This window comes from Rhipicephalus sanguineus, chromosome 7 (genome assembly GCF_013339695.2).
Source record: "Rhipicephalus sanguineus isolate Rsan-2018 chromosome 7, BIME_Rsan_1.4, whole genome shotgun sequence".
Classification (NCBI taxonomy): Eukaryota; Metazoa; Arthropoda; class Arachnida; order Ixodida; family Ixodidae; genus Rhipicephalus; species Rhipicephalus sanguineus.
In genome coordinates this window covers 108,474,733-108,546,821 of record NC_051182.1, presented here as the reverse complement: position 1 = coordinate 108,546,821, position 72,089 = coordinate 108,474,733, and the positions used below count along the sequence as shown (strand labels likewise).

At 46.8% G+C, this 72,089-nt stretch overlaps 1 long non-coding RNA gene across 3 annotated transcripts; it reads left to right on the top strand.

Annotated features, from left to right (window-relative positions):
* The first annotated feature begins 28,236 nt into the window (after positions 1-28,236).
* LOC125759343 (uncharacterized) lies at positions 28,237-63,310 on the top strand. Of its 3 annotated transcripts, XR_007416915.1 has the most exons (6): positions 28,237-28,636; positions 60,108-60,700; positions 61,196-61,445; positions 61,696-62,195; positions 62,696-62,945; positions 63,195-63,310. It is a non-coding gene; the product is annotated as an uncharacterized LOC125759343 (long non-coding RNA). The 3 variants fall into 3 exon arrangements; XR_007416916.1 differs by lacking the exon at positions 63,195-63,310 and having other exon boundaries at positions 61,696-62,070; positions 62,696-62,987; XR_007416914.1 differs by lacking the exon at positions 63,195-63,310 and having other exon boundaries at positions 62,696-62,987.
* Positions 63,311-72,089: the final 8,779 nt, after the last annotated feature.

Genomic DNA, 72,089 nt, shown 5'->3' with positions numbered 1-72,089 from the left:
ATAGCTCGAGATAAGAAAAAAAACGAAATTTCCACGATGGAACGGGGTTCGAACCTGGGCCCTCTGCATGGGAGCCCAGTGTTGTACCTCAGAGCCATGCCGGTGCTTGGAACTGCATTGAAAGAAGACGCTATACAGGCTTCATGTCAAGAAGGAACCACATTAACATATGCAATGTAGCGTGGTAGAAGAGTACAATCAGCACGAAGCGTCGCACAACTCGAATTCTGTAACCAGGCGTCACACAATGCGAATAGCGCGACGGGTGGGCTGTTGGATGCTTCCAACCCATTACAAGGGGCTCTGCAATATTTCTTCATTGTCATCAGGTACAACACCAACAAAGTGCGCATAATGCCTTACATGTTTTTAGCGGGTACCACGGCTCGCCGTTGAATGAAGAAAAATGGCATAGTGGCTGTTTCCCTACTTCACAGAAATTATGATGAGTTATAGCGTAGTGGGTTTCTCGCAAGTGCACTTGCATTGGTTGCCTAGGAAGCCCATAAGCCCATCATCCATTTCCTCAGGGTCTCAATAAAGTTCTTCCCTCCTCTCTCTGTCTCTTTTTTTCACGTCAACGTATGTTATACAACATGACGGGAGAGGGAGATAGCGACCGGGCGTCACCTAATGCGAATTACGTAACTGGTGAGCCGTTTAAAGCTTCCAACCGATTACAAAGGGTTGAGCCACAATTCTTCATCGTCATCAGTCGTCACGTAAACAAAGTGCACATAATGCCCACATATGTGTAGCTGGAACCTCGCTTCTGCGCACAATGATGAATAATGGCGTTGTAGGTGGTTCCCAACTTCACAAATATTGTGATTTATAGCGTAGGTACCTTGCTAGTGTACTTGTATTAGTAGCCTCAGGAGACTTTACAACGGGCTCTAGAAATGCCGCTCTTCCAGCTTTCGCTGTGACTCTGCTGCGCTTTCCGCGCAGGCCTGGCGTTTTTTTCATGCAGTCATGCCACGTCATCCAAAAATTCGTATATACCAAGTGAACGGCAGGACCATGAGGGCACAAGGACGCATATAGATAGATAGATAGATAGATAGATAGATAGATAGATAGATAGATAGATAGATAGATAGATAGATAGATAGATAGATAGATAGATAGATAGATAGATAGATAGATAGATAGATAGATAGATAGATAGATAGATAGATAGATAGATAGATAGATAGATAGATAGATAGGACCTGAGGTCATGAAGATCTAATAAACAATAACTAGGCTTCGCAATTTCCCGACATGCGATCACGTAGACGTTTCTCATTCTCATTAAAATAAGTGGTTCATGTATTCATTTATAGGTAGTTATTTCATAGAACCAATATACATAGTTGCCTTGGGGATGGGCGTTAAGACACACAAAGTTTGACAAAGCTCCGATCATCCGCGTATATGCATAAAAAAAATTGAGGCAGCTTTGCACTAGGAGTGTAACGCCTGAAGGAAGTGCGGAGCTGGGCAGCCTTCTTTGTTTGTGTTTATTTTTCTCTTACTTCCTCTGCTCCTTTCTCCTCTGACCTCTCTGCTCTTTTTCTTTTTTGTGCCTGTTTATTTCTATTTCTTCCTTCCTCTCTGTGTATTTCTTTGTCTTTCTTGCTCTTTTTATCTTTCTTTTTCTTGCACTTCCTTCTCTACCTCATTCTCTATTTCTTGCTTCCTCTTTCGTGCTGTCTGTCCTTATCTGCCTTTATTTCTTTCTATCGCTTACTTTCTCTTTCTGCCTTTCCTTTTTTTCTCTTTATTTCGTTCTTTCTTCCTATGCTATGTTTCGTTCTTCGATTATCTCTCTCACTGTCGTTCTCTCTCTTTCAGTCTTTCTTCCCTTTCTTCCTCTCTATTTTCTCTTTCTCTTCCTTTCTATACTATGATTTACTCTCTCTTCCTCCTTTCCTTAATTCTCACCTTCACTTCCATTCCCGGCACATTGCTAAACTATACTATGCAAAGCTATATGATCTGCTAGCGTGCCTGGATAGCCGAGTGGTTAGGACACTCGCTTTCGGATCGTAGGTACGCGGCTTCGAGTCCCGCTTCACCAAGAAATTTTCTTCGCCAAGAATGTTTCTCTTTCCCTATCTTTATCTCTCTCTCTGTACTCGTTCTCTCACCCATCAGAGTTAATTCATGCCGCGCCGGTGAAATCGGCAGACGTGTCTTGGGAGCGAAGCAGAAGATGAAGAAGAGGACTGAGAGGAGGAATAGGACAAAGACAGCGCGTGCCAATTCATGATGATGATAATGTCTATGCGCACTACCTGGCGCAACGAAAAGATTAAATACTTCGCTCTTAAAAGCCTCCTATAGATGACCAGAGGAATATAAACATTGGTCGGAAAAGCAAGCATGTCACGATTTTTGCAGAAATTGAGCACTAGACGTCAAAATGAGTGCGTGCTTACGTCTTACGTGCGAACAAATTTAAAAAATAAGGAGAACACCTTATACACGGCTATAGCGATGAAAAAAAAACAGCAAGACAGGCACGTGTAGCATATGCGCGTTATATATGATAAGAGGAGGAATCGAAAGCGGTGTGATGTTCGGTTTGAACTTTTAGAAGGAAGGCGTGTATCTCGTTTTTAAAGACATGAACGAAGGCGCTTTCTTCAAATAATGTCGCCTCGGTGGAGCAATCGTTAATGAAGTGTGGAATTTGGCAGGTTAATTATAGCGTACCATATTTGGTACAAAGCGTATCTTTCTTGCACATGATGTGTCGTAAATTACGGCTGTGGTCCTTCTCCAGAAATGTCTTTAAAAATTCAGTTCGGTTAGATTTTACTTGTTGGTATACGACCATCGCTAATTTTTTATACCGGATATTATTGGTGACGTTGCTACCGCGGACTGCGCCATGCGTCTTAGAGTGCGTGTTTGCCCTGGAGAATCGAGACTTCGTTAATACTGAGAAAGCTTTGTTGAGCCACGTTGCTACTGCAATTCCGACCGACTGCGAAAGAAAGATAAGGCGAACAGATTGCAGATAGTCGAGAGTAAAGGCACTTTTGAATATGACAGTTCGTTGTGCACTAAGGAGGCTTTAACGCCACTGGTATACATACACAGCAAGTATGCAGTACGTTTTAGCATTTCAATCAAAGGACCACAGAGAAGGGTCTGAATTGGCACAAATATAAGGGTGGTTAGAAGGCGCGCTGGTTTCTTTACGAAACATTGAGACTTGTGCGCTTTCAGAGAGCAGAAACATGTAGCGACAACTCAGAATAACTTTAGCGCAGCTGCCATAAGCGTTGTCTCTGCAATTATAAGACCGCTTATTTAAGTGTACAAATACGTAGTTGCATAGCGGAATGCTCAAGGCACGGAAAGTTGAAGAGGAGCGAGTGAAAGGCTGAGGAGTGCAATCAAGAAGCACCTCTAAAACACATCAGAAAGCTCCTTAAATGAAAGTTTAAGAGCAATATTCACGCGCTAAAATGCCGAGAAAACGAGATCATCTCCATATCTTCATGAAAGATGAGAATACTGTCACTTTTCTCTTTACATCGGCAAAAGTCGAAGAGGTTTTAGTCGAGGCATCTCCTTTGAGAGGCTTGTAAAGTTCCTACCGTGCCATATCGTTTTCGTTAGCACTTAACCTGTTACGAAAGCGCGACTATTGCATAAGGTTGGAGTGATTTTATTGGGACAATTTGCTGCTTTCAGTTCAGGCAACTGCAAAAGTCGAGACGAGGGCGACGAAACCGTTCGAGCGGCTGTTCCAGAGAGCGATGAGGGAGCTCTTGCTCGGAAGTGCGCACACGTGATTACCAGTGCAAAGACAATGTTATTTTTATTGCAAAACCCACTATATAGACACTCGAGGCGCATTTTGTATGTGGCCGTCGCCATCAAGTTCCCTATAAAGTCTAAATAATCGTCCGTATAAAGACTACATTGGTCGTGGGGTGAGTATAACATCTCCCGGCGATCAGGATGTTCTACGTGCGAGTGAAAGCGTGCGAGGGCTGCCGATGGTCGCGGATCAAGCAGAGATGAAACGCCCCTGCCGTCTCCGTCGTGCGTAGCACTTGGAGGGATGTCGGAGGGTGGACTGTTGGGCTACCGCAGGAAATGCGCACTTGGAGCAGCCGGACGAGGTCCCACGCGTTCAGGCGTGCCGTATCTTTAGGAGGAATCAGCAGACGTCTGATATATTTGTACATGTTGTGCTCCCATCACATTGTCTCCGTTGAAGCCCTAGATAGCATGAAAGTCGCTTCGCTGGCTGCAGCAGCCGTTTGCTTAGGCACCCTTTTGTTGAGTTACATGAACATGTGTTACGTCGCATGCTAAAGGCGTAAGCTGCTATTCTTAATTCGTACACAATTCTCATTTTTTCCTCTCGCATTCATTGCTTCACCTTTGCGGTGAAGCTGTCACGTTTTGTGTCGATGGACGATGTTGGGAGCAGACGTTCCCGGCGAATGCAAGTCACAAGTTTGGCACGCTGTTTGTGGCAGCTATGCAGAAGCGCTTGTGGAGATACGTATGTACGAAACGGCTAAGACAAATGGCGTAAGATGCAGGCATCTTCTGTAAGCGGTAAGATCACTCAGCAACGACGTTTTTTCAGCCGGCCGGTGCTTTCTAAAACCTGCAGGTAGAAAACAGCATACTCGTGCGAACAAGTGACGAGTCTGGGCGCATTTTACGCCATGTAGAGTGAAACAAAAACGAAAGGTAAAACTAACGCGGGCGATCGTAAGAGACGAGCACTGTGAAGCACGCTAACGTTGCTTGCTACAACGTTGTTCAGGCGGTTGTTGAGCTCAGGTGCAACGCATGTCCACGTCGCGAAAGAAAACATTTCGTGTAAATTCAGATGCAGAGGCCCTTACCCGGTATAATCTACGTCTTCTCTCAGTAGGTGCAGAAGCGCATCTTAATGCCACGTAGAACTGAGTGGTACCACAGACCTTACCTCTCTGTGGGTAAATGGTGACATTTGTCTGGAAAATTGACAATTGGCACATGATACAGTGTATCTGCTGTTTCCTCAGAATTTGGAAGCCGCGGGTAAACGTCGCAGCAACTTGATGTTTCGGGCTAGTTGCCTGTTGCTTGTTTCGGACTTTTGCTTAGGAGATGCAGTTAACGAAGGTACAGACGCGGAAAGATATCAGTTTGAAATGTGAAGCGAGTCCTGGCGAATCACCTTGTTGACATTATATATAAATAAATACTCCTTGACGACATTATATTTAAATAAGTAAATAAACAGTGATCAAAATACTCCTACAACACCATTTGAACACGGGACCTTGTCAAGTAAACAAGATGAATTACTGTACGGCATAGAAGCACGCTTCGGCCTGTGGAAAAGAACACCAATATTGTCCCGGGTACTAGCCCATGTCTATTCACTATCTTCAAATTTCGCCATCGGTGTCATCTTGTACATAGTCCATCGAGGCTAGAGGCCTGAACCTGTAGCACTGGGAGCCATGAGAATTTTTCTCGTACCAGAATGGCTCAAACCGTCAAGCATGCGCCCACAAACGCAGCTTACGATGGACACCCTACGCGCACCGGGGTATCCATTTCCCGCCTCCTCTCGCATGCCATTGCCAACGATACTTGGGAGTATAACTAGTCTCCATGCATCACCGCACAGTTGGCGCTACGGTGCGCTCGATACAGTTATAGAACAACTTAAGCTACAAAACAGGCTGATAGGCAGCGCAAGACCTGAATGAAAGTACAAGAAATGTGGCATATGAGCCAGTTATTCCAGATATCTTCTCGTAACACCGATTTTCATTGTTCGAGTGATCAGACGAAATTTTGATGTTAGTGAAGACAAAGTCGCATTTATTTCGAAAACACAATAAGACATGACGACTTCGATTTAAATGATACGACTGTGTGACAATTCATTTTAACATTTATGAGCCTGAAACACGGTTTTCAAAAATCAGCAACTATGAGTTACCGCGTATTCTACTAAAACAGTCGTATTGAATTAAGTTAAGATGGATCTAACATATAGGTTACCAAGTGATAGAGAATATACGTCGATAGAGTTGTGCGTTATGCACTGGAAGAATCTGCAGTTAGCATCTGCAGCTTCAACAGCATCACCTCATTTCATGCCCTATGCTGGACGATGGACTCTACCGATGATTTGCTCCTAGCCAAGGTCTGCGCAGGCCATTTCCAACTGCGGTCCGGTAATTTCTTAATTTCATCAACACACTCATTTCTCTGCCGAATTCGTTTGCATTTCCCGTTTATTCGTATTCATTATGTCATTCTACCGGACCATTGTTTCATTATCCATCATATTATGTGAGGTCTACTTTTTCAATTATTATGAGGTAGAATTTTAGATACCATTTTGTCATCCGCGGTGCTCTTTTTTTCCTCTCTAAGTGCTACATCTGATTTTCTGTTCCATCGCTTGTCGCGTGTTCTTAATTTTTCTAATTCCTTTATCCACGAAGTTACGTCGCTGTATGCTACTTGTTATAACAATTAGACTTATAGGGACCTCAAGTCCCAAAACCACCGTATGAATATGAGAGACGCCGTTGTGGAGGCTTATGAAAGTTTCATCACCTCGTGTTCTAACCTGCACTTAAATCTAAGCACACGGACCTCTGGCATTTCGCCCCATCGAAATGCGGCCACCGTGGCCGTGATTTGAACCCTCGACCTATGTGTGATACTTCTGACGGAACGGAATGATATTATACTTTTCGCTGCACGGACAGCGGTAACTTGTGGGTCATGACTTTGTAGTTTCTGTGGCACACGCTCAAGCCCATCGTTATTTTTAGAGAATTTCTTTATCAATAGAAGGCTCTCCTCTTATTTTTTTACCTAGATATAGACATATTGTGCTGCGTCAATCTAGAATCAGTTTTTCCGTCGGGAAGTTTCTCTCTTTCGCTAGGCTTCTGACGTCATCTTTGTCTGCTGCATTTCTGCATTACACACTACTTAAACAATTTGGATTTTTATGGCCTTAATATTTGTTTTGCAGTTCGTCACCGGGCTTGCTGAGGAACACCGTATAATCTGCACACAGGAAGTTACTGAAACATTCACGCTTAGGTCTAAACCTACTTCTTCTCGTCTAGTCGTTTAACTACTATTATTTATGTTCTGAGCAAAAACTGAGATTTTATCTATTTAGCTAACCTATCGCTAGGTCGGAACTTTCCCGCTTTATATGGTGATGGGTGCGGTAGCTGAGTAATAAATATTTTGGAAATGTTGGCTAAAGCAATCACGTATGTTTGAAGCCCTCCTTGACGACGCAGTGCCGCCAGACCTGCTGATTTCTCTACAACAGCGTATGCCTTTTCTGAGACTATGAAATCCAATGTGGACAACGGACAATGGAAAATGGGGACACGATACCGCGTGTAAAATGTCGCAGGTTAAATGTCTCAGCGACTTGGTGTTTAGGGCTAGAATGTTCTTTGTACTTTTCTTGCTATCGCACCTCGCGAGAACTCTGGCATACGAAAGAACCTCGAACTTGTTTTAATGGATCTTTTAAGAAGTGCCTTTCCAAAAACGTCGTAGAGATTCATTGTCATAAATTTCTCCAGTTCGTATCGTGAGAGGTCATTGCACCTGAAGAGACGCTTTGCCGATTTTTATAAGGACATTTCTTGGAATGACAATATATTTAGATAGAGTTGTGAGGTCTAGGTATTGTCTTTTTGGCTGGCGATAGCATGATATTTATGGTGTCCTTATGTTCTTTTTTCTACATTTCGCAGCATGACTGCTAACTCGCAAGTAGAGAAATATCGAAACCTGTAATGTATTTTCATTTGTTAGTTTGCAGAACGGTTTTATACCTTCATCGCTGCTGCTAACCCTTATGAAAATGTGAGACGAGTTCAAAAAGAAAGTCTAATGACTTCTGACATTTCAGTCATTTGACGCTCTAATGTGTCCCTTTAGAATTTTGTAATGTATTTGAAATGCCATTCAAAAACATATTGGCCGATCATTCTGATGCGTATTAACATGTGATAGTCTGATGCGGATTAACATGTGATAGTCCGATGCGTATTAACATGTGATAGTCTAATGAGCATGAAACGACCTTTGACATCAACACTCATTTGATTCTCTAATGTATTTCTTCAGAATTGTTTTAATGTACTCATAATGTCATTCAAAAACATATTGGCCACCGTCATTCTAATGTGTCCTTATGAGTGACTTTCTTGTGAGTATGAAACATCCTGTTTGCAATGACCCTCGGCCAAGCTTGTGCTTCGTGGCCAATGACATTCATAACATTCCTGAAACAGAACTATTACAGTGCATGATAAGATTTATGATATGTCCGGATGATAGTACGGAATCACATATTAGTTGTGCCTGACAATGTGTTTGCTGGTTGATACACATGCAGCCAAGCATCATACAAAAGTGCATGTATGCACCTTCTACGACACTTGTGCTGTACAAAGACATTTCTCAACAAAAGAAAATGGATAAAAACATTTATTGACTGGGAAACATGCAGAGGTTAAATGAAAGAAAAATATGGTGTACACCTGTCATATCTTCGCTTCGTTTAATCTGTCTACTTAACATTGATGACAGATTGCTTTTGATGCGCAGGGTCCTTGTAGGAATTCCATGTATGTGTATCCATGCATGTGTATCCTGCACGAAAGATCGCAGTAAATATATAAGAGTTGCAAAGAAAACTTTATCCAACACGTCGTGCACCTTAGAGCACTTAGATGTACTGCCAAGGCCCCGTGCAGGTAGTTGACAAAAAGCACTTTTGTGAAGTTAGAGTTCGTCAAAATTGCATCTTATATCGCATTTCCAATAGAAACTTTCAGCAAATCCTGTAAGAAAACTGGAAAACAACACAGAAGGTCAAGTCCAGCATCAAGTATACATTAATGGAGTTACGTCTAGGGTCTTGTTTCTTTGATCTTAGAATTCCCTCAAAAAAGTTGCAATAGGTTCATGAGCAGGCGCAACATGTCGAAGCTTTTTGTAAAGATTGAAACAAATGCCTACCATAAAATATAAGCTCGACCAGGCTCACAGGTAGAAACGATACCATCTTCGTCTGCAAGCTGTCGTCTGCTTCAGTTCCACGAACAGGTGAGATCACCGGGTACATATGTTAAGGATACCAGAAAACATTCATGAGTTGGCGCACCACACAGACCTTACAGCTCACACACAATACATACAATGTATTCAGGCAAGTCTATGTTTATATACCAGCAAGGGCCTTGAATGATGGACTCAGATTGCGCTATAAGAACAAGTATAACCTGAGCAACGGCTCATGGCAGACAACTGTAATGGTGCCATTGCAAGCCGAACTTTCAGAAACTTATGTACTTAGTAAACACTACGTGGTTGGAGAACGCAGATTACGATATAGGTCATTTAAATGACGAAAATTACATCAGCTCTGCTACACAATATAAAATGCATAAATTGATAAAGTAAGAGTATGTGTGGCCCATGTGCACACTCCATAATGCCGAGCTTTACATATTGTATTATATGATGAATTTGAGCCGTTTAGGAAAGTAATTCTAGTCGTGTTAAAGCCAATCAATGCCTGGAATATCGGTTTGAATCTGTAGTGCTGCAAGCCATAAAAAAAAAACCGTTAACCACTATTGTCAGCCTTCTCTAAACTTCTGCACACATAGTTACATATGAGAATTTAGATTTGTTTCCCATAATAATTACTTCATAAAATTAAAGTAGCACTCTCACAATGAATGCTACGTCTTAGTCACACAACCTGCAAATAAGAGCGCTTTTTCAGTTTGATGCTGCCTTAAGAAAAGCTCACAAAAGAACATGAACTTTAGATAAGCACATAATTGAGGTGTGCTTTTGCCACCCCAGCACAGTGGATAAAAGCTCTTGGAACAGTGCTGCTTAACCATTACAACAACTTCTGTTAATATAAACCAGTATGCTTCAGGAAACAATATAACAACGGGAAAAATATTTCACATCATTTTTCTCAACACAAATATTGCAACAAAGGGCACCTTGCCAAACGCAACTGGCATATTTGTCTAGAATTGATAATTATATACATCTTGTGCTCTTTCAAATTACTGTACACATGGTGTGTACCAGAATATAACGTAATTCACTGACTTGTATTATCTTCAAGTGGGTTCACCCAACGCAAGTTCGTTTCTCGTAGCAACGACCTTGCACAGTCAGATTAAAATCCTACCATAGTGCAACTAACTTCTAACAAAAACAAGCGCGGTGCAGTAGTCGCGGAGAAAGCCACAAACACACGCCACTGAAGAGCACCGCGCGCGCATGTGCAGCCGCAGCGTGTTTTTTATATCTTCCTCCCCGCGTACTACATGCCAATTATTACTGAGTTTCCTGAAAAGTTACTTCATTTGTACCTGCATCATGAGAAGGCTAGGCGATGAACGTTATGTTTAAAGCAGTTCTATTTTCGAAGTGATAAGCCATCGTACAAGTAGCTTCAGGCGATGATCTCGTGCAGTATACAGCTGTAGTCGATTTCAAAAACTTTCGACGACGCTAAGAAGTTTATTACAGAATCACAACTCAGATACAAAAAATCTTGCAAATTATTCTTCCTTCGGTTTACGATCGCTTCTGAGCGGCGGAATGCCAAGAGCGGGCCACTTTCTCTCTCTCCTCGGTCGCGACCCGTCCCCTCTCCGGGAAAGAGCCATGCTCTCAGTCCTTCCCTCCTACCTCACCTCCCCCCTCCGGTCCCCTACGCCCAAAAGGGCGAGTGTTGCCCTCCCTGCGACACATAGATCGCGCAGGCGTCCCCAAGGTCAACCAGTTCCCGAGTAGAGAAGCAGCAGCGGGAAGCGGGCGGGCCGAGCGACAGGCATTCTTGGAATCGAAAAACAGCCAAGGAAGAAGAGCGCCATGACAAGAAACGCTTGCGTTACAGAAGCGAGCGGAGTATCGCGCAAAGCAACGCGCCTTCATCCACCCGTTGCAGTTGTAGGTAGTGAACGCACATGGTGAGTGCTTCATACAACCGTATAAAGTGCACAGAAAGCAATGAGCATAGCGTAAAACATACCTGTCTATCATCCTTCCTCTGGCCATCATCCCCGCAGAGTGAACACACCGCCCAGACGATCACACTCGGTTTCCTGCGTAAAAGACGTCATGTAATGAAGTAACCTAGCTGTGTAATTCAGAAATATTCTAGAACTTACCAAATCAGGCATCCACTGTGCACTCTTCAGCTTTACAGTCCACAATGTACCGTACACTCGGCGACAGTCTTGTCAAAAAGGCTGCTGTAAGTCCGCACTCGCCTTCAGTCACGAGACTAGGACCTAGATCGTCTTGGAAGGTACACTTGACATTGAATCAAGTAACCAACGTGCATAATCGATAAACGTGGTAACGAAGCATTGCAGAACACAGCATGGCACACACACACACACAAACCGCGCGCACCGGGCACCCGTCAAACAACTAAAGCGCCCCAAGGACAACTTTTCTTGGCAATGAAGGAAGGCTACGGGGGCGGAGCTACTGCACATGTACTGCTCCGCGAAATAGTCCGGTTCGGCGCGCGTTTCGAATTTAGTTTTGGTTTGTGAACCTTCCGTACCTCATGTCACGGCATTTCATTGTTTCGAGCGGCCGTCTCAGGCTTATACAGCCATTTGCTAGTGAAATTCGTCAGAAGCTCCCTAGGCGATGTCGTCGGGAAAGGTGGAGGGTGACGAGCGCTCACTTGAAGACGAAGGCGCTATTGTGACTGTGAGGTGCACGTAAAAGGTGCGACGTTTTCACAAGTGCAAAAACGCGAAATGACGCTGCATAAATCAAAACAAATATAAATATCTCCTTGGTGCGCGCTGACCCTCTCTTCAAACAGCGCTCCGTAGAAATAAAGCAATGTTGTTTGTTTTTATTTGTCACTGTACATAAAAAAAAAGTGTATTTATGGCTTTTTTAACCCGTGTGTGCATGTTGGGAATGTGTTATGGCTGTTCGATTTTGTTATACAACTATACATTTTGTCAAAAGAAACGCTTTTTTGTTTCAAGTTACTGCCCTCTCCCGTGGATAGAAAGAGGTAGGGATTATGATAGGAGGAGGGAATGGGTAGGGCGTGATAGGCGACACCCAACGTTGCACACAGAGGAGGTGAATGGGACAAGGAAGGAGTGAAGGGAGAGAGGAGTTGACGCCGTGGAGAACGGAAGAGAGTCGCGTGGAGACGACATTACGAGGAGGCGGGGCGGGAGAAGGATGTACGCGACGTTGGGCCAAATCGAACTTTGGTTGTCGGCTGCTTCTGACCAGCGTTGCAACAGCGAGGAGAGATAGAGACAGTAGTTTGAGGTTGGGAAAAACGCTTGTCCGCGTATCTTTGCAACCAACAACATTCTGTTTTGGACATATATGTAAGTGCACATGCATAAGAACAGTCCCTAATTTTATCACAACAATAACGAACTTTTTTTCTGTACGTCACCCATTGTCCACGTTCCAGGTCTTCTCCGCCCCCCAAAATCCTTCGCGACGCCGTGCGGGTAATCCCCACTCTCCTCCGTTAATTTCTACTGGACAAATGGGCAACACGGGCCCCTGAGCGAGTGTTCGCAGTGTCACTTGATCATATCTGTTCATATTTGCATATGTGATCGGCTCATGCCTTTTAAAAATAAGGAAATGCTTGCTTCTATATATGCGGCAGGTAATATAATGAACCCTTGCTGGGGTCGTCAGCAATTCTTCGATCGCCGGTGCATGGGCGATATATGTAAAATATTTACGCATTCTACTGAAACACGATATTTGTGTACATTGCAACACAAATTGTTTATTGCTTGTAGTCTCTGAAAGACGAAACTTGTCTATTGTGATAAACTGATTTACGGTGGCGATTAAGGCTATTTAACTTCTTTGTTGTGATGCGCGTTTTGACATTAGGAACGGCAACTGAAAGTCTGACACTTCAGTCACCAGAAATTAAAGTGCACATGGTCATTTGACTCTCCGATGTACCTTAATGTTAAACGACATTAGGCTTTGCATGTCTAATGTCTGTCTAGTGACTCATTAGGAGCGCACTTAGTCGACACTAGACACTCAAGACTCATTTTCATAAGGGAACAGAGGGCTTTCAAAGCAACATATTCTGGACTGTCGTACTTGCGACGAGGATGCGTGGATAAAAAAAATCATTCTATCCTACTTAAAATGTGCTTGACGTTGCCACAATATGAATTGGGGCCAGTCTTTCGGTTATCACTGGGCGTAAGGCGTGCTTCTTGTGTGGGCACATCAGCTACGTTGGAGCTTCACGGGGCATGACCACACAATTCCGCATTCTCAGTACTTCTCGTTATAACCATACGTAGTGTTGTCCGTGGCTTTCTTCAGCGAGTACCGCCCGTGTCACGTATCTACTAGTAGCGCTGCGGCCGGTTCAATGTTATTTATGCAGTCACGAAGTATGTATTCAGGATAATCGATAACCTGAAACTAGCATCTGCTAGATATATGGCTGGTATAGTAGGAACTTTACAAAGAATATCATTGCGTATAGTTTTACCATACTAAAATGCGCGTTCCCGCAATCGCGTCATGACGACGTGCAACCTGAAAACTAGAGCACTGCTGTGATCATTCCACTACATAAACTGGGCGGATAAACAGCGTTCATCTAGCTATCGACCCATACCTCTCGCATCAATACCAGGCAAGATAATCTAACGTACTGTACGTATTCACCTTGTCAATTTTCTTGAGGATGATACTGCCGTCTCTTCAGATCAACATGGCTTTCGAAACTTTTTCCTTGATATACTGGACTGATTCTTTGACTAACGATTTACAGTTTCCTTTGCACTCTGCTTTTAACACTGACTGAATATTTTTTTTGAATTTGCGAAAGCGGGTTATAAAGTTAATCATTCACTTCTTTTATATAAACTAGGCATTGTAGAAATTGACCCTGCAGTTTTTAAGTGAATTTCTACATTTCTTTGTGTTATGCTCGTCACACACCTAGTGTAAATTCTTCCACTCCAGCAGTTGTTTCCTGTGTTTCTCAAGTAGCAGCATTTGAATCAGTGGTATTCCTACTATATGTAAAAAACTTACCTACTGCTGTTACCTACCGAATTCATTTATTCGCTGATGACTGTGATTTTCCGCAAAGTTTACTAGCGATCTGATATTCACTCTCTCTAGGCTGATCTAAATAACGCACTTCAATGGTGTAATAACTTGAAAATGGAACGTAACATTAAAAAATGTAAGTTTATTGATCATTCGAATAAAACTTGTCCAGCTTACATTGCTCATAATCATCCCATTTAAAGCGTAGTACCTCACTTATACAGGCGTCTATAAGCCTAGCACTCTATCCTGGAATTTACACAGAGAACACATAGCATCCAAAGCAAATAAAACACTGGTTTACCAACAAAGCAAGTTCTTTCTCGCTCCCTCGTCACTAAAATTATTATATACCGCATGCCTTTGGCCCCTAATAAAATATGCTTAATCATTACTGAACTCTGTGTAGGCCACATTATCACATATTTTCGAATCTATGCAGAATCGTGCAGATCGTTTCATATTGGCTAAGCACCACTCACTACTATCGTTCAGCCAGCTTCACCGAAGTGAACGCATCTTTAAAACACATCAGACTAGCTACCAACCAAAAACACAGGCTGATTTCTTTATTTCTTAACAATTTTTTAAATTTTAATCTGAAACTTCGTTCCTGGTTAGTTCAACCAGCACCCTTCATTTCGCTTTCTCGTAATCATCAGCGGAAAGTGTCAATCTCTCACCGCAACATAGCAACTTGCGCCGGCTCTTATTTCTCAAAAACTTGTAAATAATAGAAGTCGCTGCCTGCATCGTTGACAAGCACCACTGACTCCATTCAGTTTAAAAAGAGTCCTTAAAGCGCTGCCTACCTAATTGCCCCCTTGTGTTTTCTTCAAACAAGTTTACTTTGGTCGTTGCCTTCACCGCCTAATTTCATAATCATTCCCTGTTTGGTTTATTTATCTGTTTTTTGGGAAGTTTTAAGACTATTAATTTTTCTCTCTTAATAATTTTGTCCTATGTATTTCTACAGAAAGCACTTTTTCTTCTTTGTTATTGTTGTGAATTGTAACTGGCGTCTGAGATGGGCTCTGAAGCCTGCCTGGGTCTATAATAGATAAATAAGTAAAAAATCAATAATACACATATCTTAAATAGTAATACAGGCTTTCACTTTGCTTACGGTGTGAGAATGTCCCGAGCAGTGGTATTGTTGCAAATAAAAATATAGGGTGGCATAAGCTGTAAAATTTTCAAGAAAATTGATCATTGGTAAAGCTGCGGTCGGAACATTAGGATATATGGATTTTGGCTATGAGGATGCGATGTGTCTATAAATGGTGTATGTGAGGAAGAAGATCGGCAAGCATGAAGGCCCATCGCCATCGGCTGGCACAGACCGACAATTCGCTCTCTGGCTACGCCCTGCGCGCTGCTGCTACGATCGTCGCTCTCGTAGAATCCTCAATAAACTCCCCGTAACAAGTGGTGGAGGCGCGGGGCAAGCAAATCTGGAACTACGCAACGGGAAACTCAAGCCCGCCCCTACAATGACGGAACGGGGACCAATGCAGCAACAACAACCCGGTGCCACGGTGACTACCGTGCTCTGCCCTGGCCCGTTCCCTCAACGCGACCCACCAATCTTCAGCGGTGCAGAAGAGCAAGATGTGGAAGACTGGCTCGCTGAATACGAACGAGTGAGCGTGATAAACCGCTGGGACGACGCAGGAAAGCTCAACTACCTGTCATTTTACTTGAGCGGTGTCGCCAGCGTGTGGCATCGAAACCACCAACGTTACCTCCCGACATGGGCTGCCTTCAAAACTCACGTGACGGAGGTATTCGGGCGCCCCGCCGTTCGCAAGCTTCGAGCTGAGCAACGTTTGCGTGCTCGTGCGCAGCAGAGCGGTGAGAATTTCACAAGCTACATAGAAGACGTTCTCGACCTCTGTAACCGCGTTGATGTAGCAATGACGGATGCCGAGAAGATTAGGCATATCTTGAAAGGAATCGAAGACGATGCCTTTCAGATGCTGCTGGCGAGGAACCCATCAACAGTCTCTGACCTAGTCAGCCTTTGCCAAAGCTTCGATGAACTGCGCAAACAACGTGCAGCCACCCGCCAATCTCTACTACCCGCGACTTCAATGTCCGGCTTGGCTGTTGCTCCCGATCACACGTCCCTGCTGCAAGAGATTAAGGATTTCGTTCGAGAAGAAGTCGCTCGTCGGCTTTCGCTGATGCCGCTTATTCACGGCCAGTCGAAGCTCCATTGGCGCCCGCTCTCCAGAACATCATCAGGGATCAGGTAGCCGATCAAGTTCCGCCTTCTCTCCTTCAGGCTCCAACTGCTGCTCTTCTGACGTACGCTGAAGTCGCTTCGAGGCCTGTGCTACAAAGTTACGGCCCACGTCGCCCACATATGCGCCCGCCAGTGCCTCCACCCGCCCGACTAGCAGTACAGTACGCACGAGCTGAAGATCCTTGGCGCACAGAAGACAACCGTCCTATCTGTTTTCATTGTGGTCTTCCTGGGCATGTGGCACGTTATTGTCACTTTCGTGTACAGAACGTCTCCAACAATATGCGTCCACCATGGGTCACATATGCGCCACGTCAGCCCCGCCGTAGTTATTCGGACGACCACGAATCTGCTCCTGTCTCTGAGGCACCATTCTCCTCCCGCCGTTCGCCTTCTCCTCACCGCCGTTCCCTTTCACCCATGCAACGACGGCGTAGCACTCTGCGCCAGGAAAACTAACTAGCGCAGTTCAGGAGGCAAGAACTGCGGTGCCAGCGAAATGTCTAAGGCCTCAAATTTCCCCGAAGAACGTTGTTGATATCGCCATAGAAGGAATACGGACGCTAGCCCTCGTCGACACTGGCGCTGCTCTTTCAGCAGTTGATGCCCGCATTTGCCGCCGAATCGGAAAGTGACGACACCACTTTCTGGACTATCTCTTCGTACCGCCAACGCACAGCACGTCGAGCCGTCCGGCGCCTGCACAGCCCGTGTCGTCATTCAGAATGTCGTCTAGGTCATCGAATTCATCGTGTTGCCATCATGTTCTCACGACGTGATATTAGGCTGGGATTTTCTCTCTACGCATCATGCGATCATCAATTGAGCCCGCGCCGAAATCGAGTTGTTTCCGTTTTCACCAGATATTATCAATGCCCACACAGACTCTTGTTGTAAAATCGCAGTTTCCGAAGACACCGTTGTACCGGCCTGGTCTACTGCTCTTGTCAGCATCTCTTGTACTTCTATCAACGACGGCACCTTGCTTTTCGCACCCTCTGACCTTCTACTTCGCCGCCGATCACTACCACTGCCGTTTGCCGTCCTTCAGTTCAATTCTGGCACCTCTGTGATGTACGTGTCAAACCCAACGGCCGCACCAGTCACCCTGCGCCGCCGTGAAAGCCTAGGGAGAGCCGAGCCACTGCCATCTTCTTCAATTTTCGACATCATGGAAGACTCCGCTGACCTAGCCGCCCTTGAGACCTCGCCTCCTCAGTCACTGCCGCGGTCTTTCACACCAACTATTGCAAGCGACCTTACGACGACGCAGCGCGACCAGCTTCTTCGCTTGCTCGAAGGCTTCTCATCCTCGTTTGACTCCCACGCAACGTCGCTTGGCCGCACGACGGCTGTGTCGCACACCATCGATACTGGAAGCCATGCGCCCATTTGCCAGCGCCCTTACCGAGTATCGGTGAGCGAAAGGCACGTTATCGATGAGCAGGTGAAAGACATGCTCCAACGTGGTGTCATTCAACCTTCCAACAGTCCTTGGGCCTCGCCAGTCGTCCTGGTTCGGAAAAAAGACGGTACCATACGATTTTGCGTCGATTATCGACGGCTTAACAAGATTACCCGAAAGGATGTGTATCCGTTACCCCGTATTGATGACGCCCTGGACTGTTTGCAGGGTGCGGAGTTCTTTTCTTCCTTGGATCTCCGCTCTGGCTACTGGCAAGTGCCAATGGCTGACGCTGACTGTTCGAAAACGGCGTTCGTAACACCAGACCGATTGTACGAATTCACTGTAATGCCGTTCGGTCTCTGCAACGCACCCACGACCTTTGAACGCATGATGGACGGCACCCTGCGCGGACTGAAGTGGCGCACTTGTCTCTGCTATCTTGATGACATTGTCGTCTTTTCCTCAGATTTTTCGACTCATCTGCACCGTTTACATCAAGTTTCGACCTGTCTCCAGAATGCTGGCCTCCAGCTTAACTTGAAAAAGTGCCAGTTTGCGGCTCGAAAACTGACTATATTAGGCCACGTTGTCTCCAAAGAAGGCATTCTCCCCGACCCTGCTAAACTCCGGGCCGTATCCGATTTCCCAAAGCCCACTACTCTGAAAGCACTACGCAGCTTTATTGGCCAATGATCGTATTTTCGACGCTTCGTTCGCAACTTCGCTAATGTCATCGCACCCCTGAATGCACTTCTCCACGGCGACAATGAACTGTCTACCTGGTCGGAAGCCTGTGATCACGCGTTTACGACTCTTCGCCGCCTGCTTACATCTCCGCCAATCTTGCGCCACTTTGATCCCAGCGCTCGGACAGAAATTCACACTGATGCCAGTGGTGCTGGCCTTGGTGCTGTGCTCGCACAACGTAAGGACGCCAACACCGAATACGTGGTCGCCTATGCCAGTCGTGCGCTCACGAAACCTGAGACCAATTACTCCGTCACAGAAAAAGAGTGCTTGGCTATCATATGGGCTCTTCAGATATTTCACCCCTATCTTTACGGTCGTCCTTTTGATGCCGTAACGGACCACCACGCTCTTTGCTGGTTGTCGAACCTGAAGGACCCGTCAGGCCACCTAGCTCGTTGGGCTCTCCGAATCCAGGACTACGACATCCGCGTCGTCTATCGCTCTGGCCGCCGACACTCTGACGCTGACGCCCTTTCTCGTTTTCCCCTCATCTCAGACGACAGCTCTTCTACTCGCGATCAAGATATGTCGCCGCTTGACATCCTGGACATGGCCTCAGAACAACGAAACGACCCATGGATCGCCACCATTTTGAACTTTTTGTCAAGCCCTCCGACAGCGTCGGCACCTCGCGCACTGCGACGCCAGGCACAGCATTTCGCTATCCGCGATAGACTTTTATACCGCCGCAACTACCACAACGACGGCCGCACATGGTTACTAGTCGTACCCCGTAATCTTCGTCAAGAATTGTACTCCGCTTTCCACAACGACCCACAGGGTGGTCACGGTGGAGTGTCTAAGACGTACATGCGGCTCAGTCAACGATATTATTGGCGGGGCATGTACAACTTCGTCTGCAAGTACGTCCGCTCTTGCATCCCCTGCCAACGACGCAAACCAGTCTCGCACCTCTCCAGCCACTCCCATGCCCACCCCTCCCGTTTGACCGCGTCGGCATCGATTTATACGGCCCCCTTCCATGCACTAGTGCTGGAAACCGATGGATTGTCGTTGCCGTAGATCATTTGACAAGGTATGCTGAAACCGCCGCCTTGCCTGCTTCAACAGCAAAAGACGTTGCATCGTTTATTCTACACAACTTCATTCTTCGCCATGGCGCACCTCGTGAACTCCTGAGTGATCGGGGACGTGTATTCCTCTCGGACGTGCTGCAATCCCTCCTATCTGAATGCCAAATTATTCACCGCACTACTAGGGTTTATCACCCACAGACCAATGGCTTAACTGAACGATTTAACCGGACCCTTGGTGACATGTTGTCTATGTACGTTGCCTCAGACCACTGCAATTGGGATGTTGTACTTCCGTTTGTCACATACGCGTACAACACCGCCTGCCAAGCCACTACCGGATTCTCACCATTCTTTTTGCTTTATGGCCGTGAGCCCTCCAGCACGATTGATACAACTCTCCCGTATCACCCAGACCCTGCCGACTGCCAACCTGTGTCTGAGCTCGCCCAGCACGCTGAGAGATGCCGACAACTTGCCCGATCTTTCACCTATTATGAACAGTGTCGCCAAAAACTGCGCCATGACTCCAAGCCACTTCCGGACCCTTTTCCTATCGACTCCCTCGTGTGGCTTTGGGTGCCTCCAGTTGCTGCTCCCGGCCTTTCATCTAAACTCCTTCCAAAGTACCACGGACCCTACCACGTGGTTGCGCAAACCTCCCCTGTCAATTATGTGGTCGAACCCGTTACGCCATCTTCCGATCTCCGTCGTCGCGGGCGAGAGACAGTCAACATCGACCGCCTCAAGGCATATTATGATCCTCTGAACTCTATCTAAGTCACCAGGATGGCTACCTCTCCATACCGGGGGTGATTGTGAGGAAGAAGATCGGCAAGCATGAAGGCCCATCGCCATCGGCTGGCACAGACCGACAATTCGCTCTCTGGCTACACCCTGCGCGTTGCTGCTACGATCGTCGCTCTCGTAGAATCCTCAATAAACTCCCCGTAACCTGTAAAGTAATTATTCAGACTTCAATCACTAGCCTGCAGCTCATTTTCGGCAAATCCCACTTTTTAGAGGATTAAAATTAATAGTGCTTTTTTAATCAGCCATTTTATATTTCTAAGCCATTCTACAGTGCGCAAAGTATTTCTGAGGAGGATGAAACTGGTTAGTTTTATAACATAGTACAGGCAGTGACATTATTATAATTATGTGTGTGTATGGGTAAGTGTGGATATGACGAAGCTTATGGCTGAGAGATCTAATTATTAGCGCCAGAGGTGTTTTTTACAGATCGTATGATGCTAACATATTTCATTTCGCGACCCACAGGACATGTGGAAAACTCCTGAAGCCTCTACTAACGTGGGTGATCAACAGTTTGAATTTATGCGCTACCACTGTTAACGATGACGGTAGACTGAAGCATCTTTCTATCGTTATGGCTAGGACACTGAAGCCCTCGCGTATCGCGGAATATATCACATATGTGCTGCAAAGTTACAATTTTTAATAATGGCGTGTGTGGCAACGAACAAAATCTATGCCCAGACAACCTGTTTCGGATAAATGCTGTTTACTTGTGGTAGACACCAAGAGACACTATGTTTTACAGCGAAAGCTGTTATGACATTATTTCACCGGCCGTTTTTGGCGCCATAGTTCTCCGCCGCCGCCGCTGCTGCCGCCGCCGCCGGTGTCCGTAACCAGTATCGCTCGAAATAAGAAGGAAAACGAAATAAGAAAAAAATTCCAGGATGGAACGAGGTTCGAACCTGGGCCCTCTGCGTGGGAGCCCAGTATTCAACCTCTGAGCCATGCCGGTTTTTTTTTCTTTATTGAATCTGAGCCATGCCGGTGCTTGAAACTGCTTTGCAAAAAGGTCCTATACAGGCTTCATGTCGGGAAGGAACCACATTAGCATATGTAATATAGCGTGGTAGAAGAGTAAAATAAGCACCAAGCGTCGCACAACTCGAATTCTGCAACCAGGCGTCACACAATGCGAATTGCGCAACGAGTAGGTTGTTGAATGCTTCCAACCCATTCAAAGGACTCTGCCATAATTATTCATCGTCATCAGGCACAGCATCAACAAAGTGCGCATAATGCCTTACATGCGTATAGCAGGTACCAACGCTCTCCGTAGAATGACGAAAAATGGCACAGTGCCTGCGGCCCTACTTCTCCAAAGTTACAATGATTTATAGCGTAGTGGGTTCCTCGCAAGTGCACTTGTATTGGTTGCCAAGGAAGCCCATAAGCGCATGATCCACTTCCTCGGGGTCTCAGTAAAGTTCTTCGCCCCCCCCCCGTCTCTCTCCCACGTCAACGTATGTTATACAGCATGACGGGAGAGGGAAATAGCGACCAGGCGTCACCCAATGCGAATTACATAACTGGTGGGCCGTTTAAAGCTTCCAACCTATTACAAAGGCCTGAGCCATAATTCTTCATCGTCATCAGTCGTCGCGTCAACAAGGTGCACATAGTACCTTACAGACATGTAGCTGGTGCCTCGCTTCTCCGCGGAATGACAAATAATGGCTTAGTAGGTGCTTCCCAACTTCACAAAAATTCTGATTTATGGCGTAGTGGGCACCTTTTTAGTGTACTTGTATGGTAGCCCCAAGAGAGCTTAACGGACTCTAGAAACGCCGCTCTTCCAGCTTTTACTGTGACTGTGCTGCGGTTTCAGCGCAGGCCTGGCGTTTTTTTTTTTTTTCTGAACCGTACGCTTCTACATGTAGTGAATGATAACCATTGTAGTATTGTTATCAATAGTAATACCGGTGACATTTCTTCATAAGAATAGCTGCTCGCCCTTTGCAGCTCCTGAGTATCATTCTTCTTGGAAGGGGCTTTTGAACGGCCACCACAAAGGACAGACTGGCGTCATTGGAAACGTCAGTAAAATAGAATTCGAGCCAGCTTCAAAAGAACCTGATGTATACTGCTCTATTCTCCTGCTCTTCCTTAATTACATTTTCATTTGTCCCTCCTCATATAGCACAGCCAAAGAAACTCTTTTGCTGTGCTAAAGACACTTTTACAGCGAAAGCTGTCATGAGATCATTTCACCGGTTGTTTTTGGCGCCGTAGTTGTCCGCCGCCGCCGCTGCCGCCGCCGGTGTCCGTAACCAGTATCGCTCGAAATAAGAAAAAAAACGAAATAAGAAACAATTCCAGGATGGAACGAGGTTTGAACCTGGGCCATTTTTGTGGGAGCCCAGTATTCAACCTCTGAGCCATGCCGGTGCTTGAAACTGCTTTGCAAAAAGGTCCTATACAGGCTTCATGTCGGGAAGGAACCACATTAGCATATGCAATATAGCGTGGTAGAAGAGTAAAATAAGCACCAAGCGTCGCACAACTCGAATTCTGTAACCAGGCGTCACACAATGCGAATTGCGCAATGAGTAGGTTGTTGAATGCTTCCAACCCATTACAAAGGACTCTGCCATAATTCTTCATCGTCATCAGGCACAGCATCAACAAAGTGCGCATAATGCCTTATACCCCTGTCACACGGGGCAACTTAAGTGCACTTTGAGGGAGTGCACTCCGCCGCTAGTGCCATTCGCACACTGTCACACGGGAACGTTCAGTGGCACTCGCTGCAAAGCGCACTTGCCTGCGAGTGCGTTCGCCAAACTCACTTCGCCGAGACGGAGTGTCTAGCCTCGATAGCAGTGGCTCGAAAATAAATAAGCTATTATCCGTAGCCGAGTTCATAGCATTTTTGAACTATCGTTTTCTTTGTTAGGAATATTCTTATGCATTAAAACATACTATAATACAAAAAACCACTTTGCTCTTCTCGTTCTCGGGCAGTTTACAGCCCCGACCGCCAGGGGTATGCCCAGCGCACGCCGTGCAATGGCTGCAGCCGCCGCGTTTGTATGTAAATTTTATTTTAAGGGCTGGTTATAGCTGTAACACAGTATTACTTAAGAAACATTGCCTGAAATAACAAATACCTGTTGTGCTACTTAAGTACCCATTGCCATTACAATCATTTCCAAAGTGCACTTCCCTTTCTCGTGTAGCAGCGCGCTGCCAAAGTGCCATTCTGGGGGCGTAAGTGCACTCGGTCAAAATGACACTAAACTTGCCAGTGTGACCGGGGTATTACATGCGTATAGCAGGTACCAACGCTCTCCGTAGAATCACGAAAAATGGCACAGTGCCTGCGGCCCTACTTCTCAAAAATTACAATGATTTATAGCGTAGTGGGTTCCTCGCAAGTGCACTTGTATTGGTTGCCAAGGAAGCCCATAAGCGCATGATCCACTTCCTCGGTTTCTCGGTAAAATTACACTGATTTATAGCGTAGTGGGTTCCTCGCATGTGCACATGTATTGGTTGCCAAGGAAGCCCATAAGCGCATGATCCATTTCCTCGGGGTCTCAGTAAAGTTCTTCGCCCCCCCCCCCCCGTCTCTCTCCTACACCAACGTATGATACAGCATGACGGGAGAGGGAAATAGCGACCGGGCGTCACCCAATGCAAATTACAGAACTGGTGGGCCGTTTAAAGATTCCAACCCATTACAAAGGGCTGAGCCATAATTCTTCATCGTCATCAGTCGTCGCGTCAACAAAGTGCACATAATGCCTTACGGACATGTAGCTGGTGCCTCACTTCTCCGCGGAATGACGAATAATGGCTTAGTAGGTGCTTCCCAACTTCACAAAAATTGTGATTTATGGCGTAGTGGGCACCTTTCTAGTGTACTTGTATGGTAGCCCCAAGAGAGCTTAATGGGCTGTAGAAACGCCGCTCTTCCAGCTTTCGCTGTGACTGTGCTGCGGTTTCAGCGCAGGCCTGGCGTTTTTTTTTGAATAGCTAATTAACCACATCTCATTGACGAACTCGTTGGTGCGTACCCCTACCAACATTTTGGAAAAATTTGTGCGCAAAGTTCGGCGGAACTCGCCGAACTTTTTGCACAACGGGCCCACGGAATGCGCCGAGCCACTGTTATCTTTGCAACTATAAAAAGTAAAAAAAATAATGAAGCAGCAATTTGTATTGCTTCATTATCAATTATTATTGAGCACTAACGGACAATAATGCCAAGGAAAGTATAGAGGATGTTTTAGTAGTAAATGTAAGGTAAATGTGAAGAAAGAAAAGTGGACGAAAAAATAGCTTGCCGCGGGTAGGGACCGAAGCTGCGACCTTCGAATAACGCGTCCGATGCTCTACTAAATGAAGGTCGCAGGTTCGGTCCCTGCCCGCGGCAAGCTATCTTTTCGTCCACTTTTCTTTCTTCCCATTTACCTTACATTTACTACTAAAAAACATCCCCTATACTTTCCTTAGATTATTGTCCGTTAGTGCTCAATAATATTGTTTATACCAAAGAAAACGAGGCATTAAAATTAACGCTTCTTTCCTTCAATCATAGCGAGGGTCTCGTTCTGGCAGACTTGATGCTTTCAGGTGGTATGCGAGGGATTATTGGTCAGCTGCCAGCTCGGTATAAGTTCACGTGCTACGTGACGCCAACAGGCAGAAAAAAAAGTGTTCCACACTCGCCGTCATGGCTACTGGCGGCGGCGCTGACTGACGCTCCCACGTTTAAATGTACATATATACCATATAAAGTGGACGGGTGGATGGCCGCCGCGGTAGCTCATTTGGTAGAGCATCGGACTTGTTATTCCAAGGTCGCAGGTTCGGTCCTTGCCCGCGGCAAGCTATCTTTTCGTTCGGTTTTCTTTCTTCACATTTACCTTATATTTACTACTAAAAACATTCCCTATACTTTCCTTGGCATTATTGTCCGTTAGTGCTCAGTAATATTGTTTATAACAAAGAAACCGAGGCCTTAAAATTAACACTTATTTCCTTCATTCATTATCAATTAGCAGTTCTGTATCTCAAACGTCAATTGGGGAAGTAGTACGCGGTGATTCTAGGCTTGCATGTCTTACGTCGGCAAGAGATTAAGCATGTCCAAAAGAACACGAACAATGTCTCGCGGGCCAGCCGGTGCATTTTCGCTACCAGCACTGCAAACCTCGTCAGTCGCTCTCCTATACAAGTTCGGCTCCACCCAGGCAGCATACGCGGACAAACACACACTACGACAGCATCCTGAGGACGTTCGATCATTCATATCGGGTCCACTCTCGCATGCGGTTGGCGACGATACGTGGGAGAGTATTTAGCCTTTGTACATTACAGCACAGTTTGGAGGTGCGCTTGCGTGATTTATACAACATAAGTTACAGAAGATGCTGGTGCGCCACGCAGGGCCTGATCGAATTTTAAAAAAATGAGGCTTATGAGCCGGTCCTCTCCGATCGCTTCATATAACACCATTATATTTTCACCGTGCGTGGGATTAAACGAACTTTTTTACTGTAATTTTCAACATGATTGCTCATCGATTTCGAAAATGCAATAAAACATGACGACATGTCCTTGAATGTTCCTACTGTGTGACAATTCATGTTAACCTTTGTAAGCCTCAACGACGTCTTCGAGAAGTTTCCGAAATGAATTGCCACGTATTTCAGGGGTCTCAAACGCGCGGCCCACACATGCCAGCCTTGGATCATATTTTTTGTGAGATACCCATGCATTCACCATGTGTTGAAATTACCCGCTCAAAAAAACTCATAAGCAAGGTCTCTTTTACATTCACCTAAGACGACTCGAGGGAGGAAGCCATCCTCTTTTTCCTCTCTCAATCTATTGATCCTGACCAGCCACCCTGTGAAACCTTTCTGCACCTAAAGAGATTTTCCACTGCCTCCATGATTGGTTAACCTTGGACCGTGGTAGGATGTCATGTGCTGTCCTTTTCATGAGACGTTTCGTCGCATCACATCATAGTCACGTCACTACTTTTAGCAATCTGACGTCGCGATGACGTGATATCATGACGTTATCACGTGACGATGATTTTTGTGTTGCTATTTCCCTGCGCGGCAGGACGCCGACGGTAAATTTTCGTGTTTAATGATGAGTCAACTGCGACTTTCACCGTAAAACTCTCTATTTCAGAATTGGTGTCGAAATTTACGTCATTCTGGAGAAGGGTATCGATGTTTCTTGAGTCCTGAAACCCATGTTTTTAAAAATTAATCCATATATTAGACTGGGAAGGAACGTGCGCTTTGTCAATAGCGTTAGCGGACATTTTTTACCCCTCTCACCATTCCAACCATCGTTTAATTTACATCTCTTAACAAACTTCTCTTAAGCCATACTTCTTTACTGTCCCGGCCGTACAGCGCGACTAAATTTTGTGACTGCGGCCAGCTAGCAGAGGTGAGCTTGTGACCGTGACGTGTTCTGTCATATTAGTCTTCTGCATTTATATATTAAACACCACTTCAACAATTTAGCGGTTTAGGTTTTTTACAACTGTTTTGCATTTTTTCATAAGGGTTGCTGGGGAGCATGATGCCGCGGGAAACCCACCTGATCTCGGGAGAAAAATAATTGTGATGATGTACTTAAAAATCTGACTTAAATCGGAAAATGCTTGCACAGGAGTAGGTGAACGTTAAATCATCGGTAGCAACTTTCGTCCAGCATGGGGCAGCAAATGAGCTCTTCATGAATAATATGCAGAAACTAGCTGGAGTTTATTCCAGTACATCATCGACAACTCAATTTACTGTCTCCTAGACCAGTTGTAGGGGTAGATACTAGATCCATGTTCTGATTGAGAAGTATGGTTCGGTAGAATACGTCAGGGGTCTCAAGCTCACCTCAGCTAGAGACCCGCAGTCACGAACTTAAGTCAGCAAAAGTGGTCGGAGCGGGAGAGGCGGGGGGTGGGTCGCAAAACGTTAGCTAAATTTGCTATGTGAAATAGCAAGGCCTATCCCAGTCTGATATACGAGTCATTTATAACAGGACTTGAGACTGAGGAATCGGAAACATCCATACCAATCTCCACAATGACTGAAATTTCGAAGCCACTTCTGAAATCGAATTTTACGGCGAAAATCTTAGATGCCTCATAAAACGCCAAAATTGACGATCAGCGTCAAGCAGCGTCGGGGACGAGTGACACAAGAAATCATCATCGCGTTAGTTATGCTCGGGGGAAGATTTCAGCGGTGCTGGTCAACGGTGGCTAATCGGTGGGCGGCGCCCGACGGAGAGGGGACGCCTTGATGAAAAGCGGCCGCTCATACAGGCCATTAGACTGTCCGCTCTAACCCGCGCCTTTGTAGCCGAACCCCGCGACCTTTTGTCGACAGCTCTATTCGCTGCGGAATCACCCGTGCGGCGGAAGCGGTCTCACGGAGACTGACAACGTAAACAACGTGTCGCCGTCGCGATGGTTCTCACTGAACGAGCGCCGACTTGGTTTCGCGGTAATTGCAACAGGCGGCAGCACCTTGTCGCAGAGAAGGCTCGAGCCGGCAATGTAAACTACGCACGTTGGTGTGGTGTATTTCAGTGTACTTTGTATATGCGATTGATTGCGTCATTAGTTGGTTTCCTGCATGATGAGGGCAGCAAAGCGTGAGAACGTGCAGGCGGAGACACCTCTCTGAGAGAAAGTCCTTTGCTCATTGCTGGAGCATCGAATAGGGTTGGTCCCACAAGGTGGTCTCCGACAAGACAGGGTTTATTTAAAAGGGGAAATAGGAGAGGATAGGGAGAGCTTGGTGCTCGACGAATAGGTTGAAGAGGGGACAGAGGTCGTGCTTGGTGCCAACTCTGATCCAGGGACGAAAAAGTTAGAGGGAATTCTCTGAAGAGCTTGAATGCTTGGTGTGGGTCCAGCCCAGCTGTTGTCCCGAGAGCTGTTCAGTGGCCGCCCAGGCCCTTGTTTGGTTAGCAAGTGTCAATGTGTGTAAATAAACTCAAGTTTGCCAGAATCTGAGCAACTGGACCTGTCCAGTCTTTCAACGTGTCGCCACGATCATTCGAACCATCGAGATCACCTCCATCGACTCAATCTTAACTGCCTGATTACGTAACCATACCACGTCATCACGAAGACACAAATTGCCAGATCTGTGACATCATGCGACGTCATGTCACATGACGACGTCATCACATGACATGCTACTTTGTCAAAGGTGGGCCGATCACGGATACAGTGCAAAAACCACGGTAGGTGCAAAAAGCTTTCGGATGGTGGCGGGGTAGAATGAATGCATTGACTGAGAAGAAAAAGGTGGCTAATGCCCTTGTCACACGGGTAGTCTAACCACAGTTAAGTACGACGGCCGTTAAGTCTAACGGCTGTTGTACCTTGTCACACGACAACCCTAACCGCGGTTAATACGCTAACGACCGTTTTCATAACGGAGGTAGGCAACCCCTGTTAGCGCCGTAAACTGACAACATGGCGGCCCCCATGTTGGACGAGCAGCTCGGCTCCCAGCGCAATATCGAGCCAAAAGCGTGTAACTGCACCGTTGCGACGACGGAGGTGTTGGTACGCATCCAAGATAAATTACCGGCTTTGAGGTACAAGTTTGTCCGCGCTGCAAAAATTTCGCGTGCATTTCACGAGATTGATACACGGCTGCGTTCATTCATTGAACAGGGCTTCACGCTATTTGATAGACGCGCATCAAAACACGCTGCTGACGCGTCCATAATCGAGCGTGAATCCCTGTACAAGGTGGTGTTATAGCGGTGTTTGCTCGAACGCAGCAATGTATCAACTAAAGAACGCGGTGTTTGCTCGAAAACAGCAATGTATCAACTAAAGAACGCTTCGAAGCGCTGCAAATGTGTGACAGCGTGTCTGTCTGGTTTCGGTAACTGTGGTTACGTCCGCTAACTGCAGTTGGGTATAACAGCGGTTAAGCTTACCCGTGTGACAAGGGTATTAGAAACCTTGTGAGTTTTTTTGTTGCGCCGTTAATTTCAGCACATGTAAACTGCATTGGGTGCCTCACAAAAAATAGGCGCGAAGGCAGGAATGTGCTGGCCACATGTTTGACACCCCTGGAATGCGTGGTAATTGATTTCGGAAATTTCTCGGAGACGTGTTTCAGGCTTACAACCATTAGCTTGAATTGTCACATAGTAGCTAAGTTAAAGAACACGTCGTCATGTCGTCTGGTATTCTCGAAATTCGTGCCAGTCTGTCTTCACGTTTAAAATTAAAAAAAAATTGTAAGATCCAACGCACAGTGAAAATTGGGGTTATGCGAAGCGATCCGAGAGGATCGATAATTGGGCTAGTTGGTAAATATTCATTCACTAAACTGGGAGCGCTGGAACACGCAAAGGGCGACGATAAAGGGCTCCTGTTGTGTAGTTCTTCTCGTCCTTTCTCTGTTTCCACGCTCCCAGTTCACTTAGCGATCTGAGAGGACTGGCTCATATACCACTTTTGTTTTACTTTGAATGAGGACCTGTGTGGCGCACCAGAGTCTTTTTTAACTTATTATGTTGTATAAATGACGCAAGTGCACCCGCAAACTGTGCCGTGATGTACACATACTATATACTCTGGCACGTATTGCCGGAAACCGCATCCAAGAGCAGATGAGAATGCTCCAACGCGCTGAGAATGTCCGTCGTAAGAGGCGTTTGTCCGCGTATGCCTACGGGGTGGAGTCGTGCTGGTATAGGAGAGCGAATGAAAGTGCTTGCAGTGCTGCACGTTTCTATCTATGACCTCAATGGCCTATGTACAATAGGAGACCGATGGCAAAAGATCAAGAAAGTGAAAATGCACCGGCTAGCGCGCGTGGACAACAGTAGTATTCTTTTGCACATGCTGAAACGTGCATTCCTAGCGCATTGGTAATCCATCAAACTTCGTTGGGGCAGATGCCGAGTTCAAATGGTGTCGTTGACCTACCTTTACCTGTAACAATTTTTTATTGAAATATAATGACGTCAAGGCATAGAAGGCTATCTTGGCCAAGCTTCATTTGATTCGTGAAGACATATTTCAGATTTAAAAATGATTTCTTTTGACATCTTCACCTTCGCTGAGCACGTCCTTAACAAAAAAAGTAGTTGATAAATCTCTAGCGAGAACCGACGATGTTCCTTTAAAAAACTGTTTTTCCAGAAATATTTGCTTCCTTATTTGGGCAGAATAAAATATAGTAACTGTCTACAGTGTGTTGTGTAAAAAGTATATTCCTCTTCAATTTTACCTTGTGAAAGTCTATGTACAATGGATCCATTGCCGGCGTAATACAACCACAACCTGCAATGCCCAAGTTGTACTTCCACCTGAATTGATGCTAAATAAGCACAAATGAAAACTGTTAACGAACCAGTAGGAATTGCGATTGTAATAGTTGTATTTTGTTGTAGTTGTAACGATAACAGTGGTTCGGCGCATTTTCTCGGCCCCTATAGCACAAAGTTCATTGTGCACAAAGTTTGGCATCATGTCACTGGTCGTACTGTGGTTTATTTTCCTTTAATAGCCTCTCATACTACCGTCACTTTTCCTGCCGACTGAAATCCGCTGCTAGCATGCTTCTCCTTTTCTAGACGAAAATGGAGCAACAAACCATTATCTGCTATTGAGTTGCGTTGGTTTACGCCAATCTGCACGCCGCCAATACCTTGTGCGCTCTGCCTCGTGGCGTCAGCGCATCAGAATGAGCACAGAACTCTTTGCGCGAAAATTTTCCACAAAACATTGGTATGGGTATGCACCAAGGAGGTCGACAATGAGTCGAGAGGAATGACCTTGTTTAAAAAGGTTTCCCTGGCTGGGCTATATGAGGGCTAAAAAATGGTAGGTTAATTAAAAGAACAGAAGAAGAAGGCGGAACTTCATTAATGGACACTTCGCGATATTTTAACGCTTCCTAGAGTTCTATTTTAGCGGCGTCAGAAATGACGCAGGCATATCCGTGTTGGTGGCCGTGAAAAAACCTCTTCGAAGAAAAATGATACTCAGGGGCTGCGAAGTGTTTACTGCTATTCTTATGAAGAAATGTCACTGGCATTATTATTGATAAAATTTTACAGTGATTATCATCCGCTACCTAGAGAAGCGTACGGTTAAGGTAAGCATAGTATCTCTTGGTCTCTCAAGCGATTGAACAGCACTTATCCGACACATGTTGCCTGGCGATATAAGTTTCTTTCGTTGTTGCAGAAACGCCATTATTACAAATTTGTAACTTTAGAGCATGTCAACACTTTCTACGATACGCGAGCGCTTCAATGTTCTAGCCACGCTGATGGGACGATGTTTCAGCCTACCGTCATCGCTTACAATAGCAGCGCATAACGTCACATTGTTCCTGGCCTGTGGTATTAGAGGCTACCGGAATTTTCCACATTTTGTGTGAATCACGAAGGGATATATGTTAGCACCACACGATATGTAAAAAGCCCAACTCTGGCGCTTATGATTAGGTCTGTGAATCATAACCTTCGAAAAACACACACGCACAGAAGCACTCATGTACAAACACACACACATAGTTATAAAAAGGGTTGCTGCCGGCAGTAACCTACAAAGCTAACCAGATTTTCCTACTACCAAAGACGTTCTCTGCCTGTGTAAGTTTTAGAATGATGTAATGGTTGGATAACGAAGTATAATTTAAGCAAAGCGCTTAGAAACAGGAATTTCTAGTAAATCTGACTAGTTATTAAGGCCTGAATGATTACTCGTCAAATGTTATGGACGTATTGCCCTTCTCATGGCCAAAACAAGAATGGGCACAATGAACGTCGCCCTATGAGAACTTGACTGGTGATATTATACCTAGCGGCACTAACCGGTCATGTTTTTGGGATACTTTGTCATGTAAACCATATGGAATAGGTCTCGCCTTACAGAATTTGGGGTCAGCATCGTCCTTCCGAAAAAACGTCCTCCTTGGTGTTGTGTAGAGCACTGATGATGTGGTGGTTCGCTCGAATATCCCTCGCCTTGCCATCGTGCCTGACTCGCAGTACCGGAACGCCAGCTTGTTCCAGGAGGATTAGCAGGTCTCGGCTACACTACCTTGGTCCGGGGCACTCTAGAACCACAAGGGAACAGTCAAGTGAAATATTGCGGTATCTCACACAAAGTTGCAGCTCGTTCACCGGTACTCTTCCACTGTAGTAGGATAGCTTGCATGCGAAGGCTTGAAGCTTGGCCACCATTTGAGATGTTTTTCAAACAGCTGTCGTGACATGACGCAAATCGGTGAACCTGTATCTACTTCCATGGATAAGTTCATGCCTCCCCAATTGAACGTTCGTCTTATTGGGGGCTCAAGAGAATTCTTTCGTACTGACGCTAACGTCCAGATTTCAGCACTATCGCTGCTGTCCTCTTCTGAAGCAGCCTCTTCTAGCACCAGAGCTTTCGCTTGAGGGACTCGCAGAGGGGCGGTAACATCTTTACCAATGCGACTGCAACACATTTTCGACAAGTGACCCCTCAGGGCGCTAGCGCAACATCGTGCATGCAGCTGTTGCCGTCATGTCTAGAACTGCCACACCTTCCACCCTCCAATCGCTCGGAGCTCGCCATGTTTGATCGCGATGGTAGCTTGCGACGCGCTTCCACTTCAAGAACAGGCGGTAGGTCTACAGACAACGTCCCAGTGTCTTTTTCGGCAGTTTTAGCGGTTATTGCTATCGACTCAGCTTCCTCCAGCGTTAAATTCGTCTTGCCAGAAGTTGCTTCTGTACAGCACTTGAACGCACACCACGTACAATTCGGTCTCTACGCAGCCTGTGCTGGGAGCCTCCAAATTTGCAATTATCTGCGATGCGTCGGATTGGGACGACAAAATCATGAATGGATTCCCCCTCACGCTGACAGCGGTTCAAAAACTGAAAGCTTTCAGCGATTTCGTTGCGCCTTGGATCGTAGTGGTCATTTAGCATCTTGACAATTTCGTCATAACTTAAGGCAATGGGCTTTGCAGCTGCTATCTTTCCCACCAGAATTTGCAATAGCAGAATCAGAAATAGCATTCGCCTCAAAAATGCGCCTCAACTTCGATGAGGGAAAGCTTCCACTCATCTGTGGCATCCTCGAAGTTGAGAAGCTTGTAGGAGGCGATCGTTGTCAGTGGTACAGCTGTCACACAATGCTTAGTTTCACGTTCCTGCTTGACCGCGCGGGTGTTTTTCTGGCTCGTCGCCACTGTAGAGAGCGGCAGCTGCCTAGCTGCCATCATGCAAGGACGGAGAGGTTGACAATTCCGTGCCAGCAGAGAACGAAACCAAAGCTTTTATTCAACGCATATATTAGATGCGAAGCATCTCATGGCGGAGTTCAATCCAGTGATGGTGGTGGTGTGCGGCGTTACCACCCTTACTGCGCATAGACAAACCCTCTCCACACACCTCATCTGCACTCCCTCTCCCCCTCTCCTCTTCCCCTCCTCGTTTAGATAAAAGGCTCGTGTTAGGCCCTACACACGTTCAGTCACTGCGCCGGCTGCGCCGGTGTCATTTGTTCCAACGACACCGTCGGCGCCAGTTGCATTAATACCTTAACGCCTGCCGAGATCGCGGAGCAGCGGGTGCAGCAGCGGAAGGCTCGACGCACCGAAGCGCAACGTAAACGTCGGCAAGAGGACCCCGAGCTCCGGGCTAGGGAAGCCCAGCGCAAACGGCATTGTCGGCGGGAAACTGCTACGAATGAAACGCGGGCTCGACACGCGGAAACGCTGCTTCGCATCGCCTCATGGTCCCTTTTAGCGGGAAATGGTGTAATGTTCTTTATCAAAGTGGAAAAAGAAATGACATGATTCAAAACGAAAAAAGGAACATGGCGCATGCGCAATGACAGCGCGCACATGAAGCGGTGGTTTGATACCGCATTTACAACAGACCTCATACCACCTTTCGCTGTAAAAAAGGCTCGGCAGGTATGTCGATTGAATGGAAGAGCCCAGAGGCGTGTACAGGTGGCTTTTTCCGGCATTGGCACGGCTCTCAAGCAACGTAACGATGTACGGAATGGTAGAGGCCGGGCTAGCAAAAGCGTCGGCGGACACGGTCATACGTTCTGGCAACAGCACGGTGACCGGCGATTGTTTCATCATGTAGTTGCTGAAGTACAGTCGACCGCAGGCAAATGGGTACTACAAGAAGTACTTCCTGTCCCACGGGACACATGTTCCGGCGGTATAAGGTGCGTTCTATGATGACGAACATGCGAAGCGAATGGTCTCTAGAGTCAGCATTCAGGCGGATGCTTAGATCTTGTAGGGACGCGTCACGTCGTTGCTCGTCATCCATGTTACTGAAAGCGGAGAGCGAGGAAATACAGACGGACGAGTCAGCCATTGTGAGATCGGAGCGTCGACGCGGTACCAAGTCGGCGTCCTGGTACAAACGGCCGAACATGTAGTTCACAGTGCACATTAATTGCTGGGGACGTAAAACCCAACGAGCCAGGCGCCCTGTCGGATCCTTCAGAAAGCCAGCATAGAGCGTGGTGGTCTATGGTAACGGTGAATGGTCGGTCATATAAATAGGGGCGGAATTAACCAACTGCCCATGCAAGCGCTAGGCACTCTAGCTCCGTAATTGGGTGCGGGGCCCACCACTGGAGACGCTGGCGCTGCAATGGCTGTGACGTGCAGGGTTCGATCACGTGACCTCGCTTCGCTCTGGCGAAGGGAAGCGGACGGTTGAATGCGTTGTTTTTAACCGCAATGTCGCTTTTGAACAGCGTTGCTTTGCTCTAAATTCTTATGTGTGGGCCCCTAGAGGCTACACAATCCGGAAAAGTGCAGTAAATGTTATCGGTGGCACGGTACTTTTCTGCTCCGTGTCGCAGTGCGCTACGTACGCGAAGGGGCCAGGCGTGAGCTTTCACTTTTACCGCCACCCTGCTTTTCACGACCATGATGCCGCTGTCACCTGTCTTTCTTTTTTGTTATTTCAAGTCTGTGGTGCTAAAATGGACACCGACCATCAATATTCACAGCAGCGTTGTTCACAGTGAAAAATGAATGCGCAAACAGTCCGGTTATGTATGTTTTAAAATATGGTGTAGGCAACGTGCAGACATGTGCGGAAAGTTGCCGTCATGACGATTAAGCATGTCCGCCGTTGTCTAGATTGTCAGAGATTCAACATAAAGCCGAGAAACTCAGTTATTTTCTCTTTCCGTTATCTTTGCCTTATCCCAGTCTATTTCGTGGCCAGTTGCTTCTGCGTGTTCGGCCAGCGCGTCCGATGAAACCTTTCTTACGTCATGCATGTGCTGCTTGAGTCTTTGCTGGAAGTTACCTGTCTCGCCGACGTAACTTCCACCACTCTTTAACGCCCCCCCCCCCGCTCCCGCCGTCGTGTTTATTTTAATTGTCCTCGTGTCTTTTTCCGACCACACGGGTTTCCGTCAGACTCTCGACTTCAGCCCATGGGGTTCCTTGCTTATAGATTATGTCTGTAAAGTGAGCCCATAGCCAGTGTCACTTGTTCTTCTCTGTGTTGATTTACGCTACAGGCGAAAACGTGGCCAGCTTCAAAACTGATTCACCTTCTAGCAGCAGCCGCGAAGTGCCGTACTGCTTCTCAATGAAGCTTTATAAATGCTGGACGCTGGTATTTTCACAGCAACATAATATTGCCATTTCGACCACGGTAAGTAATTAGACCACAGTAAGTCATCAGCATGGTCATTCAAGTGCGCAGGTAATACGGCCGGCTGGCACACGGTGCATTTGCTATCGCAACCGACATTGATCGGGACCGTATTTTTCGATCGCGAATGGCCCCTTTGTCAAGCTGGATAACGGAGTCAATCTTCGAAAATTTTCATCCCGATGTGGCTTGGTGGCGATCGAAAATGCATCGTGTGACAACCTTAGAAAATACACGCAACGAGAAGCAACAGATACATATTAAAATCGTGCCGCAGACAAACTCATGTGAAATGTTATCTAGCTACAACCACGGTATATCTTACACCGTGGCTACAACACTGAATGGGGCGCGCGCGTACATACAGCTCTCGTGCATTTGTCTCCAATCATATGAGAAAGTTTGCTGCTGCATGAATCTCTAAGCATACTTGATTGCTTTCCACAAAGCGGAGAAACCCCTTTCGTCGTGTTTCACAGGGCTATGTGTACTAAACAGGAATGTAAATTTGCCTGTTGCTTGTCGTGTTAACCGCGGCCCGTTCTTATAGGCAAACCTACAACGAATGAAGTTGCACGGTTGCCCGCATTTCTTGAAGCAAAAAATAACCGTCTTTGCTGCAAGCACGCGCTAAAGCCCATTCGACGCAAAATGATTCGTTACTTTTTACAAAAGCAGCGGGCGCGGCCCCCGTGGTTTCCATATCATTGGTCATAGCAGACGACGCCGGCAGTCAGGACGCTGTCTAAAGCATTTTGAGGGCGTAACACTTTTTTCTGAGCAGTTATTTTGCATTTCGTACAGTCAGTGATGAAGCTGCAGCAGTATTTTACTGATTTATTTGAAGTGAAGTACAACAATATTAATAAAAAAGCAGATGCCAAAGCGGCTGCGGGCTGAGCGGGAGAGGGCTGGCGGAGCAATCCAACTTTGCGCGTCACAGAGATGCCACCGCATGGTGGCGCCACGGTATGTCCTCGCGCCCATGCGTTCAGCAGAGGAAAAGAGCCGACTGGCGTACGCAAGAACTCGATTATGTTTAGATTGACGCTGACCTAACACAGCGCCAATCAGGTAGCGACTAGCGTCAGTGCGGACCTTGGTTGGAGCGGACGAGTTGAAATGGGCGAGAATCGGCGGTGTGGTGAAGAACGTAATGAGGCGTGAAAAATCAGCTGCTTGATCGGGCGGGACACCCCAAAAATTGCACGTCTTTCTTGGGATCAGCCAGATGATGGGCAATGTCGGCGAAGTTTCTGACGAATGGTCAGAAATATGAGCATAGGCGCACAAAACGGCGAACGTCTTTAGCGCAAGTAGGTACGGGGAAATCGATGACAGCGCGAAATTTGTCGGGATTTGGGTGGATACCAGATGAGCCAAAGAAATGCCCTTGAATGGCAGCTTCTTGGAGCCTGAAGTGGCATTTCGAAGAATTAACTTGTCCAGCCGAACAAACTGAAAGCATGGACGAAAGTCGATCAAGATGAGTCTCAAAGGTTGGGGCAAACATAATTATGTCGTCCAGGTAACAATGGTAGATATAAAACTTAAAGGTACGCAAAAGCGTGTCCATCATCCGCTTGAACATGGCCGGTGCATAGAACAAGCCAAACGGCATAACTCGAAATTGGTAGAGCCCATCAGGCGTTAGAAAGGTGGTCTTCTCACGGTCAACGCCGTCTACAGCGATTTGCCAGTAACCAGAGCGTAGTTTCATCGCAGAGCAATAGCCCACGCAGCACAAAACGTAGGGATGATATTGGTTTTACGGCGGCTATACGAGGCCCAATCTCGGCCCATTGGTGCCGGCAGTGAGCCATCATTGGCTGTGCCGCTGAATTTGGCCGGCAATGCGGGGCCGGCTTGGCCACCCTTTATTGAATATTCGGTTTTCACCGGCAATATTGGGCCTCGTTTACCGCCGACCCACCGATATCGGTTGAACCAATGGCTTTCATCGGCAAATATAGGGCCAGTTTTGTCATTCTTCAGCATATGTCGGCTGAACCGTTGGCTTTCAGCGTCTAATATTGGACCACTGTTGCTGCAGCCGACTTTCGCTGAGCCGTTCGCTTTCAGCTGCTAATAATGGGCCCATTTTGCCATCCTTCACACAGTGTACAGCTCAGTTACAGTTTAGCCGGGAATATTCGACCCTTCTTTCCTCCCGCCTGTACTTAACCCCATAATTAAGATCCCATCGAGATAAGCATTACCGAAATTACATTCATTTATTCTATGTATCAGTAAGACGTCGAGCGCGTTACATACATGTTTCATTGCCGGAACATCACGCGCGCGCATTTCTGAGTAGATTTTTTCGTGTACTTTTTTTCTTCCTAAACATAGGATACAGTTGTAGTGCAATAGAACATTAGGCACTTGAATGTTTGTAGCATAAGCTGCAGGAAGCCGCTACCTGTATTGGTGTACTAGCACAAAGAAGAAAGTTCAAATATTGTATCGTGCTAAAGCCGCACGTATGATTCGGGGCGCTAAGTATCGTCGACTGAATAGCTTGCATTCGCTCATTAGTTTCTGCTATGGGAATAACTAAAACTATCACTAGCACAGTCACTTTACTACCAAAAAAGGCGGTCTTTAGAAGAATGACTGGCTCACATTAGATGGCCATTTCGTTGACCACTTGTTCAACGCTATCAAAACGTTGAAACGGTATAACACATACCATTAACTTCATGGGCAAAATTCAAAGTACTTCGGTTTCGTAAATGTTTTCGCCACTGGTCGGCCGACTTCACTAATGTATCCAGCATCAGAATTCACCGAAATATTCCCGCACGGATGCTTTTAGCGGAAGAAGTTTTATGTGAATGCTAATTCTGTGCATAAATCGTACCTGCCATATATGTATAGCGCTATATCCTTTGCATCCTTTCAGCCGCTGACTGCGTGGCGCGAGTGCTCATATACTACACGGATAGTCTCCGGTCTCTGTGTTTAAACGTATTTACTCACGCGCGTGTTGTCGTCAAGCGTAACAAACACATTTGCTTCAGTGATGTAACATAATTTTACTTTATTAGTGAAGCAAAAACACCAGGCCTGCGCGGAAAGCGCAGCACAGTCAGAGCGAAAGCTCGAAGAGCGTCATTTCTAGAGCCCGTTTTAAACTCTCTTGTGGCTACTAATACAACTACACTAGCAACGTACCCACTACGTCACAAACGATCATTTTAGGGGCGAAGCTCCTTATGCCGTGGGTCTGTCCATCCTCCGTTTGTTTGTAGCGTTGTAGTAGCCACCTATAGCTCGTGAGAAGCGCGCGTTCTGGTATGCAGTAGAAGAAGAAGACGACGTTGACGAGTGACACTCTCGTGCGTGTTCGCCTGTGTGGCGTTCTTTCTTCTTTACTGCGTCTCGTGTTTTCAACGACACCCGAAGACAACATTTCAGAAGTAACGCGCCATGAGGCTCCCTCTTGACACGCTTTCTCTTTAGCTCGGAGTCGCCAGATGGAAGACAAGGCTGCGGAACGGAGGGCACCGAAGGCGGCGGCAGCGCTCGCTCGCAGACAGAATCCTGAAGTGAGAGCCCGCGAGGCCGAAGCTGCACGTCGACGCCGCGAAGCAGATTCCGCCGTTCGAGCCTGCGAAGCCGAAGCTGCTCGACAAGCTTCACGGCTGCGGCGAGAAGACCCCGCCGTTCGAGCCCGCGAGGCCGAAGCTGCGCGGCTGCGGCGCGAAACAGATCTTCAAAATGTGAAGGACCGTGAAGCAGCGAGAAAGCGCGCGTACCGGCAGGCAGAGCCCGAGGCTGTGCGAGCACGTGAAGTGGCTGCAAAACGTATCAGGCGGGCTCTGCCCGAAGGCGCCGACGCGCGCTTCCAGCGGGACTTCCTTGATAACAGTTTCGGCCATAGTTGCGGTGTGTGCAACAGATTGTGGTTCTCAAACAATCTAGTCACAATATATTCCATCAAGAAGGACCACGCTCGCGCCAATGCTATGGCCGTGCTGCAGCGCGAGTTCGCTTCACCCCACTCATCATCATTCACCACGTGGATATGCTGTGATTTTTTTGTGAAGTTGGAAGCACCCACCACGACATTACTCATCATTCTGCGGAGAAGCGAGGTACCATCTTTAAGGCATTATGTGCACTTTCTTGATGCGACGGCTGATGACGGTGAAGAATTATGGCTGAGCCTTTCGTAATGGGTTGGAGGCTTTAAACGATACACTAGTTACGTAATTCGCATTGTGCGACGCGCGGTCGGTATTTCACTCTCCCAACACGCTATATAACATATGTTAACGTGACAAAGAGAGAGACAGAGGGAATTAACTTTATTGAGACCATGGAGAAATGGATCATGGGGGCCGAATGGGCTTCCTTGGTAACCAAAACAAGTGCACTTGCGAGGAACCCACTACGTTATAAATCATCATAAATTTTGTAAGGTAGGGAAGCAGCCACTATGCCAATTTTTTGTCTTTCTGCTGAGAACCGTGGTACCCGCATAACATCTGTAATGCATTATGTGCACTTTGTTGATGCTGTGGCTAGTGATGATGAAGAGTTATGGCAGAGCCCTTTTTAATGTGCTGGAAGTATTCAACAACTCACTCGTTGCGCAATTCGCATTGTGTGACGCCTGGTTACAGAATTCGCATTATGTGACACTTGGTTGTTATTTTACTCTTCTACCACGCTACATTACATATGTTAAGGTGTTTCATTCCCGACATGAAGACTGTATAGGGTCTTTTTGCAAAGCCGTTTGAAGCGCCGGCATGGCTCTGAGGTAAGATACTGGGCTCCCACGCAGAAGGCCCAGGTTCGAACCTCGTTCTATTCTGGAAAGTTTTTCTTATTTAGTTTTTTTTTCTGATTTCGAGTGATAGTGGTTACGGACACAGGCGGCGGCGGACAACTATGGCGCCAAAAACGGCCCTTGTTGTGATCTCACAACAGCTTTCGCTGTAAAAGTGACACTCAGGGGAAATGCCTTCGCAAACCGTTACTGGACCAGGCCATCAATTGCACCGCGGTCTTTACATAGATGGCAAAGTCACGGTGCCTAATAATCAGTTGCATGTCGCAGCGTACAGTAAACACACATCAAGAATGTCTCTTTCTGCTGAAGTAAGCAGCTTTTGTGCGAATGGCGCTGTTTAGGCATGAAGTACTGATATGCCACTGTACGTTCTTGCAGCTACGCCATAATTATAAAGTTCTACCTTTATAGCATATGTGTTACGTTTCTACGATGGTATGTGGTCAGGGCTAGGCAAAGATACTTTGAAATTGTATCGCGATACAATACAAGATACTCAGGCAAGAAGCATTGGAGATACAGATACAAGATACTGCCGCAAAAATTGCATCCGATACGATACTTGGCAATTGTATCTTAAGATACTTCGATACATTCTCAAATTTGTTATTAAAGATCCATATAATGTAGCAGCAAACGCCTATGCACGAAAATGTCTGCTTGAAAATTTCTTAACTGTGACCTATTTTACTTCACTTGAATTTGGCATCTCAAAAGCTCTCAAAAGTATCTCAAAAGTTTTTCCTTTTTTGCTCAAAGTACATTAGTTTCCTTCCAGAACAATTATTGGGGTTTGTTTTAGCTTCTTCGCAGGACAACTCTTTGCACACTTCGCTGACAGCGGTACTTGCTTTGCACAGCTTGCCCACCATCTAGCAGGTTGCCATATAATCACAATAACTTCAATAAAAAGCCTTCGCACGACGGCGCAAATACCGGTGTGGACTTTTATCTTGTCCCTAAAAGGCAGCTTGCACAATACCGTATATTCGGACAGGTGTACAGCAGCAGCAACGCTGGTAGCGACATTTTCCTTTGTTTTTTTTTTTGGGGGGGGGAGATGTGGGGGGGGACGCATGGTGTATATTAGGGGTTTGAGACCTTTCGCTAGGGGCCCGGCCCGCACACATGACCGTCTTCGTCTCGTTTGTTTTCATTTTCTAAATAAGTATGTTCGCAAGCTGCTCAGACAAGACTGGTCTCAAGTATTCCTTTCGTGAGGAACATGTGGTCACCATGTGCTGAAACATAACCGCTGAACAAAAACTCTATTTCAGAATCCGCGTGCAGATATCAGTCATTATGTACATCGTTATCGATGTTTCCCGAATCCTCACTCCAAGTCCCCTTCAGAAGTGACCTATATATGAGATATGGAAAAGGCTTCCTTTCAAACGTCATTTTGTTCGAGCTCTCTCCCACCACCTTCACTGTCCCGGCCCTTGCAACTAAATTTCGTGACCACGGCCATCCGGCTATAAGCTCAGTTTGAGACCCCTGGTGTATACTTAGATTACGTAAAACTGCAATGAATTTTCATATTCTACTTATCTGCCGGCGTAAAGAATTCTTTGTTTATATACTCACTAACGTGCCATCTCTTTAGCAAATTTTCTTCAACGCGAGGACATGTGCAACACAGAAACGTCTCAGACGTATTGTATAGTTCTACAAAGCTTCGCAGGACACCGCCGCTACTTGCGCTATTGCCACTTATAGCTCCCATTACGTGGCAATTAGTAATGCGAAAAATATTTAGGAAGCCTAAAACAGGAAAACAAATATAAGTAAAATAGAGAGGTGGTTGTGAATCAAACATCCACATTGAATGAGTACAGAAACACAATACAGACGGCACCCTGAATAGCTATGAGCATGGAGTATTGTCAACTTACCTGTTGAGACAATAGAAAATTCAGTGTCTATGGAAAATTGCCTGAAACGGCTCGTTAGGATGCTCATGAGAAAAACAGAGCATTCAGTAAAACAACGTTTCTTGAATGCCCTTCCTAACATCTTTAAGATGACTCCTAATGATTTCCAATACTATAATGCAAACTGAATTTCGCTATTTTCCTAAGCGGTAAGCAGAATTTTTTGTACTGTTTACTCAAAGTATGCCCACATAATATATATTTGTTTTCAACATCGCCTTGGCAACGTGTAACTGTGTAAACAGCAGTGGAAATAAATCACACAGAAGAATAAAGCAGAGATCCTATTTTGGGAGCGCGTGACAAAATGACAGCTAAGAAAGCACTTGTGCTAATAATCAAATTATGATTTCATAAAATCTTTGAATAAATGTAGCAAGAAGGGAAAAATACGGTACGCCAAGATATTCTATGTTAGGTAAACGCTTGCTCTTTTAGATCTAGCATTAGTACCAGCGGTCCTAACGTTGTTAGATTCTTACTTGCAAATAAGTTAATTCATTGCATGCAAGGCAAGCTTTTCATCCACGAGATCCTTCAAATCGCTGATATGTAAAATCCACGCGACGCAAAGGAACCCCGTTCTTGCACGCATCACATTTCGTTACGGAGCAAGACGTAAGAATCAACAGAACCTTCAATAATGACACTGTAGCAACATCAAAATTTGCGCGATAGACGCGGCGCAGGACAGTGGTTAAGAGCAAGTGTCACGGCATTGGTGCAACTAAAAAATCACAGCATATCCACGGGGTGAATGATGATGAGTGGGGCGAAGCTACGGAGGCAATCATCTGTAAACCGTGAAACTCTTCCGTGAAATGCGCCCAATACATAATATAAAGAGTGTGAAACATCGTGTATATATTAAACATCAAACTTTTATTGTACTGTTGGTTTACGTGGTCCCTTCATTATCACTTGTGATCGGTGAAATGCAAGGAAGAAGTCCGCTCCCGAGCGAAAGAGCGCCAAGAGCGACCGCATTCCCCGCTCGCCCTGTGCGAATTAAAGGCAAGGCTAGAGGGAAGACAGGACGCGCGTTCCACGACGCGAGGTCGGTAGCATGCCCAACGAAAGCCAACGGAACGCGATCGTGCAAGTGCTCCGGCTTCGCATCGCCTCATGGTTCCATTTAGCGTCCCAAAACCAAATATATTGCTCAAGGTGTGCCTTGCGTTTTTCGTAGAAATAATTTCTTTATCATGTACATTAAGACGAAAAGTTGAAAGCTCACTAGAGTGTATCGCCCGCAGAGTATGTCTTTTAGTGTGATTTAACTCTCGTACGGCAGGGTCCTCGCGCCGTTGCCGGTCCACCTCGCCCGTTGACGATCGGGCGAGGTGGCTACATACAACTACTACTACTACACTTTAAGAAAAACATCTGGCGTTCTTTCGTTCTGCTTTTACAAAACATCTGGCGTCTTTCGTTGGTTTATTTCATCAATCAACGGCGTTTTGAACAAAATTTTTATTGTTTAATCACGCACAGGAGAAATCTCACCAAACACTACCTTGGAGGTAAACAATGGCTGCTAATGGGAATGAGAGACAGAAGAAGTCGGCTTTTAGCTAACACTTACACTTCTACTTCTACTAACGTTTCCTAATGGAACATGCCAATGGCTGCTAATGGGGAATGAGAGACAGAAGAATTCGGCTTTTAGTTAACGCGCACGCTGCGAATTTTTTATTGTTCAACAACGAACAGGAGAAATCTCCCACCGGCACCACCTTGGAGGTCAAAGCGTAAGACTTGTTACGGACTACTACGACGATGACGACTACGAGGGACGAACGGGTGCCGCCTTAAGGAGCTTCGCCCCTAAAAGAAAAGAAATCCAGCGAACAAAAGGTACGCGGCCTGGGCGTACACGTCCGCGCGCTCATCTTCCTCATCTTCTGCCCTCACTGGGGTACTCTGGTGGAAAAATAAAATTGCGTCCCTGCCCTAAGACTTATTGAGATGGTGTGATGAGTGAGTGTCGGTGCTGTGCTGTGGTGTCGCGAGTGCTGCAAACGCGGAGGTGTGACACGACAGAGGCACCACACAACAGACACGTGCGGCGCGTTGAAAAGGACGATGTCGGCGGGGAATGGCACGTGTAAGCAGACGAGGGAAATCGGCCGAGAACCAATGAGATGGTGGCACGGCAGACGGAGGAAGACGACAACGGGCTCGAAACTAATTTTCTTCTAAGCTACCCGATTCTTGGCCAATGCCCCTGAGTGGGTGTGAGCCAGCTGTACAGGATCTACATCTACATCTACATCTACGCGAGGCAGTCGGACTCGGAGAGCCCGGAAGAAGGACACGCTGGTGCCAGAGTCAGTGTCGTCGGCTTACGGAGCCGAACACGAAGGGCCCGACAGCGTCGAGGCTCTCCAGACGGCCTCGGAAACGGGCGTTCGTGGATACGAGGCGTTCCGGCTGTCCGACCAGCTGGTTCCGGTTCCTGTGGAGCAGACTTAGCCGTCCTGATTGGGGGAGTGGGTTCCTGCTGCCAGTTGCCGGCCACGGGACGAGCCCGAGTGCCTACCACCAACCTCCATGCTGCGTACGTGGGCTGGGAGGTCGTCGGCATCCTGTGCCTGAGGGTGCTGCCTTCTACGACCTCTGCGACGACTTGACTCTTCGTCCGCTCTACGAGGGCCCTCGCCGCCAACGTAAGCGCCTACCAGCAACGAGACCGCCGCTCACGTCCACTCAAGCGTCGCTATAACCGGTGGCTGTCATCCTTTCCTTGAACGGTCCGCGGAACCGTCTTTGGTTAGTGCACTGGTCGCTATAGCGTTGATGTAGGCTGAGCTTGACTCTTTTGGTTACAGTTGCTTGTATATTTTTGTATTTCTCTTCTTCTTGAGTGATAAAGTATTTTTGTTGTGTGTGCACTAAAGGAAATGGCTCCTTCCTTTCCCGGTCAGAGGCCTTGCCTCAACTGAAAGAAACCGCAACCCACAAAACCTGCATAACAGATGGCTTAGTGGCACCACCCTTACAAAAATCGTATTAGACAGTTTATAGACAGTTTGCCCCGCCACGGTGGTCTAGTGGTTAAGGCGCTCGACTGCTGACCCGAAGGTCGCGGGACCGAATCCCGGCCGCGGCGGCTGCATTTTCGATGGAGTCGAAAATGTCTGAGGCCCGTGTGCTTAGATTTAGGTGCACGTTAAAGAACCCCAGGTGGTCGAAATTTCGGGAGCCCTTTACGACGGCGTCTCTCATAATCATATCGTGGTTTTGGGACGTTAAACCCCAGATATTATTATTAGTTTATAGACAGTTTAAACCCATTTTCAGAAAGTCTATAGAGTGTCTACATACATTTTTGTACGGGCAGTACCAGCTTGAGAAGCGGAGCTTGGCCAGCGATTATTGTTTCGCACGGTTGTGTTGCGATAGAAGTACCTTGTATCTTAAGATACACGATACATCATCGAATGTATCGGAAATACAGATACAGATACTCCTATTTCGAGAAGTATCGCGATACAGATACTAGATACCCATAGAGTATCTAAGATAGTATCTAAGATACATGTATCTTCGATACTGCCCAGCACTGTATGTGGTCAATGTACTAGGCATAATATTAAAACGACGCTACACTCATCACCATCTCTTTAGTGGCAGCGTCCAAGGGCTTTACGAGTTTTCGACATTTCCAGTGAAGCGTTAAGGGAAATATGTTACGGCTACCTGGTCTGCCGAAATAAAACAACATTGCTGGCTCTTATATTTAGTTTTAGGAGCCATTATCTTTAAAGAGTGCGTCCACAGACCTGCACACACATACACACACACACACACACACACACACACATGTACACACGCGTAGACGCGCAATTAGCAAGACGTGTGACCTTTATAAAGCACACCCTGGAAATAAAACAATACTTTTTCCCCTTTTAACACAGAGGTACACTACCTCGCCCGTCCTAAGGTATCAGGCCAAGTGTTTGGATAATTTCTTAAACAGGCATTGAGCACTAAATATTATTAGTGTACATTAAAAAGCAGACCTTTTTGGGCACATCCGAGCACTATAAAGCAAGTCGTATTTTTAATATTTACTCAATAAAAAAATATAATAAAGTTGGGTCTCACGCCAACACTCCTAACTCAAATTCCGCTCAATAAAAAAACCCAATATTTTGTAGGGACATGAAGGAAGCTTTGGCAAGTGCAGTGAAATAGACAAACGCGATCACATCAATATTAAAAACCTAGTGATTAAATCTGAAACAAGGGCTAGTTGGTCGTACTTCATAATGAAAGGGCAGCGCAACCACAAATGGACTGAAGAAGGTGCTCCATGTTCCTTATTTCTTCAGTCCGTGTGTGGTTGCGCTGCCATCGCATTATAATTGAATAATGACAAATTATGCCTTAGTACTAGGGGCACCTTCGAATGACGGGCATTCATATAAAATCTTGTCGCACGATTTTACTTATTGAAGTTCATTGAACACCCACTAATGTGAAGTGTGTCAAGTTTTAATTAAAAAAATGTCATTAGCAAAACAGTTATGCTTGTTCGCGTACGGAAAATACCAATATTAAACTTTCTGAGAAAATGAAGGGAAAAAAAAGTTTGAAACAGGTTCAGCTCTTACATAAATTCCGTAGGAGTGCTAAAATACTCCATATTTGAAATCCAAAAGAACGGCAGGAAGTGGAAGATGGAAGCTTGCGATGAAAAATTCCGTAAACAGGGGGTGGGTGCTGGAGCCAACGTTTCGACAAGTGGACTTGTCTTCTTCAAGGCTGGAACTAATTTCCTTAGCTATCGTGTGTATATGCTGCGTGCCCTCTCCAGAGTGGGGGTGGGGGAGGGGGGAGGAGAGGCCGCCGTGACGAACTGTATGAGTCATAAGAAAGGCGGGAACAAAAAAGAAAGGAACAAAATGCGGGGGGGGGGCGGGAGAGGGGAGGGTGTATGTTTCACTGAATGATTGTCAGTGCAAGCACGTGGCATTTTAATAATAGTAGGTTCCAAATTCCTAGAAGGAGGGCTTAACTCTCGTTGGTTTTCATTGTGTATGTGCCATAGCGAATCGATTCAAGAGCCCCCTTAGAAACGTTAAGACCTGCTGGCTGGAGTGTGTTGAACTTGTGAATAAGGTATGACTCTGTATATCTTCTGTCTCTTGGGGACCGGAAGTTTGACTGATGTATGTAAAGTTTGAGATCTTCGAAATTGTGGCCTGCTACATTAAAATGCTGTGCCACTGCTATGGGTAACTTCTTCGCCGTGTCCGCGCGATGGTAGAGCCCTTGTAATGGCTGAGCCCTTGTAAATTATGGCAGAACCCTTGTAATCAGATGGAAGTATCCAACAGCCCACTTGTGGCGCAATTCGCATTGTGCGACGCCTGCCTACAGAATTCGCGATTTGTGACGCCTGGCTCTTATTTTACTCTTCTACCACGCTACAATACATATGCTAATGCGGTTCCTTCCCGGCGTGAAGCCTGCATAGCGTCTTTTTGCAAAGCTGTTTCATGCACCGGTATGTCTCTGCTTTGGCGTCACTAGCAGAAGCTAGATTGCCTCATCTGTAAAAAACCGGAAACTATAGACCACGTTTTCTTAAATTGCTGGGAAGGAGTTTATTTTTGGGATGTACTTCAAAGGACGATAAAGAAGGATTTGCCGTTAGATCCACATGGTATAAGATTTCTGCCAGTAGATGATGAAGAGGGACTTCCTTTTGACTTGATTATGCTAATTGGCCTTCACTGTTTATGGCGGGCTCGTATGGCGGGGTTTTATTGCGATCCAGATGCACGGCGCGCATGGATGTATTTTCGTGAGTGTATGACTAAGTTTATGGAACTCCAGAAAGCTCAGGAGTTTCTACCTGAGTGGTTGTCGATGGTAGGATCCTTGACAGCTCTCAAGGAATTTTAAACTTGTGTCTGTCCAGTAGGACTGACACAACTTTTGCCTTTTCTTTCATGTCCTTATTGTTAGATCTACGTGTCTAATAACAGGCAATAAAGCAAAAGAAAAGACCGGTATGGCTCTGAGGTAGAATACTGGGCTCCAATCCAGACGGCCCAGGTTCGAACCCCGTTTTATCCTGTAAATTGTTTTTTTTTATTTCGTTTTCTTTTATTTCGCGCGATAGCAGTTACGGACACCGGCAGCGGCGGCGGTGGCGGCGGTGGACAGCTATGGCGCCAATAAACGTCCCCTGTTGTGATGTCATATCAGCTTGCGCCGTAATATGTCCAAGCGTGTGACGTAAACTAAAGCGAGACAGTTCGATTGTCGCAACACATCTGCGGTTACGCTAATATGTTTTGCTGCAAAACGTGCCAGATAGACGTTCTGATCATAGGCAGCACATAACAAACTATCTATCATTTGTTAGGTTCTCGCGCGCACGAGGAGACTGACATCTGCGTTTCTAAACATGAAAATAAAAATACTGGTTACCGGAAGTGGTAACTACTCACGTCTCCCATGTGTGGTGCAGCGGTAACATGTCAGGCTCAGTATGTACGGTGCGTAAGTGTGGTGCGTTCAGCTCCCGCTCGCTCGCTTCTTTCTTTTTTTAAGTTTTTTTCTTTTCTTGCAGTGCTCGTGTTTCAGCCCTAATTACGACCTAGGCATGACCACAGTTCTTAAAAACACATTAAAAGCCCCGTTTCGGCCCGTAACGGGTGTCCCCATGTGCAGCGCGCCAGCGTCCAGCGTGGCTCGTGTAGTGTGCCAGCGTCCCAGTCCCCACCGCCAGACTGGTACAATAATCATGTATGGCACTGGGACAGTGCCACTGAGTTTTCCAATAGAATAGGCAGAGCTATGCTTAACTTGGCTTGACATGGCCGCACCGGCATAATCACAATTCCTTGCATACATGGTGAACTCAACAAATGGCGGGCGTAACAGCTCTACTGAAAAAACGCCAGGCCTGCGCTGAAAGTGCAGCATAGTCACAGCGAAAGCTGGAAGAGCGGCATTATTAGAGCTCGTCGTAAACTCTAATATTGCGATAGCAATTATATGGACAGTCTCGGCTGGAAATTGTCCGTCCCCGTCGCCGTCATTCACCGTATATGTATAAGTAGTATATATATAGAAAAGCCATAAAGAAAAATAATTCAGAAATTTTTTCCGACGCGCGGAATCGAACGGGCGACCTCTCGCTTTGCGGCCCGCCACGTTAGACCTTAGGCCACGACAGCACTTTTTTTTCTTTATTAGGTCATGGCAGCACCGTCTCTGAGGGGCGTAGCCATTTCTCTTTTTGCTTGATCTTTTATTTTTTGGTGACGTCATACCGCGTCATAACGAGCATGTCGTCTGCTACAAACAAACGGAGCGCGAGACCGTTCGCACGCGTTCTCTCGAGCGAACAAACGGCTTCGCACGGCATGATGCAGCGGTTGCGGCTGCCGCAACAGCTGATTTTGAGAAAGTGGCGCTCGCGACGTGTGCTTCTCTTGCGGTTGGAGGTGCGAGATGCGTTTGAAGACATGAGCGAGTGTGGCGTCACTTCCTGTTCTCGAAGCGAACAGTGCGAACAAAATGAACGGGCCTGCCACTGGGCTGTGGTCTTACGCGGAGGGATTTCTTAGTTCAAAAGCGCTACCAGCTACTGCCACGTGTCGTCCCGGTCCTCAATCGTGAACGACGGCCCCAGTGGGCATGACGGCGTGGCTATCTGTGGGTGCGCTTTTATAAAACCCAGCAGAAGCTCCTTTTGGCGATTCGACACCCGGGAGCCAAGCCAGACATTCCGGTGGGACGACATCTTGAAAAACTGCGCCAACCGCTACTTCTTTTTTTTTCGCGTGCGCGACTTCACATAGCGAGTACGTTAGAAAAAACTAACACCAATAAATATCAGCGCTCAAACCTATTGCTGTTTCAGAAACTGTTTGAGTTTGAAAAGAAAAACAATATCTTTTCGTATAACAATTTTATTTATTAGAAGGCGACAAACACTTGGTTTTGAAATATACGGTCCCCTTGCCGAGGACAAACGATGCGCGTCTACTTCCGGAAAGCTCGCCGGCCGCTCACCGCTTGACGATTGACTGTCCTCTTCCTCTCGGCGGAAGAGAGCTGCGGACCGCCCACTTTTGTGACGTAACACCGCCAGAACGAACGCGGAACGAACAGAGATCTCCGATCCCCCCCCCCCCCAAGTGTATGCATGTATATACATACGCTATATATGCCTACCACAACATGCAAGCCGTCGCAGATGCCCAGAGGCATTAGGGAGCTTGGCTGCTGACCCCAGAGACACGTGTTCGATCCCGACAGCGGCGCTCGCGTGTACCGTGTGAAGTCAGTGCACGCTAAGGGGAACCCCAAGTAATCGAAATTCTAAGGAGCCCTGCAATACGGCGTCTCTCAAACCTTAGTTCCTTCGGGACGTTAAACCACGTAAACCAGACAACAAAGTATCTCCACATAAGCATATACAGATGCATTGTCAAACTTATGACAGCGTGTGTGCGCGTTTACATAAGGATATTTGTTCATATTTGCATCTGTGCGCTCGGCAAAAAATAAACTTTTTTTAATAAGCTTATTCTTTTTGCGATATATATTGGACTTAAAACTACGAGCAGGCGTGCAGTTGTTCAATACGTCGCTACCGATGAAGTTCATGTAAAATAAGGATGCCATTTCTCGCCTTTTGCTCCTGAACCTTTCTTGAAGGTGTGTAGTTGTGTTCAAGATCAAAGTAAAGATTCATTTGTTCATCCATTGAAGGTTCATTTCCACTGGGCATACAGGCACGCCTAGGACGTTTGAAACGCTTCAGCGAAGTATCAAGAGTGTCGGTCTTTGATGTATAGTAGCATTCCATACGTCATTTCCTATTATTTATATCTTGTACAGATGGCCGTAATGGCTTGTTTGGGAGCAGTGGCAGGGGCTATGTGATTTCTGTCTGTCTTGAGCATATATTAGTTTACCGATCATGCACGATGCAATGAGATTTGATACCTGCGTCTTCGGTATACCACCGCCACCGTGACGAAACGGCGAGGAGATTCCATGCTACAGCTTAATATGAATTCAAGTAACTCAGAATGGCGGCACTGAGCGGTATATTAGCAGATAGAGCCAGTGTGCAAAACTATATCGAAATGTCAAAATAATCGTTAAAAAAATCCATAACGATGTCTCCGCAAATGACGACGATTGACATAAAGTTTATGTTGTGGCGTCATTTATAGCACAGCGGCCACTCAGTAAACGAAGTTGGCTAGAAGAGTTCGAGTGTAGAATTGTTCGTACTAATCTATCGAAAGTAACATTAATAAGAACAAACGCCGATAAGAAACGAACAAAATATACACCATCTCCCGCTAAAGGGGCCCATAAGGCGATGCGAAGCAGCGTTTCGCCATGTCGAGCCCGCGTTTCATCCGTAGCAGTTTCCCGCCGACGTTGCCGTTTGCGCTGGGTTTCCCTAGCATGGAGCTCGGGGTCCGCTTGCTGACGTTTACGTTGCGCTTCGGCGCGTCGAGCCTTCCGCTGCTCCATCCGCTGCTCCGCGATCTCGGCAGGCATTAACGTATTACTGCAACTGGCGCCGACGTTGACGTTGGAACTCATGACACCGGCGCAGCCGGCGCAGTGACTGAGCGTGTGTACGACCTAACGCGAGTCTTTTGTCTAAATGAGGAGGGGGAGTGGAGAGGAGGTGTGTGGAGAGGTTTCGCGCATGAGCAGTAAGGGCGGTCACGCTGCACACCGGACTCAACTCCGCCATAAGCTGTTTCGCATCTAAAACATAGCAAGAGCGCATACGGCAACGATCGTTCTTAGTGTGCGTGCAGTATTATATACTTTCTAAAACAACCGCTTATCTCTCCTTCCTGCTCCCTAGCTCCTTTCTCTTCAAGGTAAACAGTTATGTACACTCAATAAAACCAGCTCCTTCCCTTCAGCGCTCGGCGTGTGTGTTTTTCCTTTGTGTACTTCGTTTGTTTGCGATGTTTCCTAGCTCCGATAGAAACAAAGTGACCGTTGTCGTGCAAATAAGGGGTCTGTGATATGTGATGCTTCAACAGCACCACGCAAGAAAGTTTCAGGCTGTTGAGTTGATTGTGTGATCAGCAACATATAGGCATTCGTACTGGCTCCGATGTGCAAATGTAATGGAGGCTTTGTTGATTCCGTTTTGTTGTCTGATTTTCTTATTCATTACCAAATATAGAGACATCTTAGCCAAAAACCGAACTGTGTTGTTCTAGCAGAAAACTTGCGATAAGCCAACGACGGGCCGACAAAAAGCCAACAAACGGACTTTTATACATTGAATATCCGCTTCGTCGTCGAGTGGCAGTAATGCATTGATACACAAGGAGCTCCAGAACCAACAAGGCCCCGAAAACCTCGTCACAGAGGAGCATCGTTATCTTTTATTGCTCCGATTCAAAAGAACTTGAAGTAGCAGAACGACAAGTTCTAGACTAAGTGCTCATGTGTTTTCACCTTTTCAGCCTTAAAAACATGGTACACGTGGAAGATACGCTTCACAAAGACGTGTTTCTAATATTTCGGCACAATGCCCTATTCCTAACATGCACCTATAATAACATACCAGCCACAACACATTGAGCGCTCACAAACAGGGACGTAAGGGAGACCCCAATGTGTTGTCGTCTCCCTTACGACACTGTTTGTGAGCGCTCAATGTGTTGTCAAGTTCCGTTTAACAACACGCCCAAAAAATAGTAGTGCTAACATACCCGCCGTTCATACCCGCCAACTATCAGCTTTGGGTGCACTTTGCGGGGTTCGGTAGGGTAGGTCACCATCCCTATGCTATGTGTTCTCATACTGGGTTCCGCGGAACCCACGGGCTCCGTGAAGGACCACCAAGTCGTCACCATAAGAAATCGGATACTCGAAGGCTGCTTGTGTCGTGACTGAGTACTAGATACGGACTGTTGTTCAGGTATATTAACTGTTTGCAATTAGTCATCATGCAAGACATTGTCTTCGTCATGCAAGAAATTATCGCGAAAGTGCTGTCTAGGCTTCAAACCCAGCAAATGTAATATTGAGCACACCGATTCCGCACTCATTTTTATTGACATAAGGTTGTTGCGTCTAGTACTTGTCAGAAAGGTCACGCAAGGCGCGTGAAGAGAGTGCCGTTTTCGCCACAGCGCACGAAACTTCGTCACCCGTTTGCTAACGCCTACAGTTTATGTTTGGATTTTGGCACTACTGACCTTGAAGACATCATGCTGTATTTATTTGTATTTTGCATTTCTCCAACTAAATAAAGACTTTGGCTAATTTTGGCTACTTTGATTACGATTTTCTCGTGCGGGCTACATGGTTTTTTTTCTAATTTCCTGGATATATATTTTTTCAACCTGGCAACCCTGTTTATAGGTTACCCTTAAGCTTACTGTGCTCAAAATGCACTCTGACCATGGTAACCTATATGTTCACATATAAACTTCATTAAGGAATAAACGTACTCTGATATCACTGGCCTTTCTGCTGCATTTGTTACATTGATTATGCTAAGGTATTAACGCGAAGCTGAAAATGTCGGGACCTGTTCATTGGTTACTTATATTAGTGCCGACACCTCTGAAGTGTAACATATACAATTTCGAGTAATCTATACCAGAGACTCAGTGGACAGTTTATCTAGGCGAAAGTGTTAGATACCTCACCAATCGCGACAACTGACCGTCGGCGTTCCGCGGCGTCGGCGTCACCGCGAGCGATGCAAGCAATTATCATCACGTGATGACGTCACTCTATCACGTCATCAGGGCACCACAGATCGACAACATATGTGACGACATTTTGACGTCATATTGCTCCAGGTGGTGTCACATAACATGGCGCGGCACGATGATGTCACCATATGACAAAGTAGCCTTGCCAAAGGTGGGCCGAGCATGAGGACAGTGCAAACGCCTGCGATACTTGAGGCAGTGAAAAACCACGTTACGTGCACAAAGCTTTCGGAGGGGTGCGCGGGAGGATCAATGCATCGTTTGACAAGAAAAAGAAGATGGCTTTCGCCTCCTAGATGTCTTAGGCGAATGCGTAAGGTACCCTGTAAGTTTTTACGTACTCCGCGTCTAATGATATTCGGAAGATTGCATGACGGCACAGTCGAGTTGCAGGGATGGCACCGCAATTATTCGGCGTATGTGTGGTCTCGCTGATGTCGAATCAATTTTTATGTGACATTAAACTTGATTGCATTTGCTGCTTACTTCACCGATGAATAAGTACGTGGTTGGAATAGCGTGCGGCAGCTTCAAGGCAATTAGTTCTAAGAGCTATTGTGCACACGGTTACTATGACTACTATATTTTTGTGCACGGAAGGAGACAGCATTTGTAAGTGTTTTCCTATCATGCTGTTCTTTTGCTTTGTTTTTTAAACTTTGCACTTTTATTTCTTTCCGCGGTGCTGCGCGTGGCATGGTTGTGCTGTCACCCGAGTTTGCGGCGCTCCCAGTCGCTCTCTGTTTGCCTTTTTGAGTGTGCAGGTGACAATTCGCAATGTGGCAGCGGTCACGCAGTGGCTCTTCTCGCTATGCGACAACTTCTTTGGTAGGTGGCTATTATAGCCAAAACCAAAACGTTCCAGATTATGGACGTGCTGCCGTTGTTTAAAACTTTCAGCACGTTCTCGTTGGCAGAAGGCTTATTTACGAAGTTGTGCTTCAAAATACGACGCAAATACGCACATCGGTATTCTAACCGCTACTACTATATTACTTCTTCAGTGTCCAGCGGATACATGTCATTCAGTTCGAATAGACAAGCTCGTATTTTTGCGTTCGGCATGGGCTATGGTGATAAGTGCACTTGTTCGCATGTCTCTAATGTTCGTGTTGGCTTTAACAAAGATGTGGCTATAAATGATGTTATTAAAGAGCGACATTTTATGATATTGTACTAGGCAGGTGAATTATGAACGCCACGTCATGTCATTTCTCCACTTTATCCTCGTAGACGCCAGCATCACGTGGTGAACTGTAAGTCACGGCACCTTCCATTAACTCTACTGCAGACGATGCTTGCAACGTTTAACGACCCCTCAGTAAACAATGTTGCCTTAAATGTCCAGTCGAACGTTTCTTACGCGTTGCACTTCAACAGCTTCACATTCCGCACTGCCGTCTCGGTTGCGTGATAGGCAACATTCATGCACTCCCGGTGGATCCATTACGACGCAGTGCAACGGGGCACGAAAATGGAGAGCTAGTAGTCGTGTTTTTAGATTTCGTGTTTATTACCAAGCACAAGGCTGTCTCGTTGTAGAAGAAAACGTCCAAATGGCCATTTAGATGCGGAAAAAAGCCTACGCTATCGATTGTGATAACGTCGAAACGCGGGAAACGCAGTACACAGTACGACGGCGCGGTAAATGAATGCATGCTCAATATTCAGAGTCCACAAACGCAGATGCGCGAGCTTTCATTTCTTCGGGTGAGAAGCACTCGCTCAAGTGTTCCTCACTTGTTGCCATTCGTTATCTTCGTAGTCTTAGTCAGGACATTCAATATAAGTGCTGGAAACGCATCGACCAAGAATTTCTACACGTTACACGACCCATAAACCAAAACAGGTCTTCGTGGTGAGGTATCGTTATCTCTCGCTTCTCCGGTTCAAAGCCGCCCCACGTAGCATCACGAGTACATCACGAGTGCTAGGCGCAGTAAAGCGTTGTCCCTTTGACAAATGTATGTGGACTTGGTATGACGCGTACGACATGCTCCAATTGTAAAGTTCGCTTAAATTTTGTCATTTTGCCCGATTCCCAATGTGAACCCATTACGCAAATAGGAGACCTGTCGTGTGTATCAATGCGCTCACTGGCACCAGTAGCACTTCGTGGGCTGCAATAGGGTTTTCAAGCATACGTCGTCATATCAGAGGTAACTACGAGCATAGAATAAATTTTCTGACTATCTCTAAGAACATCTGGGCATTCAGCAATGTATCTCTCTCCTCTGGCCACGGATGCGAAACAACTATGAACATAAACTCATGAGAAGAATTCACGAGATTCTAGTGTAGAAGAAATTTCATCTGCAGCACTTGCTTCGCAACATTTAGGGGCTTTAATATACGAACCCTTCATCACTTTATCACAGCTTTGCCCGGGAACGAACAACTTAATACTTGATAGTTAAAGAACGCTGTCATCCCCAAAACATTGAAGGTTGTCGATATGCTCTGTATTCGAAGGTTATATTTCTTCTGTCTTTCTCCGGTCTTTGGACAGTTTAGTCCCTTAGCGCTCAGTGCACTGAATGCTCTCGCAGCACCATCGTCTCCGGTGGCAGTAATTTTTCCCCCCAACTACGAATTGTCACTCTCAAATATTACCGAACAGTTCACGATCCCAGTAACGACATGGAATTGCGTAGGATTGGGCGCGTGCTACGTCGAATTCATGAGGTACGTCACGCAAAGCGGCGTTGCTTTCCCGAGACCCGGTGTAGTCCTAGCTCCATTCAGCGGGTCGCGATATTTGGGAATATCGACCTTAACTATCACGTTGTTCGAGAAGTACCACTCTAACGTTCAGTGGATCTTCGCTCTGGGAGACCACGGAAGTCTTTTACAAGCCTTATGCGGCCACGTGTGTCAGGTGATCACCGTCACTGAGACCGAAATTAGCGTGCCCCAGAACTACCAGAACTGCGCATCGCGTCGTGTCCTCACTGATGCTGAAGATGAAAAGCTGAAAGAAGACCTACCGTATGCTGGAACGTACTTTAGGAACGATGTGGTAATCTACGCTAAGCACAATAAGCACACGTACTTTTGCTTCCGCTATCACCCAATAGGAGAACTCTTGTATGAGGTGCACCGTATCCTGAACAATACTATCATCGAGTTGTGCAACCATGGTGGTTCGGACTCGCTGCTGCTAGACCGAAGCGTTGATTTTGTGCTTGATGTGTCGAGAGAGACGCACTCTGGTTCTTACTACGGCTATGCTATTTTTCCACCAGATTCACTCTGTTTTATGACTCGTAAACAGGGACCCGTTTCCCCTTCGTTTGCTTCGACTTGGACGTCCTTTTTTGCACTATTCCTGGCATTAGCTCTCGTCGCAGTGGCAGTCGACCTCGTATTCAGCGTACGAAATCATCGATGCCAAAGGAATGCTAGAAACCGACCAGACTTGATGCTCTTTTACTTGACTACCTACCTCGGGCGTTCTCCGTATCCACTAGTGAAATCCAGCTCAGCTTCTGTGAGAATAGCATCAGTCGCCTGGATGTTTGGGACGTTCTTTCTGCTCCAGTTCACTCAGACGAACATCACTGCTTCACGCAGTGTTCCAGGTGACTCGCCTCAAATAAGGCGCTTAGATGAGCTCGTCTCTCGCATCCAGGATGGCAGCATAACCCCGTGCATGCGCTTTGCTGTGGACGGAATGATTGGCAAGTTTGGCGGCGACACGCCGCACCTGGTCTCGATAAGGAATGCCTCGCGTAAATGTGGGAGTACCTGTCTGAGTGACTACATCGAGCATGATTGTGTTCCCAGAGCTCTGAATGGTACGCATTTCATCGTACACATGTGTCGTGCCTTGCTTCAAATAAAAGGAGTCTCCAGGGGAGTTGTGGTTGGTGACGACAGTTTGCTCACCTATATTAAGTGGCTGCCAACGCACGCAAGATATCCTCTCAGGTAAGCAGATAAGAGCTTGAGTTCGTACTCTTACGCAGGTAAAATAGAAGTTTCACGTTTCGCAAATGTCATGTTTAGTCACTCGCATATTATTACAGCGTGTGCGCACTTTGACAAAAAAAAACAGTGAGCGATACAATATACTTTCTTTTCGTTGAAACTAACGAGTTCATGTTTTCGGCATCGACTACGGAAAACGGGTAGCCGGGCTCGCAGACCCTGTGTATACTTAACGATACTGAGACATTATAATTGAAGGTACAGGAATAGTGGTGCGCGATATTGTGTTTCACTTAAAAGGCACTTTGGTTCTGCGATTCCATGGCATCATATAAAGAAAAGTTGCCGCGTACTTTGGCAGAAGCTGAGTGAATACGCTAGATAAATGTATCAGCCCTCTAAATGAGACCGGCGTTCATCGGAGCACGGAGGCTGCAGGTGTTGAAAAATCTGCTAACAAGAAATATTGCTGGATACAACGTTTCAACAAAGCGATTTCTTCTTCATTAGGAGAGAATCTGCTTTCCATTGCAACCTTTTTATAAAAGCTTAGCCCTCCATAGCCCGCGTTGCATTGGGAAGCCTGAGGAAGTTAGGGTTGTGCGCTGGATACGGCAACGATTAAAAAGTGTGAAATGTATGAAGAGTTGACATTGGACGAAAAAGAGAACAGGGGCGTGAGGTATGCAAAATGCCGTGTCGTCGATTTCTTTCATGAGATGAATAAAAACTATTAACGAGAGAAATTTATAGCGATGCATGTGTTACGCGTGATATTTCGAGATTACAGAGGCTCTATCAGAATTTATTTCATATTTGTGTCGAAGATATGAACTGTAGTGTGGTAACGGGTTTGTAAGGCCGGTACCCCGGAACGTGATTGCACACGCTGCCATAATATACGGAGTATGACGGTAAATTAGGGAAAAACACATTCCAGCACAGCAAAACAAATATCACACAAGATTATCTCGTAAAACTTCAGATTGACGCAAGAGTTCCACAGCTTTTCCGCTATTCTGCAAGTTTACAGGGTGCTTGTTTGTTTCAAATCCTTCATATCTTATGTTTTTAACACTGTACTATCTTAAATAGCAGTGCAGGAGACATCGCACTTTTTTATAATAGTAGTGGTTATTAGGGCTGTAAAAACACTTGTAATGAACGGAATATTTTCTACGATTTGATTCGTTTATAATACTTTTCAAGTACTAATCAGGTCCAACTAGGAGCTAGCATAGAAGATGCACATTAAGTAGAGAAATAACGCATTGAAATATCTAAAACAGTATCATTATCAGTATCTAAAAAATATCAGTATGTGATGTATCTTGCCCTAAGTTATAGTCACATTATCGTGTTATGCAATTCCACCATCGTCCGCATGTCATTTCTATTGTTCACTTTTCTAGTACTTTTTTGCATATTGTGTACGACACGCTTGTGATTATTCTGTGCGGTGAATACGTGTATGGTGCTAGAGGCCTAGTCAGGTGACGGTTCTTTCAACGTCACATTTTGCCACAAGCACCATGACAATCTTGTGTTGTTGCACAAATGAAGAAAATAGGAACCCCGACAATAATTTTTCGCAACTGACACTTGTAACTGGTTTGTTATTGCAGACGTCAGCACCGACGAGTACTCCTGATGCTTCAAGAGTCGGGGATCTCGGCACATAAAATGAAAAAAGCGTTTCCGCCTTGCCCACAATGCACTGTTGCAGCTTCATTCGACGTTCATTTCAGCTCTTATATGAACATATTTCTCGTCGGTTGTTGCTTGTCACTGTTCACTTTCTGCGTCGAGTTAACTTTTAAGCGCTGGCCACGCTTTATCCCTGAGTACTTGGCTTTCGTTAGGCCATGAATACCTGGAAAATGAGCGCTGAAGCGCTTCTCGCGAATGCTAATCAGCGGTAATTCCAATCGACACTATGTTTAAGAAAAATTGCGCCCACGTGTTTTGCTGCTCACAAGGGCTCACGAAAACAGGTGAAAGGAGCGTAGTGAAAGTAATTTCTTCAGCTCCGTACAAACTGCGCGTACTGTGCAAGAAAGCAAATGATGAGCAAGTGTCGCAGAAAAAGTGCGAGGTAAAGCATAAGTATAAATATGTAGAACGCTCTACTGGAGTAGTTTATGAAATACCTCTTACGTGTGGTAGGACATACGTCGGCCAAACCGGCGAATGCCTTAACAAAAGGCAAATTTGTTAGGTAAGCTGATGATTTCTGGCACTTTAGCAGCACACTGCTTTAACTGTGTGTGCACACCATGTTTTAAGAAGACAAAGAAGCTAGCACACACCGGCGAATGCCCTAACAAAAGGCAAATTTGGTAGGTAAGCTGATGATTTCTGGCACTTTAGCAGCACACTGCTCTAACTGTGTGTGCACACCATGTTTTAAGAAGACAAAGAAGATAGCACACACCGGCGAATGCCCTAACAAAAGGCAAATTTGTTAGGTAAGCTGATGATTTCTGCACTTTAGCAGCACACTGCTCTGTGTGTGCACACCATGTTTTAAAAAGGCAAAGAAGCTAGCACACACCGGCGAATGCCCTAACAAAAGGCAAATTTGGTAGGTAAGCTGATGATTTCTGGCACTTTAGCAGCACACTGCTCTAACTGTGTGTGCACACCATGTTTTAAGAAGACAAAGAAGCTAGCACACACCGGCGAATGCCCTAACAAAAGGCAAATTTGTTAGGTAAGCTGATGATTTCTGGCACTTTAGCAGCACACTGCTCTAACTGTGTGTGCACACCATGTTTTAAGAAGACAAAGAAGCTAGCACACACCGGCGAATGCCCTAACAAAAGGCAAATTTGGTAGGTAAGCTGATGATTTCTGGCACTTTAGCAGCACACTGCTCTAACTGTGTGTGCACACCATGTTTTAAGAAGACAAAGTAGCTAGCACACACCGGCGAATGCCTTAACAAAAGGCAAATTTGGTAGGTAAGCTGATGATTTCTGGCACTTTAGCAGCACACTGCTCTAACTGTGTGTGCACACCATGTTTTAAGAAGACAAAGTAGCTAGCACACACCGGCGAATGCCTTATCAAAAGGCAAATTTGGTAGGTAAGCTGATGATTTCTGGCACTTTAGCAGCACACTGCACTAACTGTGTGTGCACACCATGTTTTAAGAAGACAAAGAAGCTAGCACACACCGGCAAATGCCTTAACAAAAGGCAAATTTGGTAGGTAAGCTGATGATTTCTGGCACTTTAGCAGCACACTGCTCTACCTGTGTGTGCACACCATGTTTTAAGAAGACAAAGAAGCTAGCACACACCGGCGAATGCCTTAACAAAAGTCAAATTGGGTAGGTAAGCTGATGATTTCTGGCACTTTAGCAGCACACTGCTCTAACTGTGTGTGCACACCATGTTTTAAGAAGACAAAGTAGCTAGCACACACCGGCGAATGCCTTAACAAAAGGCAAATTTGGTAGGTAAGCTGATGATTTCTGGCACTTTAGCAGCACACTGCTCTAACTGTGTGTGCACACCATGTTTTAAGAAGACAAAGTAGCTAGCACACACCGGCGAATGCCTTAACAAAAGGCAAATTTGGTAGGTAAGCTGATGATTTCTGGCACTTTAGCAGCACACTGCTCTAACTGTGTGTGCACACCGTGTTTTAAGAAGACAAAGAAGCTAGCACACACCGGCGAATGCCTTAACAAAAGGCAAATTTGGTAGGTAAGCTGATGATTTCTGGCACTTTAGCAGCACACTGCTCTAACTGTGTGTGCACACCATGTTTTAAGAAGACAAAGTAGCTAGCACACACCGGCGAATGCCTTATCAAAAGGCAAATTTGGTAGGTAAGCTGATGATTTCTGGCACTTTAGCAGCACACTGCACTAACTGTGTGTGCACACCATGTTTTAAGAAGACAAAGAAGCTAGCACACACCGGCAAATGCCCTAACAAAAGGCAAATTTGGTAGGTAAGCTGATGATTTCTGGCACTTTAGCAGCACACTGCTCTAACTGTGTGTGCACACCATGTTTTAAGAAGGCAAAGAAGCTAGCACACACCGGCGAATGCCCTAACAAAAGGCAAATTTGGTAGGTAAGCTGATGATTTCTGGCACTTTAGCAGCACACTGCTCTAACTGTGTGTGCACACCATGTTTTAAGAAGACAAAGAAGCTAGCACACACCGGCGAATGCCCTAACAAAAGGCAAATTTGTTAGGTAAGCTGATGATTTCTGGCACTTTAGCAGCACACTGCTCTAACTGTGTGTGCACACCATGTTTTAAGAAGACAAAGAAGCTAGCACACACCGGCGAATGCCCTAACAAAAGGCAAATTTGGTAGGTAAGCTGATGATTTCTGGCACTTTAGCAGCACACTGCTCTAACTGTGTGTGCACACCATGTTTTAAGAAGACAAAGTAGCTAGCACACACCGGCGAATGCCTTAACAAAAGGCAAATTTGGTAGGTAAGCTGATGATTTCTGGCACTTTAGCAGCACACTGCTCTAACTGTGTGTGCACACCATGTTTTAAGAAGACAAAGTAGCTAGTACACACCGGCGAATGCCTTATCAAAGGCAAATTTGGTAGGTAAGCTGATGATTTCTGGCACTTTAGCAGCACACTGCACTAACTGTGTGTGCACACCATGTTTTAAGAAGACAAAGAAGCTAGCACACACCGGCAAATGCCTTAACAAAAGGCAAATTTGGTAGGTAAGCTGATGATTTCTGGCACTTTAGCAGCACACTGCTCTACCTGTGTGTGCACACCATGTTTTAAGAAGACAAAGAAGCTAGCACACACCGGCGAATGCCTTAACAAAAGTCAAATTGGGTAGGTAAGCTGATGATTTCTGGCACTTTAGCAGCACACTGCTCTAACTGTGTGTGCACACCATGTTTTAAGAAGACAAAGTAGCTAGCACACACCGGCGAATGCCTTAACAAAAGGCAAATTTGGTAGGTAAGCTGATGATTTCTGGCACTTTAGCAGCACACTGCTCTAACTGTGTGTGCACACCATGTTTTAAGAAGACAAAGTAGCTAGCACACACCGGCGAATGCCTTATCAAAAGGCAAATTTGGTAGGTAAGCTGATGATTTCTGGCACTTTAGCAGCACACTGCACTAACTGTGTGTGCACACCATGTTTTAAGAAGACAAAGAAGCTAGCACACCGGCAAATGCCTTAACAAAAGGCAAATTTGGTAGGTAAGCTGATGATTTCTGGCACTTTAGCAGCACACTGCTCTAACTGTGTGTGCACACCATGTTTTAAGAAGACAAAGTAGCTAGCACACACCGGCGAATGCCTTAACAAAAGGCAAATTTGGTAGGTAAGCTGATGATTTCTGGCACTTTAGCAGCACACTGCTCTAACTGTGTGTGCACACCATGTTTTTAAGAAGACAAAGTAGCTAGCACACACCGGCGAATGCCTTAACAAAAGGCAAATTTGGTAGGTAAGCTGATGATTTCTGGCACTTTAGCAGCACACTGCTCTAACTGTGTGTGCACACCGTGTTTTAAGAAGACAAAGAAGCTAGCACACACCGGCGAATGCCTTAACAAAAGGCAAATTTGGTAGGTAAGCTGATGATTTCTGGCACTTTAGCAGCACACTGCTCTACCTGTGTGTGCACACCATGTTTTAAGAAGACAAAGAAGCTAGCACACGTGGGAAATAACAGAAAAAAGAGAGAAGTCATTGAGGTGTTCTTCATAAATGAGATAACGGGCCGCGATTGTGTAACCGCACCATCGGTTGCGCTAGATTCAGACACCGTTTAGTTTTTAAACCACTGGCTTGGCACACTTCGATTAATTGCTTGATGTCTTGAAGGCACGAGCTCACAGGAGCTGTTGCGTCACACTTTCGTGTTGATTCTTTGCTCTATCTTGTGTCATTGTACACGTCACCTTTCATATTCTGTGCATATATTTGACGAGCGAAAGCAATTGAATAAAAGTTGTTAGCGCGCAAGGTTGTTGTCTGTTTCGTGTTCTTCGGTCTTTCGTCTAAGTTCTTCTACACAGCGCGTTTTTTCACTTCACAATGCTATACCAATACAGATAAAAACAGGATAATTTCTTCAGCAACTATGTACCATACTCAAGTTGTCATTTTTTCCTAACATTCCGTTGTCTCAGTATTAAACACGATAGGGAATTCCGCCCCGCCTTGAGTAATCGGTTATGCAAGCCACAAGTGCTAGTCTACGGATGCTGCTCGTGACTCAGGTTAAGCAAATAAAGTAGATTACATAGGACAGCGACGATTGTTGCTTAGAGGCATTCAGAAATAAAGCTTCCCTCACTTTCTCTTTCTCTCTTTATCAATTGCATCTATAAATTCGTTCACGCGTTGCCTTGCTTCTCATTTCTTTGTTGATAACGGCTGTCAAAACCACAGTAACGAAGCAGAAGTGCAGCTTGAGCGGAGACTGTGTGTTTGTGTACACTTTGCGTGTACACTGTGTGTATGCAGCTTGTGCGTACTCCGTCGTATAATGTCCCATCCACAAAATGTTTGCTCATGTGAACTCAATATGGCTCAAGTTACACAACATTTTGCTCAGGTGGATTCGCACAGATACCGCTAGGTCTTACTCAGTTACGGCTCGGTGACTCTACTGACGATAGAGTTTCCCAGAAACCTCCGACGATACCATAATGACCATTTGGGCACCAGCACACAACGGCGTTCTCTGAAAAGAGATCACAAGCTTCGTGGCTCAAGATCTGACCCACCGAGACTACACCGAGTTATCAGCGTCCGAATGCATGATTCCTCTTGTGACGTACCGTGACATCACTGAGCATAATAAGCTCCCTTGCAGAACGTACCCTCCCGCATACCAGCAACTGCCTAGAGAGCAGGTGAGATAGCTCTACAGGTGAACACATTCCCACACGCGACTCGAAATCACCTTAAAGCCCCTACACAATTCTCTCAGCAATGCTGCTCCTGTGGAAAATACTGCTCCCTTCAAGATATGATAAGAGGCTGTAGCAAATTTCCATTAAAACCACCTATTCCTGACTACACGAACCAGCTTTGGGGGAGGGCCTAGGCCAGCTCTAACCTCCAGGATAGGCTTAGGCTGGTTGCGAAGGCCCAGAACGCTGGCTCAGTTCAAGGCATCCCGGAATAAGGGCGCCTCTCGTAAGGTACCTTCTAATTAAAAAAACGTTATAAAATACGTTATTCTCTCTCTCTCTCTCTGTATATATATATATATATATATATATATATATATATATATATATATATATTGCCGCGAGTCTTATATTTCATGCGTGTAAGCTTCACCCACAAAGACTGTGGGCAACGCGCTGCGCAGGCCTCGCCGTGATGTGTAGGAAGCTTCGCGATTGTTTTGGAACAATCTGTTAAGATTGCGCGCCGCACGAGAATGTTCCAGCTTTGTCGAGAGATAACGCCGCCACCAGCGATATCGCTGGAAAGTTCGATAGCGCCTGTATAAAAGCCGACGCGCTTGACTGCTTGTCAGTTGATCGATGGACGACGCCCTGTTCGCCGCTATCATTGTACAGTGGGTATTGCTGTAGTTCTAGTTCTCATTTTCCCGGCCACAAGTTCGGCCAAATAAAGAGTTTCATTCTGCAAACGCCGACTGCTGTCTTCGTCGACGTCACGACCACGTGACATCTGGTGGAGGTGCTGCTTCATGATCCGGACACGACCGCGGAGCGCTGACCCAAGCCCAAGCCGCGAAGAAGACGACTCTAAGGACAACCCGAATCCTCGAACCAGCCGCCGGCAGAAGGGACTACAACCAGAGTACGGGCTCCTTCCCGAAAACGCCAGGCAGCCGAAGACCGTCACATCCACCGCCGAGACGATGACTGACGCAGTGCCCCCTACGGCGATCGTGATGCAGCCACCCAGGGAGCCGCCGACGTTCCGTGGTTCGCCATGTGAAGACTCCGAGACTTGGCTCGAGACCTTTGAAAGGGTCTCAACATTTAATAACTGGAACTGCGAGGACAAGCTGCGCCACGTATACTTCTACCTAGAAGACGCCGCGAGGACGTGGTTCGAGAACCGAGAATCCGCCCTACAAACATGGGATCTCTTTCGGACGACGTTCCTAAGCACGTTCACGAGCGTGGTCCGCAAGGAACGGGCCGCGGCTATGCTGGAGACCCGTGTGCAGCTGCCCAATGAAAATACTGCCATCTACACGGAAGAGATGAATCGCCTGTTTCGACACGCCGACCCAAGTACGCCCGAAGAGAAGAAAGTGAGGTTCCTCATGCGGGGTGTCAAACAGGAACTCTTCGCTGGATTGATAAGGAACCCGCCGAAGACGGTCGCTGAATTTGCATCGGAGGCTTCCACGATCGAGAAAACGCTTGAGATGCGAACGCGGCAATACATCCGCAGCTTCTCGGCTACAAGCTACGCCGACGTTCAAGCCCTAGGACCCGCCGACCTGCGTGAGACGATTCGAGCAATCGTGCAAGAGGAGTTGCGAAAAATTCTACCTCCGTCGCAACCTCAAGTAGAGTCCATCGCCGACGTCGTGCGCCAGGAGATCCAGCATTCACTCGGCGCGCCTCAGCTAGCAGAGCCGCAGCCGCAAGCTATTAGCTATGCTGCTGCAGCCCGCCGTCATGCTCCTCCTCCACGCCCCCGCCAAGACGCCACACCGCCGCAGTACCGTCGCCAGACGCCGCCACCGACGCCCTACCGACCACCTGTCGGCCAGCGCAACACCCCGAGGAAGACCGATGTCTGGCGTGCCCCCGACAACCGCCCGCTCTGCTACCACTGCGGAGAGGCCGGCCACACGTACCGCCGCTGCCAGTACCGACAGATGGGACTACGCGGATTCGCTATCAACGCGCCGCGCCCGCAGCCAGGCGAACGGCCGCGCGACATCAACGACTACCTCACCGGAACACAGTGGCAAGAACGACGACCTTCCCGATCGCCGTCGCCCGGCCGCCACATGTCACCGCACCGCCGGCCGTACACTGTCCCAAACCGGGGCCGGTCGCCTAGCCCGTATCCGGAAAACTAAGGGCAGCAACCGATGGAGGTGCGGTTGCTGAACGACGAAATGCTGAAGATCCTGCGCCGTCGACGACGACGCAACGACGAAGTTCCGAGCCCCCGCCGCACGCCGAACGACGTCCTGAAGACGAAACTTTGCGACCGGAAGCAGACCTGACGACGCAACGCGGAAGCAGCGGTGCAAACCGACGCAGCCGTGACCCGACGCCGCGACGTAACCGCAACGCAAGACGGCGGACTAGCGACCTCGACGTTCTGATCGACGGCCACAACGTCACCGCTCTCGTCGATACTGGAGCCGACTATTCCGTCATCAGTGGGCCGTTCGCAGCACAGTTGAAGAAAGTTAGGACTGCTTGGGAAGGCCCCGAGATCCGGACCGCTGGAGGCCATCTGATAACGCCGATTGGTGTCTGCACGGCACGAGTCACCATCAATAACCGGACTTATCCTGCGAGCTTTGTAATTCTACAAAACTGCTCCAGGGATGTGATACTGGGAATGGACTTCCTAAGTGACCACGGCGCCGTCATCGACCTGAGGTCTGAGTCGATAACACTGAACTCAGACAAAGCGCTCCCGCCCCACGCGATGCCAGGCAACCATGCATTGAATGTGATAGAAGAGCAGGTGACCATTCCGCCGCGCTCCAGCGTCATTATTTCCGTCGGCACCGAAAAACCTGCGAACCTCGAAGGCGTCATCGAGGGCGATCAGCACCTACTCCTGAACCGTCAAATTTGCGTCGCACGAGGTATAGCCGAGCTGCGTGACGGTAAAGCAAAAGTAGTGCTGACAAACTTCAGCCACGAATATAGGCACCTCAACTTCGGTACGACGGTTGCCTACATCGACGAATGTGTAGCCGCCTGCGATGCTTTCGCCCTCTTCGATGCTGCCGAACCTGCTTCGACGAATAGAGGTCCCGAACCGGATTTTGACGTCAACCCAAGCCTTCCGAAGGCCAAACAAGACCAGCTCAAAACCCTGCTCTTGCAATACAAGGACTGTTTCTCGTCGTCATCGCGGGTCCGACAAACGCCCCTTGCGAAGCACCGCATTATAACAGAAGAAAATTCTCGACCACTCCGTCAGAGCCCATACAGAGTTTCTACTCGAGAGCGCGACGCGATAAAGAAACAAGTCGACGAGATGCTATGCGACAACATCATCCAGCCGTCCAAGAGTCCGTGGGCGTCACCCGTGGTATTAGTGAAGAAGAAGGACGGGACACTGCGCTTCTGCGTTGATTACCGACGCCTGAACAAAATCACGAAGAAGGACGTGTACCCCCTCCCACGAATAGACGACACCCTGGATCGACTTCACAACGCGACGCACTTTTCGTCGATGGACCTCAAGACCGGCTACTGGCAAATCTAAGTCGACGAGAGAGACCGAGAAAAGACTGCCTTTATAACACCCGACGGCCTCTTTGAGTTCAAGGTCATGCCTTTCGGTCTTTGCTCGGCACCTGCGACGTTTCAGCGTGTCATGGACACCGTACTGGCCGGATTGAAGTGGCAGACGTGCCTTGTGTATTTGGACAAGGTCGTCGTGTTTTCCTCGACCTTCGACGAGCATCTCCGGCGGCTTGAGGCAGTACTTCAAGCAATCAAGGCCTCTGGACTGACCCTGAAGCCAGAAAAGTGCAGATTCGCGTATGACGAGCTCTTGTTTCTGGGTCATGTGATCAGCAAGTCTGGAGTGTGCCCAGACCCGCGGAAAACAGCTGCCATCGCCGACTTTGCGCCGCCCACCGACAAGAAGGCCGTGCGCCGATTTCTCGGCTTATGTGCCTATTACCGACGCTTCGTCAAAAACTTTTCACGGATCGCCGAACCACTGACGCTTCTCACGAAGAATAACGTGGAATTCAGGTGGGAAACGGCGCAAGTGCAAGCCTTTCAAGAACTTAAACGACGCCTGCAGACGCCACCCATACTTGCGCATTTCGACGATTGCGCCGATACGGAAATACACACTGACGCAAGCAGCGTAGGACTCGGTGCCGTCCTTGTGCAAAAGACTGACGAGCTTGAAAGGGTTATCAGTTATGCTAGCCGGTCACTATCCAAGGCAGAAGCAAACTATTCCACAACAGAAAAGGAATGCCTTGCCATTCTCTGGGCTACGTCAAAGTTTCGCCCCTACCTCTATGGCAGGCCCTTCAAAGTTGTCAGTGACCATCACGCCTTGTGTTGGCTAGCTAACTTGAAGGACCCTTCAGGTCGTCTCGCACGATGGAGTCTGAGGATTCAAGAATTCGATATTACCGTCGTGTACAAGTCTGGACGAAAACACTCTGACGCCGACTGCCTGTCTCGTGCCCCCGTCGACGCGCCGCCGCAAGACGACGACGATGACTGCTTCCTCGGAACTATAAGTGCCGACGACTTCGCCGAAAGGCAACGGGCCGACGCGGAACTGGGGGGCCTTATTGAGTACCTCGAGTGCAAGACCGCCGTGGTTCCGAAGGTATTCAAGCGAGGACTGCCGTCATTTTTCTTACGGAACGGCGTTCTCCTGAAGAAGAACTTCTCGCCACTTCGAACCGACTACCTTCTCGTCGTGCCCTCATCATTGCGACCAGAAGTCCTCCAGGCCCTACACGACGACCCGACGGCTGGACACCTCGGTGTTTCCCGAACGCTCGCCAGAGTACAGGAAAAATACTACTGGCCACGCCTTGCTGCCGACGTCGCCCACTACGTTAAGACTTGCCGAGATTGCCAGCGACGGAAAACACCGCCGACTAGGCCAGCGGGACTTCTGCAGCCAATCGATCCACCTCACCGGCCGTTCCAGCAAATCGGGATGGACCTACTGGGGCCGTTCCCGACGTCGACTTCCGGCAACAAGTGGATAGTCGTAGCGACTGACTACCTCACCCGCTACGCCGAGACAAAGGCCTTGCCCAAAGGGAGTGCCGCCGAGGTAGCCAAGTTCTTCGTGGAGAACAACGTCTTGCGTCATGGCGCCCCAGAGGTCCTCATCACAGACAGAGGTACCGCCTTTACTGCGGACTTAGCTCAGGCGATCTTGAAGTACAGCGAGACGAGCCACCGCCGCACCACCGCCTACCACCCGCAGACCAATGGCCTCACCGAGCGTCTAAATAAGACCATCGCCGACATGCTCGCCATGTACGTCGACGTTGAGCACAAGACGTGGGACGCCGTCCTTTCGTATGTGACCTTCGCTTACAACACGGCCGTCCAAGAAACGACGCAGATGACGCCGTACAAGTTGGTCTACGGAAGGAGCCCGGCGACGACGCTCGACGCCATGTTACCCAACGTCACCGACGAAGAAAATGTCGACGCCGCCGCTTACTTACAACGTGCCGAAGAAGCTCGACAGCTGGCCCGCCTGCGCATCAAGACTCAGCAGCACACCGACAGCCGTCGCTACAATCTTCGACGACGCTTCGTCGAGTACCAGCCCGGCGACCGTGTCTGGGTCTGGACGCCAATACGACGACGCGGACTGAGCGAGAAGCTCCTTCGACGATACTTCGGACCGTACAGGGTACTTCGACGTCTCGGTGTACTCGACTACGAGGTTGTCCCCGACGGCATCACGAACTCCCAGAGGCGCCGAGCTCGACCCGAGGTCGTGCATGTGGTGCGCCTTAAACCGTACTATGCTCGTTAGCGCACCTGAGGACTCTAATGTTTGCTTTCTTTATTAGTTTTCTTTAGTATTGCATGTATTCATGTTCTGTTTTTAAGCATCGGGACGATGCTTTTTCAGAGGGGGGCATTGCCGCGAGTCTTATATTTCATGCGTGTAAGCTTCACCCACAAAGACTGTGGGCAACGCGCTGCGCAGGCCTCGCCGTGATGTGTAGGAAGCTTCGCGATTGTTTTGGAACAATCTGTTAAGATTGCGCGCCGCACGAGAATGTTCCAGCTTTGTCGAGAGATAACGCCGCCACCAGCGATATCGCTGGAAAGTTCGATAGCGCCTGTATAAAAGCCGACGCGCTTGACTGCTTGTCAGTTGATCGACGGACGACGCCCTGTTCGCCGCTATCATTGTACAGTGGGTATTGCTGTAGTTCTAGTTCTCATTTTCCCGGCCACAAGTTCGGCCAAATAAAGAGTTTCATTCTGCAAACGCCGACTGCTGTCTTCGTCGACGTCACGACCACGTGACAATATATATATATATATATATATATATATATATATATATATATATATATATATATATATATATATATATATATATATATATATATATACCCATGATTATAACACTAGGTGAGCCTTTTTTGCTTAGAAGCCTGTTTTCAGTGATTCAAGGAGTAGTGACACAGAAATCCAAGTCCGACATGTAGCCTTCACTGGATAGCCTGGTATGCATAAGTTTTGTTCACGAAGTATCAATTGCGTCCGTTGTGTGGAAAGTATTTTATTTCGAGGGCGAACAGCCTACAAAGAGTCAACGGGGCCTTGAGAACCCTTCGACATCGACATGCTATAATGCCTTCAGCGGGCCCCCAAGGGCTGATTGACGACTACGTCGAAGATGTCAGGCGACTGGTGGCGACGCCTGGC